This window comes from Asterias amurensis, chromosome 10 (genome assembly GCF_032118995.1).
Source record: "Asterias amurensis chromosome 10, ASM3211899v1".
Classification (NCBI taxonomy): Eukaryota; Metazoa; Echinodermata; class Asteroidea; order Forcipulatida; family Asteriidae; genus Asterias; species Asterias amurensis.
In genome coordinates this window covers 14,509,070-14,581,158 of record NC_092657.1, presented here as the reverse complement: position 1 = coordinate 14,581,158, position 72,089 = coordinate 14,509,070, and the positions used below count along the sequence as shown (strand labels likewise).

The 72,089-nt window shown below is 39.1% G+C and overlaps 3 protein-coding genes across 3 annotated transcripts; 1 reads left to right on the top strand and 2 right to left on the bottom strand.

Moving 5' to 3' along the window:
- Positions 1-30,690: 30,690 nt before the first annotated feature.
- Positions 30,691-32,178, bottom strand: LOC139942718 (uncharacterized). The gene is made up of 2 exons (XM_071939516.1): positions 31,288-32,178; positions 30,691-31,134 (listed from the first exon to the last, which is right to left on the bottom strand). The coding sequence occupies exons 1-2, from the start codon at positions 32,176-32,178 to the stop codon at positions 30,691-30,693; spliced, it is 1,335 nt and encodes a 444-aa protein (XP_071795617.1).
- A 136-nt stretch (positions 32,179-32,314) lies between these two features.
- On the bottom strand, positions 32,315-32,797 carry LOC139942717 (uncharacterized). The gene has a single exon (XM_071939515.1). It carries the CDS (start codon positions 32,795-32,797, stop codon positions 32,315-32,317), a length of 483 nt encoding a protein of 160 aa, XP_071795616.1.
- A 22,062-nt stretch (positions 32,798-54,859) lies between these two features.
- On the top strand, positions 54,860-63,871 carry LOC139942716 (uncharacterized). The gene is made up of 12 exons (XM_071939513.1): positions 54,860-54,974; positions 55,685-55,815; positions 56,263-56,524; positions 56,855-57,171; positions 57,455-57,593; positions 58,552-58,865; positions 59,511-59,652; positions 60,711-61,045; positions 61,671-61,809; positions 62,487-62,698; positions 63,111-63,246; positions 63,588-63,871. Exons 1-12 carry the CDS (start codon positions 54,860-54,862, stop codon positions 63,869-63,871), a joined length of 2,526 nt encoding a protein of 841 aa, XP_071795614.1.
- The last annotated feature ends 8,218 nt before the right edge of the window (positions 63,872-72,089 follow it).

Here is a 72,089-nt window from a genome sequence, read left to right as displayed (position 1 = left end):
GGTGTTGTTGACCAAAATGTACAAACAAAAAAGTATGTCCCTGATTGCATGTATTTGTTTATGTGTGCCCTCATATTTACTGCCTTGTGGAGTCTATAACAAAGGGACAGTTAAGTACATTTCACCCTTTTTTTAAAGGGGGGCTCCATTGTTCTATGATTGTTCTAAAAACTCCAGCCATCCGGCCCCACATTTTTTCGACCCAATCACCCAATTGTTACGCCAAACTTTCGATGGTCCTGTTCACCGAAGGACTGCTTCAGAGAGAAACAATTAAAACTAGTAATAATTATTATGTGCTACTTTTTTCAATAGTACTTCAGTGTCCTTATTTGCCAAATATCAACTTTCTTTTTATGTATCTTAATCAAATTCAAACACAAGGCCTGCCTCATTTTTCTAAAAAAAAATTCATAATCTTTTTTCCAAGTTCTTGCCATGTGCTTTTTAATTTTGTGAAGCTTGTTTTTTTAGAGCCACATGTGAAACAAATCAAATCTGGATTTCAGAATGGAAAAAACAATTCATGTTTTGTTTACTAGTGTGACAAAATGTTGATTGTTAACCAACATGAGATAAATTAACAGGCATAATGATGTTTTTTTTTTATCTCCATATTTCCAGGGGCATCAAGAGCTAATAGAGAAAGACCTATCCAACAGGCAGAGTTAGACTCCAACCTTGTTAATATACTTAAAGCTTATCCTAAGCGAAAAGCTGTCAAACTTCATCCAGTATTGAGTGTACCAGAAAGAGAGGACACCAGTGAAGAGGAAGCATAAGATGTATATCTTAAGCACTCTCTCCTGCTTCATAGAAAAAACAAGAATGAAAGAAATTGATCATTCCTGAATTAAGGTACTCATTTTGCAAGCTGTCCACGGAACACTTGACAAAACAAATGTCAAGCAAAGCATTTTAGCTGTACAGGGCAAGTCAAAATGAAGTTAACTGAGATTTATGATTTAAAAACAAAACAGCAACTGACACTCAAAACCCTAGTGAAGCTCATATTAAACAAGCATTCTTTCCTGCTTATCTAAAAAAAGAATGAAACAAACTGATAAATTGTAAGAGAAGTTATGCTTAACTGTTTACTAATAACACTCATGTTTGTAGATGTACATGGAATATTAACACTTGACTGAATCTAAACATCTGAGTAAGTAGGTTTTCTTTTAAAGGCACTGGACACCTTTGGTAATTGTCAAAGACCAGTCTTCTCACTTGGTGTATCTCAACATATGCTTAAAATAACAAACCTGTGAAAATTGAACTCAATTGGTCGTCGAAGTTGCGAGAGAATAATGGAAGAAAATTTGTGTGCTTTCAGATGCTTGAATTCGAGACCTCAGCTGAGGTCTCTAATTCAATTAAAATATTTTAGTGAGAAATTACTTCTTTCTCAAAAACTACATTACTTCAGAGGGAGCCGTTTCCCACAATGTTTTATACTATCAACAGCTCTCCATTGCTTGTTACCAAGTAAGTTTTTTGTGCTAACAATGATTTTGAGTAATGCCCCAAAATTGTTATAAAAACTTACTTGGTGTAGAGCAATGGAGAGCTATTGATAGTATAACACATGTTGAGAAACAGCTCCTTCTGAAGTAACGTAGTTTTTGAGAAAAAAGTAATTTTTCACTGAAATATTTTTTTAACTGAGCTGAGGTCTCGAATTCATAAGGCGTCTGAAAACACACAACTTGTGCGACAAGTGTGTTTTTTCTTTTTCTCGCAAGTTCGACGACCAATTGAGTCCAAATTTACACAGGTTTGTTATTTTATGCATAAGTGGGAAGACTGTTCTTTGACAATGAATTACCAAAGGTGTCCAGTGCTTTTAAGTGGAAAAATATTCAGGGAAAGCCATCAAGTTTGGAAATGAACATTTATGCAGGGAAATATTGGTGAGGAATGTACAATTCTGGTAATTATTATTTTCATTGTTTTGAAGTTTGGATGCTGATGTCATTATCCCTTGGAATGTGTATTGGAATGGATAATTTTATTTTTAATTATTAAACTTGTTAAAGTTGGTGGGATACTTAGGAATAACTTTTCATTGAGACTGAATAGTTTTGCATCTCGTTACAGTTATGGTTATGTGTTAACTTTTGTTGTGAACAATTAAAGTGTGAAACAAATTAAAGGTTTTGCATACGTTTTGTAATGTTGATCTGTAAGTTACTAATGCATATTTATTTTTAAATAATGGTACTCTATATTCTAAACCCGTATTCTCTAATGCCGAATAATAACGTTGTTATTGGGTGTTCAACAATTGGTTTCTTTAACCGGTTGAAAACGTAATTATTAGGTTTGGTTAAGGCTGTTTATAACAGGTCAAGAACGTGATAATTCGGTATGAAAAACGTGGTTTCTAGAACCGGTTAAGAACGTGAACACCAAGCGTGCAAAAAAGGGTCTCTGTAAAGGATTAAGAACGTTATTATTAGGTGTGCAAAAATGGGTTTCTACAACCAGCTTAAAACGCGATTATTAGGTGTGCAAAAAGGGGTTTCTGTAAAGGGTTAAACACGTGATTATTAGGTGTGAAAAAAGGGTTTCTACAACCAGCTAAGAACGTTATTATTAGGTGTGCAAAAAGGGGTTTCTACAACCAGTTAAGAACGGGATTATGAAAGTGAAATTCACGTGGCATTCACGTGCAGGGTATAACGTGATTATTTAGCAAAAACGCATTAACGCCTCCGAAGAGATTTTCACGTTTTTTAAGAACGTTATTTTCTGGGCGTGCACAAAAGGGGTTTCTACAACCAGTTATGAACGTGATTATCAGGTATGCAAAAAGGGAGTTCATATGTCGGGATATTGACGTTTTCATTAAATGAGAAAAACAGTTCTTTTATAATAGAAAAAGAACGTGATTATCAGGTGTCCAAAATACGTTGATAAACAACCGGCAAATAACGTTATTATAATAAGGAAATGTCCAGTGTATTCCATCGAGGCCTCCAACGAGATAATCCCGTGCTTTGAAAAACGTTATTTGTATAGCTGACCATAACGTGACCTTTAGGTGTAAAACGAACTTGAATCAACAACGAATAAAACACGTGAATATAACGCAGGGTAATCGCGATTCAATAACGGGTATTTTACGTTATTTTCCGGTTTGGAATGCGCGTTTTTTAATATTGGAGTGGTAACGTTATTATGGAAGTGAAATTCACGTGACATTCACGTTCAGGGTATAACGTGAATATTTAGCAAAAACGCATTAACGCCTCTGAGGAGATTTTCACGTTTTTCAAGAACGTGATTCACACCAAACCTTTTCTCGAATTTCACGTGTTTTTCACGTGTTTTTAACGTTCCTTTGTTTACTGGGCTTTGCTTTGTGTAGTGGGTTGTCCGTTGTATCCGAAGATGATGTATTTGCACATTCAGTGTGTCTGCATGCGGTTGTATAGTTCAATTCGAGAGCGACACAGCCGCCCACATTTCGGGCATGCTAACTGTCTAGGTACAGCTGTCACAGCTGCATATGCCGCTCTGTTCATCTCCTGGGCGCGCCAGTCTATGCGATCCTGAGCACAGTGTTCCAACTCTTTGGGAGGGATACCAGCATGTGTGATGTTGTCATTCACGTTATTTATGTGTCTATCTTGCGAGGTCTTCCTCTTTTTCTCCTACTAAGAGAGAGTTCCCCATAGAACAGCTGTCTTTGGAGCCTGGAATATTACATTCGGATGCCGTGACCTGTCCATCTGAGCTGGGCTTTCAGGATGATGGCTTCAAAGCTTTGTATATCTGACTTGTCAAGGATCTCCAGGTTTGTGACTCGACCTTTCCAGCCTATACAAATTATTAATCTCAGAATGCGCATGTGGAAGCGTTGAAGCACATTCAGGTGTCTTCAGTACAGGGTCCAAGTTTCCCATCCACACAGCAGACTTGCGAGGACGATTGCCTTGTACACCATTAATTGTGTAACAATAATATGCTATGCTGGTTTAGAACCCGTGCTCACAGGCGTCCAAGGGCTCGGCTACTCATGCAGATCCTAATGCTGAATTATTTCTCAAGAGAAGAGCCTTACCCTTCCCAACTATTACAAGCCTTCGACTGTCTTGAGCATACTCAATATGCATAGCATGGTTGAGCATACTGGAGAAGAAGAGATAAAAGAGCACACGTGCCAGTACGTAGTCCTGCTATATGTATCACCTATATGTATCTTGATTGGCTGGGAAGTTTCCCCCTTCGAGAGTACAATACCATTCATGGCATCATTAAAGAGGCGAACCATTTTTTACAAATTTCGAGGACACCCACGTTTTGACAGTATAGACTAGAGCCCTTCTCTGATCTTCTTGGTCAGATCTTACCTTTATCTTTACCTATCCCGTAGTCTTCTGACCGTGGGGGCACCCCTTGAAGATGTGTCACTTAGTTTCCTCCATCCATTTCGATCTTCAGACTTTCAGGAGTCATTCGGCGTCAGGCAGTCTACTCGATGATGTTATCCTCCCATCATTTTCTCTGTCCGCCTCTTTTTATTCCTCATGGCACATTGCCTTGCAGGATAGTCTTAGCAAGTCCCGATGATCTTGAAATGTGCCAATACCACTTTAGTTAACGCTTCTTCACAGTGGTCAGGATTCTAGTCCGTACCTCCTCGTTGGTGATATGGTCTATGTAGGAAATGCAAAGAATGTTATTGTCGCATCTCATTTTTGTGGCCTGTATTCTCTTCTCTAGATCGGCTCTTAGAGTCCAGGTCTCACAGGTATAGAGGAAGACGGAGATGACCAATGAGCGCATCAGTCTGATTTGTGAACTGAGCTTGATGTCACTGTCATTCCAAAATGTGCTTCAGTTTAGTCAGCGCTGCTGTTGTCTGCGCTATCCTGGAGCATATTTCAGGTTTAGACCCGTGATCACTAGCAACAGCTCCCAGGTACTTGAAAGATTTGACAGTGTCAAGCTTCCTGCCGTTGACTGTAATGTCGGTGGTGATGTCGTTGATACTGTTGGTCGTGAGTTTGGTCTTCTCTGCAATGATTTCCATGCCATAGGATGAGGATGTTTTGTCAAGTCTTTACACTAGTTTAGCAAGCTCCTGTTCGTCTCCAGCTAGGCCATCGATATCGTCGGCGAAGCTCAAATTGGTGACGGTCCTGCCGCCAATGCTGACTGTACCTTAATATATATTAAAATTGCATCGGGGGTAACACACATTATTTTTTGTTTTTTACCAATATACACCGATGTGTGTAGCACTGGATACTCAGTACTTTCCAGAGTCCGGTGAGAAAAAAAATCACATGCATTTTACTCGGGTGGGATTCGAACCCACGACCTGTGCAATTCTAGAGCAGTGTCATACGAACTAGAAAACCGAGATTGCCCGGTAGCTAGAGGCAGTTCGAATCCTATGTTTTTTAGCAGCGGGTAAGGCAAACGATGTAAAATTTGCATCGGGGATAAAGAATATTCATTTTAGGTTTTTACCCATATACACCGATGTGTGTTGCACTGTATACTCAGTACTTTCTCGAGTCCTGTGAAAACAATTCACAGGCATTTTACTCGGTGGGATTCGAACCCACGACCTTTGCAACATTAGAGCAGTGTCAGACCAACTAGACTGTACCCTGATGTCCATCTTCTAGATGCTTTATACCAAATGTGTTAGTCATCACAAGATCGTTGTAAGTGACGAATTCCAGAAGTCTCAATCCTCTCTCGTTGGTCTCTGTGTTGCAATATTGACCATAAGTGCCTCTCCAGTTCTTGCATTCATTCAATCCTACCTTAGCATTCCAGTCGCCCTGTACAACCAGAATTTCCTTCTTCGGAGTTTGATCTAAGACTTCTTGTAGTTGATCATATAAGTCTTCCATCTCTTCGTCATTATAGTCAGACGTTGGGGCATAAGTCTGGATAATGGTGATGTTGAAAGGCAATGCCCTGAGGCGGATAGTGATGAGTCGGCTAGAGACAGGCCGACAACCCATGACCGTTTTCACAACTTCCTTGAGAACAAGAAACTCTACGCCATGAGCATGTTTATCCTCTCTGCCACTGAAGTACAGCTTGTGGCCTTCAAGTGTGGATGTTTATCCAATGTTTTTCCATCGTACTTCACAGAGTCCAAGAGTGTTCCAGCGGTATCTGTTCATTTCGTGGGTGAGTTCTTTTAGCTTACCTGTTGCTCCCAATGTTCTCACATTCCATGTGCTGGTAGCAATGCTATTTCTGGCACGAATGTTAATTGCACCAGTCGCATACTTTCCACCTCCGCCCTGATCCGCAGTCAGAGGAGCGGCCCTTGGTAACCCGGGCGACGACCGATCCGGTATAGGATGCTTACTGTTTGTCTTCATGAGGTGTGTGTCTAGGGCAGGTGACGCCTGGCAGTGTCCAACCCTCTACCAGCCCGGAGCTATCTGGTTTCAAGGCGCCATAAATACGCCTACACACCTCTGCCCACAGTTCGCAACAGGGATCGGCACGTGAAGCCGGACAGATAGGAGTTTGACTAGGATAGGCTGTTTTGTGACGCAGACCATGGGACATTTCATATGTGTGGAGTGGCTCAGTACTCCACACAATCCCGGCCATTTCTAGCCCTTTGACCCCCATCTATGAAGACCATACAGAGGTCCAGGTTTGATTCGATGCAATTTTCCTGAACTTGACGAACAGTGAATATCCTATCGATGGTGCTAGGACAAAAGCCACACTGTGTCTTCTGTAAGTTCTGAACAATGAACAATTATGCAAAACGGGTGAGCCACTGACGGGGCTTGACCACAAGGATATGTAAAACACAAATGACAGACACACGGGTTGGAAGAGGGGGAATGTCAATAATTGGTAATTGGGACATGCTAATCTATTTTGAAAAGCAGAAAGCAAAGAATAGTCAGACCATGCTGTTAAACTGTCTTAATGCACTTAGTCTAGACTTATTAATGCCTAGTTACGATAATGATCAATCAGAATTGTTAGCTGTTTATTTTACTAAACAAGTAAAAACAAATTACAAATAAACAACAAAATGTTGCATGGTGCATTTCTACCAGAGAAGTGAATCATACAAACTTGAGATTAAATATAATAGCTCTGTTAAAAGAGTCCGGAGTGTTTGTGTCTTGGGTTTAAATCCTAATGGGGACCATTTAATTTGTCATCCCATGTTTAAAAAACAAAACTACATGAAGAGACTAGTTCACCCAAGAGCTTTTCGTTTTTCAACATATACTTGTAGTAGATCAACACCTGTAGGTCAACACCAGTCAGACCCTTCACTATTCTACATTTTTTTTTTTCTTTTTAGAACCCACTCCTGCCATGTTTAATGCAATGTTATTAAATGTTTATATCCTTTGATCAATACTTCTGGCCCTTTTTGTGAGTGTTTCAGTGATTTGTCAATGGATTTCGATAATTCGCATCCGGGTACTTTTCACTTATTCATACTCACCTTTTTAAATACACCGGTTAGCGCGCCCTCATCGGCCGCAAGACGTCAGAGGGTCACTCTTTCCTTTGACGTTGGAGACTTAACACCACATTATTTTCTCCGTCTTCAATTCAGGTAATTACCATTCTATTTGCCATCCATTCTCCCCAAGATTTCATATAAATTCCTCTTGTATAAATTATTCGTAGAGTTTAGCTTATTTTATGACATGTTTCTTTTTGACAAGAGAACGGTTTTCTAGAGTTAATTTACTTAGTGTTTAGTCGGGAAAGGAAACTCCCGTTATAAATATATTTCTTTTTGATTTGAATTTTCTCAAGTCTCCTCTCTTAGATTTTGTTTCTAGTTCTGCATTACTAGAGATCTTAAGTAATGCCGTACTTGTTTTCCGATTTAATGATGTAAATATTGCTGATTTTGCGGAGTTATCCTCTAATTTTGGTACAATTCCAAGATGGCGGACGCCATTAAACTTTTGGCGGGAACTTTAATTATATCATTTAGTTTGCCTTTGTTTATGCTTTTTTTCTGTTTGCCATCCATTTCCAATCTTTGGCAAATCGTTTATTATAGATAGTCTTTATCCAAGTTCAAGGATTATTTAATTGATTTGTTTATTCTAAAATACTTAATTTCTAGGCTGGAAAACAGCAACACTCTCGCGTCTTTTAAGGATTTTCTAATTAATTGTAAATAGTATTTGTGACTTGTAAGTTTTATTCTTAATGTTCTATTTAAATTATGTTTATTTAATTACACTCTTTCCTTTGACGTCGGAACTTAACACCACATTATTTTCTCCGTCTTCAATTCAGGTATAAATAAAACTCTGTAACAGCGAAGATTGTGTCCCGCAGGATCATTTATTTAAGCCGGTCACAAATACATTTTCTGACTGTTAATTCTTTGCTTTTAAGAGCGGCATTTGAACGGTTGAAGGTTCACTTATGAGAGCTAGTGATACGTGACAGGTTCGATTCCCAAACTAGTTTGTTTTCACATTTACTCAAGTATTTTTCCGGTTGTATCATACCAGTAGATGAACATAGCTCATTAAGGTTCTTCACAATTCTGTTGTTTTCACTTAGATGCACACACTTGTCGCATAATAACTTTCTCTCTTTTCTATCAATATTTCTAGACCAAACCATTTTCTGATATAGTGCTTCAGTAGCTTCAAATTACACGTCAGCAACAGTATCTGTTTGCTCTCTACAGAAATAACTTTGGATGTTATTTTCACACTACTGCACACACCTTCTCGTGATAAAAATAACTCTCCATTGATCAATATTCCTATCCCTGAAGGACTTCTCTGTTAAAGTTTGCTCCAGTAAATCTACACGACACGTCAGCAACAGCTATTGATGTCAGGTTGCTCTCTCACGACGACGTCTTAATTTTTGAAACCAAAAAATCTATATTCAAATCTAGAACTTATTATTAGAAGTTGTTCGAATAACTTAAAAGTTTTAAACAAATTTAAATGTGTACAACCAGCCGCGTTCCTCTGCGTTTTCGCCGGTCAGCGAGTCCGCTGAGCCGCCGCAGCAATCATGCTTTGATTGATATTTAAACAAGCTGGACCTCGCAATAGTTGACCGGTCTCTCCGCGAATCCACCGGGATATTCATTTTTTTGACGTGTAGAAAATGACCCGTATGGCCGTGGACCTGCCCGGTTGATATGGGTCACTTTGATGTCAAAATCCGCGGACTCCCGCATAATGAACGCGGATTGGAACGGCTTTGAGGTTTTTAAATGACGCAACTTCTGGGTTGACTTCGAGCGGTCTTACCGACTGAGGTATCAAGTTTTATCGAAAGTCCCATTTTTGTTTTATTACTCAAGACCATTACTCGCCAGATCACGGGAAATATCGCGCAAAACCACTACCCGAAAATATTATGACTTTCTCTTATTGTTTCTGCTTTCAACAAATCTGTAAAAAAAACAATTGTTTCAAAATATATAAAAATTCAACTGTAGTAGGTATGGAGGTTGGCCCAATAGTCACTCCTGTTGCATCATCTACCTAGATCGATACCAAGCGTCAAGACTCTTCACCGTTCTAGATGTTATTTTCACTTTGCTTCACCCGTTTCTCGCTCGATTAATTTGTCTCTCTGTGTTTAAATGACACGTCAGCTTCGGCTATTGATGTAACTTTGCTTCCTACTAACGAGGCCATAGCATCAATACTGAACGCTACCCTCGCCAGGTTCAACCACTACGTGTAGATTAATATCACTCGTCAAGACTCTTAAAAAGTTATACATGTTATTTTCACCTCGCTGCACCAACTTCTTGCATGATCAATTGTATTTTGTTTTTATTAATATTTGTAGCCATATTTTAAAAGTTGATTCAATAGTTTTCTTAACAACACGTCAGCATCGGGTACTGGTGTAACTTTGCTTTCCCCATACGGGGTCATATTTCAGGCACCGGAGATCCATTACTACAGGCCCTAGCAAAGTCTGGTTCCCATTTACTTTTCTAGTCTGAAGTCTTAAAATGAAATACAACTTTCCAAAGAGTATATGCATGTATGTGTTCCCTAATGTGGATTTGAGCCTTTGATTTTGGGGTTCGAAATGAAAGTCACAAACTCAGCTAATCAAGAAATTGTTGGGAATCAGACTTATTCGTCAATGTCAGTATTCTCGAAATTACCGTTCAAACAATTTAGATTGTTGTATTTATATTCAGCCTTTCACCGTTCTGAAAACTATTACGACTTTCTCTTGACGATTCTGCGTTCGATCCTTTTTGAACAAACAAACATTTTTATTTGAACTTGTAAAATTAGCACATTATACTATTACCCGCATCTTTCAATCAGTCTGTAAAAACACCAATTGTTTAATATACAAAAATACGAATATATTTTAAGGGAATAGGTATGGAGGTTGGCCCAATAGTCACTCCTGTTGATCATTTTCATCCACCACAACCTGCAGATCAATAACTCTCGTCGAGACACTTCACAGTTGTACATGTTATTTTCACCTCGCTGCACCCACTTCTCGCATGATAAATTGTAGTTAATTTTATCAATATTTCTAGCCATATTTTAACAGTTGCTTCAGTAGTTTTTAATTGACACGTCAGCATCGGGTACTGATGCAACTTTGCTTTATACAAACGAGGCCATAGCTTCAAGGCACCGGAGTTCCATTACTACATGCGCTAGCAAAGCCTGGTTCCCATTTACTTTTCTAGTTCGAATTATTACAAGTTTTTAAATGAAATAAAACTTTCCCAAAAATATCTGCATTTTTGTGTTCCCTCGGCTGGATTTGACCCTTTGACTTTTGGGTTTACATGAAGGTCACCGAATCGGCTAATCAAGCAAATGTTGGCAGTCAGACTTTTTCGTCAATGTCTGTATTCTAGACATTACTAATCGAACAATTTGCATTTTTGTTTTGATTTTTAGCCGTTTTACCATTCTCTGGTCCTTATACTTTGTGATAACCCACAATGTAAAGGCCCCGGTCACACAAGCTTCGATGACGAGAACGAAAACGAGAATGTTAACAATGCACGCTCTCGATAGGTTGAATGAGCGTGGGCGTATTCTGCGTGGAGTTGTTTAACCAATAGAATGCGTTATCTGTGGGTCGTGACCGGTGTCGTTTCCGTTGTCACTACATTGTGACTCGGCCTTGAATGACAGATTGATTAATTGCCACACTTTGCTTTATGTACTTAAGCATTTACACCATAACGATGTTAATGCAGGGGTACACTTAAATTGCCATTGTTACAAATTCATTAGTAAACCACGTTAAAAAGACTTAAACATGTGATGCATACCCTTAACCTGAATGTGAAAAGTCTTATATTCCCTCAATTTGATTATTGTGATATTGTTTGGAGTAATGCATCCCAAACCCTGTTTACAGCGGCTTGATGTTCTTTTGAATAGAGCAGGACGGACTATTCTTAAGTCCCATCTAGAATATCAGCTTCAGTTGTTCGTAATGAACTAGGCTGGAAAACTCTTGAAGAAAGAAGAGCCGTTCATATAAACACCATGGTTTTTAAGTGTTTAACAGGCACTGTTCCAAGTTATCTTAGCAATGTTATTGTTCCATTCAGTGAATTACACCGTCACCAAACTAGGAATAGCACTGTTGGTAATGTGACCCTTCTGCCCCCTAGAACAGAAAGTGGAAGAAGAACGTTTAATTTTAGGGGTGCCCAGGCTTGGAACATAATCTGAAATCTCTACAGCCAAAATAACTCAATCAATTTTTAAATCAACTCAAACAGCTAAGTTTATCCCATTTTTACTGACTTTCTTAATCCCAATTTTACTGGCTTTTGTTATTACTCCATTGTGGTTCATCTGTTGTTGTTTTTTTGTACTTGGTTGTGTGTTTTTAATGGATGTGTGTTTTTCCCCCTTTAAATTTCTTCGTCCTATTTAAAAACGTTTTTTTTTTTTTTTTTTTTTTTTTTTTTGATACGTGTTCTTGGATCTAGTGCTTTTTTTAAATGAATGTGCAATGTTTGTCTGTGTAAATTTGTAATATTTTATCTTAAGTTCACTCCTGTAGATTGTTATTAGCTGGGAGATCAGTGAGTTTTTCTTACTGAATGGATCTCCCAGGATAAACAAGAAATAAATAAAGAAAGACAGAAAAAAAAATAATACAAAAAATAATTGCAACATGAAGTTGTTTGCGTTTTGATGGTTGATTTCGAGACCTCAAGTTCTAAACTTGAGGTCTCGAAATCAAATTCGTGGATTATTACTTCTTTCTCGAAAACTATGGCACTGCAGAGGGGGCTTTTTCTCACTATGTTTTATACCATCAACCTCTCCCCATTACTCGTCACAAAGAAAGGTTTCATGCCAATAATTATTTTTGAGTAACTACCAATAGTGTCCACTGCCTTTAAATGCAGTGGACACTATTGGTACTTTTACTCAACATAATTATTATCATAAAACCTTTCTTGATTGCGAGTTATGGGAAGAGGTTGACAGTATAACACATTGTGAGAAACAGCTTCCTCTGAAGTGACGTAGTTTTCGAGAAAGAAGTAATTTTCCACGAATTTGATTTCGAGACCTCGGATTTAGAATTTAAGGTCTCGAAATCAAGCATCTGAAAGCACACAACTTTGTGTGACAAGGGTTTTTTTCTGTCAATATTATCTGGCAACTTCGACGGCCGACTGAGCTCAAATTTTCAGAGGTGTATTATTGTATGCATGTTAAGATACATCACGTAAAAAGACTGTTTTTTGACAATAGACAAAAGTGTCAAGTGTCTTCAAGTGCCAGCAAACGTTTTGTTAGCAAAACCAATTTGGTAATGTTCCTTTAAATTTCAATAAACTTGTTGTGAATCCACTCATAGTGTGTCCATGAGATAGCAAGCGTTGAGCCAAACTACGTTCACAAATTGCCAACGGGTTTTCGAGTCTGCGTGTAGTTTGTTTGTATCACGACTGGATCTAAAGAATAAAGAATTCCTACTAAACATTATTAAAGGAGAACATAGGGGAAAAGACTGTCACACAGAATAGATTGTGCCTTTTGGGAAAATACATAACTGTTGACTGCTTTAAAGCCATTGGACACTTTCGGCAAACAGTAATGTCCAAGGCCCACACTTCGTGTATCACAACTTCTATATAAAACCCACACTTGTTTCCGCACGTTTTGCCATGTCATGACATGTGTTTAAAACAAATCCGAGAATTGATAACAGTTTTAATGTTTTTTTTCAAAAAGTAAAGCATTTCATGGAATATAATTTCAAGGGAAGTCTATTACCGTTACCTTTTGTAATCACTGTAAGTTATTCATTTTCCTGTGAACTTTTAAATTGTGTTATGTTCAGAAAGTGTCCAATGGCTTTGAGTTCCACAAATTCTTGATTTGTGCAACTTGAAAATTTATTATTTCGAAAAAACCTTTTGAATTATACAATGGAGTTTTACAATCAGTATATCATCGGAAAGGTCTTTAAAAACCGCGTGAACGTTCAAATACATGACCCCAATTTTGGCTTTGTCAAGCGATTTAAATTGGAATTTTTTTTTTTTTTTTTTTTTTATCTTGTTTAAGGAACAAATGGTTTTGGATCGGTAAAGTTGGTCTTTGAAAAGCGTTTGTAATCGTTTGTTATAATGCATAAGGGTAGAAAGATGTTGTAAAAGTAGAATACAATGATCCACACAAGCATGCCTCGAAAATGCACGGTTATCCTTTTACCTCGTCGACTAACACGGTCGGCAATTTCTGGGAGTTAGACTCCCATGAGTGGCTGACCGTGTTAGTTCGCAAAGTAAAAGGAAAGCCGTGCAATTTCGTGGCAAATTTTTGTGGATCATTGTATTATACATCTTTCTACCCATATGCATTTTATAACAAACGTTTTCAAACGCTTTTTATAGAACAACTCGTCTGCTCAAAGCCAACGTGCTCCTTTAAAGAACTACGTGTTTCCCCCATGGGTCGTACAACGTTTGGTCACGCTACATCCTACGAGCGCTCTGTAGCTTTGTGTTTAGTCTATGTTCAAGGCGTTTTCAACATACGTTTTCCTTCCTGTTAAATAGTCGTTAAATCGTACAATGCTTTGAAAAGGCGTTAGTTGGCGGCTTTTAGGTTGAAATGTAGACCTTTAGATGCTAAACAATATTTCACACCAAAACAATGTGTTCACTTTGATTTCTTTGCATTGGCATTATTTTCATTGATTCAAACACTGACCCAACGATAGCTGAACACCTAGAGTTTGTTTTCACAAACACCCCTATGTTTTTTTTTTTTTTTTTTCTCTACTAAAATATAGTGTTTAAAACCAACACTTTATACGGTACAGTTTCAATAAAATCAAGAACGGTATAAAACTGAATACATCTTACTCAAGCTTCACGGTGCGATCGAGTGGCTATCTATTTAGACTTTAGCCACAGGTTGTTCAGTGCCCTAAATAAAAGCATACACTTGATGAGTCGTTTGCCAGTGTACAGTTGTTTGCAGCGCTGCTTACTACAGGTGCCATGCGTCCCCAATACACAAATTATGCTGTCCATGGAACAGTTACGGTGCGATATACACGCATGCAACGGTCGTCGGTAGCGTTTGGTATGGTCATACTATGTACGGCTTGAGTAGGTTGTTCCCAAAGGAATATTCGTTATGGTAAATAACACAAAATGTATACATGTGTTCTAAAAAAAAAGGGGTTTGGGTACTAATTGTAGGACTCAAAACACAATGTAGCTTATAGGCGACTTGTCTGACACCCCCCCCCCATACTAGTGTACAACCATGGAGGAAGGAATAGAAGGAGCTCCAACGACCCGCAAAACCGCAGAGTAACAAAAGAATACCCTGACAATGCCCCCGTCTAACCAGTGGAAAAAGATAGGAGACCTCCAGCTGGACGGCCGATTAACGAGCAGGATTAAATTTATTTGTACAGAACGTGCGATACCGCCGCTCTGCACCGTTGCCTTCGTGTAAAATCGAATCATTGGAGACAATAATTTTGAATAATACACGTTTTCATTTACCGTTTGTGGTGTTTCACTGAAACATCATGGCATATTTTTTCATTTTTTTTTTTACTTTCCGGTCACTAGCGGTGGTTCAAAATTTGGGTATTAGCACACGAGGGTGGTTGGTATTCAAGTGTACACAATTTTTATCAGGTCTCAAAACAAGTTGTTTTTCTGTATTATATTCATACGACATACGGCACCATGGTTGAGTGAAGAACCAAGTGCGCACGCGCAAACTCACATACGCCAGGTCGCCCATTGTCTGTATAAGGTATGTCGGTGATTGCGAGGTGTTGTTAAACGACCGCGGTACCGCAGGTTCGACTTTTGAAGTCCCTTCGTTCGAGCTCCTTCTCTTCCTTCCTCCATGGTTAAACGTACGCGGTTTGAAGGTACTATAAAGCTTCCATTGAAATATTACTTCATGAGGTGTAGTTTTTTAGAAATGAGTAAACAATGTCACAACGGCACCCTATTTATCGTTTTTTTTTTTTTTTTAATTATGGCTTGGCCATTTTACCAAGCTCGCCTCGCGAAAAAGAATATTATAATGGATAATCAAATGCTCCTTAAAGTAACAACATTCCTCGCAAAAAAAAAATACTAAGTACTAAACAGTGGCTCAGATTGCACGACAAAGCATCTCTAGGACCCAGACGCTTCTGGGGGCCTCACTCCACGCCGTAAAACTGTTCATTGTAGCAGAATGTCGGCAATAACAAACACTTTGAAAAAATTCTTTACCAGTTTAAAGGCAGTGGACACTATTAGTAATTACTCAAAGTAATTATTGGCACAAAACCTTACTTGGTAACGAGTAATGTCGGCAATAACAAACACTTGGAAACATTTCTTTACCAGATTAAAGGCAGTGGACACTAATTATTAAAAGAATTATTGACACAAGACCTTACTTGGTAACATTGTGAGAAACGGCTCCCTCTGAAGTAACGTAGTTTTCGAGAAAGAAGTAATTTTCGACGAATTTAATTTCAAGACCTAAGATTTAGAACTTGCGGTCCCGAAATCAAGCATCTGAAAGCACACAACCTCGTTTGACGAGGGTGTTTTTTTCTTCCGTTATTATCTCGCATCTTCGACGACCAATTGAGCTCAAATTTTCAAAGGTTTGTTTTGTATGCATTTATTGAGATACTCCAAGTGAGACTAGTCTTTGACATTTACCAATAGTGTCTAGTGTATTTAAGTGTTAATAGTATTGCATAAACCACTAATATTAAATCCCGCCCAAAAGGCACTCATGTGCTAAGTAGTATCATAGTATATTTGATTGCAATACAGAGCGTCTAGGAAACAAAAGCTTTCCACGTGAACCCACATCCCAAGCCGCTGTGTATTTTTGTGTTCTGCACATGCGCCATTTAGTTTATAAAAAACCACCGTTTTGCAAAAAAAATGTGTAAGTGATAATGTTTATGCAGCTAGGGTGTATACTATATGTGTATAAACGTTGTGTGTATATTTAATTACTCAGTGCAGGGAGGGAAGCTGTTGATCAACACACATACAAATTGTCGCCTCGGTAATAGATTGTCCTCTGCATCTGTTGGTAAAATTGCTACTTTGTTTTAAAAAGATTCAAGAACTTTGCCTGTCTCTGGTGATACAGAGAGATTTTTGTCAGTGGAGAGGACATGATGTGTCCTTTGCTGTTCCTGGTTCTTGGTGGTAAGTGCACAGTTTTTCTCGTCTGGGTAAAAACAAAACAAGTATTGCAGACTCTCATCCAAAATTCAGTTGAATTTGTCCTCGATATTTAGATTTTTCGTAATCTAACAAACTACTTAAGCCTGTATATTTCTTTGAAAAGTGTAATTGTTTCTCATGGTGTCATAACACGTTGGCGCGCGTGTGAAGTAACTGTGCATTTGTTATTGATATAATGTAAAGCAACGGACCTGCTTCCGTCATACGTAATTTGCCTTTTTATCTTGATCATTAAGTTATGTACTCTGTTTTCAATGTTTTTATTTTCAGGGGTGCTCTTACATCCTTGTAGAAATAATAGTTAGTAGGAAGCTGTTATTTTAAGTACGCTTAATACTTGTTAAACCTGTGCGAAACAAAATTCAACCTGCTGATAAAAAAACAGCATTTATTTTTATTTATTTTTTTACCCACACACCGATGTGTGTTAGCACTGTATACTCAGTACTTTCCCGAGTCTAGCCGAGTAACATGCCTGTGATGTTTTTTTCACGGGACTCGGGAAAGTACTGAGTATACAGTGCTAACACACATCGGTGTATGGGTAAAAACCAAAAATTTATATTCTTTATCCCGATGCAAATTTAACACCTATTATACAAAAAATAGCATGTTGTCAATCAGGTCAAACTGCTGTGCATCACTCGCAGTAGGGGCGTTGGCAACATTTCTGAGTGATTGGATTAAATAACAGCTTCTTACAACTGTTTGATGTCATTGTTAGACTGTGCAACTATAGTGTGTGATTGTTCTTTTAAATGGTGCGTTTTACAAGACTATGTTTGCATCAGCTAGCCACCGACGAAACAGTAAACCTGACATCGATCTTGAATGTTGTTATTTGTTTGTAAGGATGCTGGCCACCACTGAATTTGTGACTTTCAGGTGTTTAAATTAAGTAAAGAGTTATGATACTCTTTGAGTCTAACTACCCAAATGTTACCTATAATTATACGAACTGTTCATACATGGACCAATCTTCTTGAGGTGGGATGCTGTTTCCTAGTTTCCTGCGGTAACCCTTCGCAAACTTTTGACTATTGAAGGAATATGTTTCCTGCCGTGAAATATTCGGTATGAATGATAAATACAATTTCAAATAAAATGACTCTCCTAAATTGACTTGAAAAAGAGTTTACTGTTAGTTGAACTTAAAATCATAACACGGAACCCAAATTAGATGTTATACCTTCTATACGTCATCGGAAAAGGCTACAAAGACTGTTAAAGCATACACTAAGGAAAGTGACACGCTTTAAGACATAAACTTCCTATCGGGATTTCCATTAACTGATTCTGTCTTTGAGCACACACTCTTTACCCACTCCCAGTTAATTTCAGAGAATTTCAAACGTTGTTAAAGTTTATCTTTATTATTTAGGATTGCATCTCAAAATATCATGTGATGACGTCATCATAACGTCATTTTACAATTCACGGGAACTTGCCAACATCTAACAATCTACAAAGTTTCAAGGTAATCACGTCATTACTTCGAAAGTTATACGACTTCGAAACGTGCACCTTTAATGCCGCGTCACGTGACCCCCAATGACGTCATTGATGTGAAACTTCACACATAACAAACAATTATGAGGCCTGCTGACAGTTAGCGTGTGTGTAAAATTTAGAGTGATTAAAACAAAGATCACCACAGACATCTTCAAAAAGTCCATTTTGAAGAGTTTTCAACCTGCCGCTAGAGGGCGCTGTTGCAATTTGTGACGTCATCAATATTTTGTTTTGAACTGCCCACCGTTGCTTGCTAGACACTTACGTCCTTGGAAAGCAACTTCATAACTTTTACCACTTTTGAGATACAGGGCACACGAAACAAAATGAACACCTAATTTATCCCTACCCAATCCCGCAAACAGAAACCTACGGTCTCTTTTGGCTGATTTGATATAAATTTTCAAACATTTAACATAAAACAACTTTAAGATGACTTCACGTGACCGGAGATGACGTCATTATGACATCATTGCCTTATGATCATTATTGCACCATAACCTTCGACCCCTGGAACATTGCAATTGCTCTTCTTTAGGAACTATGCAAAAAATCGCGAGTTCGGTATCGGGAAAAAGGTCCCTCTTCTGGTCAGTCAAAGTCCCTCGGAGGAATAGATGTACACTAGTTACCTCATTGCCATTCATTGTGTGTATATTGGTAACTCCCTGGAGTACCATTTCCCGGGAATATGCACGGTCGTTTCATGAAAAACGTTTCAGCCCGGGGTTGACTTCCTACCCCTGAGAAGGGTTAACTTTTTTCCCCAGGTAAACGCTATTTTCCGGGCAACTCTCGGGGAGTGAAAAGATGGGCCAACATTTACCGGGAATTTCCCAGGAAATGTCTACAGTGCTAAGGGGCTTGATAGTGAAACAATTTATTAGCCCGCCTTCGAACCAATTACACAAACTGCGGTAACCTCTGAGAAAAATCATTGGAGCTGTCGTAACAACTCAAACGATTGGATGGAACAGTGAGTTATTTACACTGCCGGGTCCATTTTTAACAAAACATCAACAATTCTTTGGGGAAATTTCATCAGCGCTATCATATAGACTTCTGACGATATTACAAATTTCAGTTCAAGATCGCTTGCTGCTACCGGTGGTTGAATGAATGACCCAGTAAAAGGGAGTGAGAACCTGTTGATGTTGATAGAGTAGTGTACAAAAGGCATGGCATGTTTGAAGGACAGGCGTAGCGCGAGTACGTATAACATTGTATAAGGAGAGGCTTGCATCTTACCTTATTTTTGTGTAAAACAAAAAAAAACAAAAACAAAACCATTAAGATGTGTGCCGCTATAGGGCTTTCCATGGGGCTTTGATGTGATTAAAGGTCCTCATGAGCAATGAATGCACACCAATGTTTAGCCCGATCGGACAAACTATGTGGTCAGGGCAGAAACCACTAAAATCTGACAATTTTAGGGTAAAATACCATCTTGTTGGTATAAATATGTCATAACCGGGTAAATTCTCGTCACATAATATGCAAATTTGGTATCAACATGATTAGAATTGCATGATCAAATCAGTTTTTTTGTCAAAAATAAATTTCCTCAAATGTAGGTCGCTGTAATATTTAATTATCTTGACCTTTGACCCAGTTTTTAAAATAATGTATCATTCCAAAAATCAACGAAATAAAAATCACTTGCTAGAGCAAGTCTTCCTCTACCAGAACAGTTGGGCTTTTTTAAATATACAACTTTAAGACTTTTTTTGTACAAGTCGTCACCATGATCGTTATTATGTTATCGTGACCTTTGACCCAATTTTTGAAACAATGCATCATTCCGAAAATCAACTATATAAAAATCACTTGATAAAGCATGTCATCCTCTATCAAAATCCACTTAGAAACAACTGGGCTCAAAATTTACAACTTTAAGAGTATTTGTGTACAGTTGGTAGGTTACAAATTAGTCACGATAACATATTAAAGATAACAGTGACCAACATTTCAGAAAATTTATTTTTGACAAAAGAGTTGATTTGAGCATGCAATTCTCTTCGTTTTGATACCAAATTGGCATATATGTGATAAAAATTGACATGGTTATGACATAGTTTTACCAAAAAGGTGGTAATTTACCCTAAACAATGTCAGATTTTAGTGTTTCTGCCCTGACCTCACGGTAAGTCGGATCGGGCTAAAAATTGGTGTGCATTCATTTATCATTAGGACCTACAAGCACAGCAGATTTTTTTTCAAATCGGAAGACATAAGGTAAAAAGGTATTTTGGTCTGACAAGGAATAACCCTATACAGACAATCCAGAAAGGCTGAATAGCCACCAGAAAGTATCTTAAAGGCAGTGGGCACTATTGGTATTTACACAAAAAGAAATATGCTGTTGGTAGCAAAAAACAATGTGAGAAACGACTCCCTCTGAAGTAACGTAGTTTTCGAGAAATAAGTATTTTTCCACGAATTTGATTTCGAGACCTCAGAATAAATTTGTAGATCAAAATCAAACATCTAAAAGCACACAACTTCGTGTGACAATGGTATTTTGTCGTTAATTATTATATTATTATCTCGCAACTTCGACAACCAATTGAGTTTAAATTTTCACAGATTTGTAAGTTTATGCATTTGTTGAGATACACCAAGTGAGAAGACTGGTCTTTGACAATTACCAATGGTGTATCTCAACATATGTATAAAATAACAAACCTGTGAAACTTTGAGCTTAATTGGTCGTCGAAGTTGCGAGATAATAACGAAAGAAAAAAACACCCTTGTCACAAGAAGTTGTGTGCGTTTAGATAGTTGATTTCGAGACCTCAAGTTCTAAAAACCTGAGATCTCAAAATCAAGTTCGTGGAAAATTACTTCTTTCTCAAAAACTATGTCACTAAAGATGGAGCCGTTTCTCACAATTTTGTATACCATCAACCTCTCCCCATTACTCGTCACCAAATAAGGTTTTATGCTAATAATTATTTTGAGTAATTACCAATAGTGTCCACTGCCTTTAAAGGTTGAAAGGAAAATAAAAAAATTAAAACAAATCAGCTTGAAAAAGCTCCAATAAATGTAAATGTTGTAACAATGTGTATTTGAATCCAGGGCCCATGCATGGTAGGCTTCGCGTTGATTAGCTTTTGTGTTAACTTTTTTAAATTTTCTTATTAATTTGGTGTTATTTAGTCAAGCATTTTACACAAGATTACACACTAGACTTGTCAAGGGATTGACGTAAAACAATTGATTGGTTACCAATCTTGTTTAGGCACCTTCATGTAAAAATACACTCATAACCTCCTCCTACGCCTTTTCACGTCTTACTTCACCTTTATATTAATAAAGACGTTCATAACCACAACACTAGATGTAGTAACAATTGTGCATGTCCCTTTCGCACGCACATGATACACATCCATTACTCTCCGTGACTACGGTTCTCGTCTTTGGAATTCGGTTGACCAGACTATCAAAGCCTCATAAAAATACCTTATAAAAAGTATAGTATATCATTGGATGTTCGGGACAACGGCGCACCCAAGGGGGGGGGGGGGGGGGGGGGGGTGGGGGTGGTGGGGGTGGGGGTGTGGAGGGGGGGCTCGGGGGCTTGAGCCCCCCCCCCCCAAGAGGGTAAAAAAAAAACGGGGGAGGAGGGAAGAAAAGAAGAAGAAAGGAAAAAACAATAATGGGGGAGGGGAGGAAGGGTAAAGGAACAAAGAGCCGAGTGAGGAAAGTCGCAAATGCGTGTGTATTTTTTTGGTTTTTGTTTCCGTGGAAGTATTTTCTTTTCTTCCTTTGCCATTCCCATTTTTTCCCCTGCCAAAATAACTCTTTTATCTGGGATATTCGAGAACGCGAGGTGCGAGGTGAAAGATATTGAACACATCTAATGCAATGATCTTATTACAACTCCCTTGTAGTTGTGTAAACTTGCAACAATAACATATAAGCATTTGAAACCCGTTGTCCAGGATGAGATATATCTCACGTCGTTCTTGGTCGCTCCGGCATTCAATGGTTTTCTAGTACTACACTTAAATTTGAGAAACGCCGGATAATAATGCTTTTTTTTTACCCGCGATGTTTTTACTGAATATGCATGAAACCATATACCGACCGACCTGATCGAATGTTGATCACCACGCGGTGCTTCTTTACAACATTACTGATTTTAGTCGGCTATGTTCAGGGATTAAAAAGTCTGCAATCTTACCCTTAACAAATTACACATCACATTTATGCCCTGGTTAAAGTTATAATTTCATTTTGAACAGTAATCTGGTAACAAATTATTATTATGCGACACCACTTTCGCAAAACAAAGGTTTATCTGTAGGTTCTGGGTTTGCCGCCTCCTTACTCATGGAATTTGCCGCCCACTGATGTCAAGTAGGTAGCACCGCCTATATACTGTTCTCTTTTCAACCACGTCCGCAGCATTACTATTTAAAACAAAAACCTTTGCTGACATAGTATATAGATATCGATGACGTCTTCAATCGCATGGCACAACAACATAATTGGACTTTTAACCGTAATGTTATTTAAAATTAAGATAGACATTTATTTATTTAATATATTTTCTTAACAACTATCCTATGGGTAAAAGCATAACTTAAGATTTAAAGCCAGTTTGTTTAAACCATTATAAAAAACCTACATGTATTCCTCTACAGGACCACCTTTTTATTTAAAGGAACACGTTGCCTTGGATCAGGCGAGTTGGTCAAAACAAAAGCGTTTGTAACCGGTTTTTATATAATGCATATGGTTGGAAAGATGTTTTAAAAGTAGAATACAATGATCCACACAAGTTTGCCTCGAAATTGCGTGGTTTTCCTTCTACTGTGCGAACTAACACGGTCGGTCATTTATGGGAGTCAAAATTTTGACCCCCATAAATGGCCGACATGTTAGTCGACGAGGTAAAAGGAAAACCACGCACTGGAACATTTGTACAAGGCTAAAAAGTGCTGCCCCCTATAAGTACTAATGGCACCGTGGTCTAGTGGTTGAAGAAGCTTGCAGTCACAAGGTTGTGAGCTCGGAATCCCAGGCTAAAACTGCTATCTTCACAATGCCTACATAAAGTATTGTCATCTGGTTTTTGCAGTTTGTAATTATAGACGATACATTTATATGAATCAGAAGTGCTTAAAAAGTATGTTTTTCTTCTAAATTTATGCTTAAAAAGACTTGATTTTTCACCCCAAAACCTCAGAAAGCTCAGAGCTCCAGGAGGCTTCGCCCCTGGACCCTAGCAGGGGCCGTACGGCCGGCCCCTGGACCCAACCCAATAAATTGGTTAGAGCCCCCCCAAAAAAAAAAAATCAATCAATCAATAAATAAATAAATAAATAAACAAATAAAAATAAAAAAATCCCGGGTACGCCGTTGGTTCGGGAGAATTCTTGGTTCTGAAAATAACTGTTCTGCTTTTTTGTTTAACTACTATACCTTCCTTCGGGTTACAAACTATAATGAGCGATAGTATTACATTGTACGGGGCACATGCTGTCAATGGTCAATAGGGGTATTACCCTTCTCTAGTTAGACAGATGTTTTGAAAACTTTAGAAAATTTACTTAACATTCACAAATGTATGATATCAAAACGCACCCCGGATTTGTATTTAACAATCAAACAATTCTCCCAAAATTTACAGCTGACAAATTAAGATTTTAAGCCGGCATCTTTTAATTATCAAAGTACTTGACAGGTTTGGTTATTGTCAAGAGACCAGAGGCCGATTTCGCAAACCACAAAATCCATCGCAGTTGCGACGGGCTGCATTTTCGATTTTACTAAGGTATTTTTGCGACCGATTTTATTTACGACGGATTTATATAAAAACCTTTACCTTGAACGAGGCTGTCGCAGGATTGTTTGACCTTTGACCCATCATCGCAACAGTTTTGCATGACAACTAAAAAAGTCGTCTGCCATTTTTTTTCAAGAAAACATGTTAAAATCTGCCTCGGTGGTTGGGACGCAGAAAAGCGCTACTATAGCTATAGCAATTTGAAACCAGCCACACAGAATTAACGATTATGTGCCACAAAAAACCATCGAACAAATTTTAGCAAAGAGAAAATACAGCTAACTTGTAACGTGTAGTAAGACAATCAAATGAAGAATCATAAATATAAAAGGAAAACTTACGACTATGCTGGGCTGTGAGTGATGTAAACACAATGGTAGAAATACGTCCGAAAAATAATAAAAAGGGCTGCTATCTTCCAGTTTATCATGACCTCACAGTCAGCATGCGATCAAATACTCAAAAACAATAGTGCTACAATAAGCTAACCACTAAAAGTCAATAATTAACTGTGCCAACATAATATTACAACCAAGTATCGGATGGGTTTGTTCTGTCACAGAAAATACGTTCTCTTTTGCATGCAGAGCACGAGCGTTATTCACGTACAGCAGAGATGCATTGCCGTTGAATGTTACGATGGATTTGAGTTTTGCGTCTACTCAAGAGTGCAAGCAAAAATCAATCGCAAATTCGCCCATTTGCGATGGGCTTGCGATGGATTTCAAGTCGTCCGACTTTAGTGAAATCAGTTTTTAAAATCAGTCGCAAACTTGCGACTGATTTCGCAATTTGCGATGATTATTGGCTGTTTGCGATTGATTTAAAGTTTAGTGAAATCGGCCCCAGTATGCTAACTCGTGTATTCCAACATTTGTTTAAAATAACAATTCTTTGAAAAAGTGGGTTTAAGGTCATCGAATAAAAGAATAAGCAGCCTTACTGCATTATTTTGCGTGCTGTGTGATCCATAAGAACACCTCAGAGGGAGCCGTTTCCCACAATGTTGTATACTACCAACAGCTTTTCGTTGCTCGTTACTACCATTTATTTTAGGTAATTATCAGTAGTGTACAGTGCCGTTAAAGGAACACGTTGCCTTGGATCGGACGAGTTGGTCTATTAAAAGCGTTTGAAACCGTTTTTTTTTTTATGAAATGCATATGGTTAGAAAGATGTTTTAAAAGTAGAATATAATGATCTACACGAGTATCACTCGAAATTGCACGGTTTTCCTTTTACGTCGCGAACTATCACGGTCGGTCATTTATGGGAGTCAAAATTTTGACTCCCATAAATGGCCAACCGTGTTAGTCGACAGGGTAAACATAAAACCACGTAATTTCGAGGCATATTTGTGTAGATCATTGTATTCTACTTTTACAATATCTTTCTAACCATATACATTTTACAACAAACGGTTACAGAACGCTTTTCAAAGACCAACTCGACCGATCCAAGGCAACGTGTTCCTTTAAAGCTCAAATTTATTTAAAACAAAACTAAAACGGCAAATTGTCATTTGTTAGTAAGGAGGCTGGCCACCACTGAATATGTGACTTTTCAGTGTTTAAATTTGATATACAAATAAAGTAAAGAGTTGTGAGGCTCTTTCAATTTAACTATCGATGTTTACATACATTTGCTACCCAAATGGTACCTACATAAGAACTGATTACAAATGGACCAATGTTCTTGAGGTGGGATGCTGTTTCCTAGTTTCCTTCGGTAACCCTTCGCAAACTTTTTACTATTGAAGGAATTTGTTTCCTGTCGTGACATATTCGGTCTGAATAATAAAAACAATTTCAAATAAAATGACTCTCCTAAATTGACTTGAAAAGGAAATACTGTAAGTTGAACATAAAATCATAACACAGAACCCAAATTAAATGTTATACCATCTATACGTCATCGGAAAAGGCTACAAAGACTGTTAAAACATACACTCAGAAAAGTGATAAAATCTGACATAAACTTCCTATCGGGATTTCCATCAACTGATTCAGTTCTTTGAGCACACACTCCTTACCCACTCCCAGTTAATTTCAGAGAATTTCACACGTTGTTAAAATGTATCTTTATTATTTAGGATTGCATCTCAAACAACCCGTACAAAATTTACCATCTATTTCTTTTTTTGAATATATATATATTTTTTTTTCACAAACATTAGCTCATGGAGTTTTCCCTTCTTTACCGCATGCTTAAGTTTATTGTTCCGAGTGACTGGGTTGCCAGTGGGTTTAGAGGTGGCCACTTGACAACATTATGATATGTTTTTGAGCAGGAGTTTCAATTTTTTATGTGATTTCTAAATTTATTTAAACTGCACTTATTAAATTTATGGTTTTAAAAGCATTCATTCGACAAAAATAATGGCAATGCAGGGAGGCACGGGGGGACCCCAAAATGAACCAACGTTAATATCACATGGCTTGCTCAGAGGTGCCCGGAAACTCAATAGTGACCTTATCTTCGCGAAACTCGCCAGTCTATTGAATGTGGCCACAGGGTAAACCATACTCTATTAATTGTTTTCTCCATCTTGGTCCGAAGGTCTGGCATGTTGTTTTTGTTTCCACCGTGTCGCTTGAGTTTGCTGAATAGATGCTTATATTTCCGAAGACTATTTAAAGTAAATGTATAGAATCGTGGTTTAAATTGCAAACAAGTACCACGACTACACGTGTTTCCATTGAATAACATATATATAAGATTAGTTCAAGCTGCTGAGTATTATGTGTGCAGAATACAATAAGCGCCTCGCGTTAACAGGTAGGGTGAATTTACATGATGAATAGAAGTGAAGGCTTTGACATTATGATTATTTATTTCCCATTCATAGTTGACTTGTTGATGGTGGTTGAACTATTTAGTTTTACTGTTCCGTTTCTTCATCATCATGATATTGTCAAAATCGATGACTTGGTGTTAACAGGTAGGGTGAATTTACATGGTGAATAGAAGTGAAGGCTTTGACATTATGATTATTAATTTCCCATTCATAGTTGACTTGTTGATGGTGGTTGAATTAATTAGTTTTACTGTTCCGTTTCTTCATCATCATGATATTGTCAAAAACCGATGACTTGGCGTTAACAGGTAGGGTGAATTTACATGGTGAATAGAAGTGAAGGCTTTGACATTATGATTATTAATTTCACATTCATAGTTGACTTGTTGATGGTGGTTGAATTATTTAGTTTTACTGTTCCGTTTCTTCATCATCATGATATTGTCAAAAACCGATGACTTGGCGTTAACAGGTAGGGTAAATTTACATGGTGAATAGAAGTGAAGGCTTTGACATTATGATTATTAATTTCCCATTCATAGTTGACTTGTTGATGGTGGTTGAATTATTTAGTTTTACTGTCTCGTTTCTTCATCATCATGATATTGTCAAAAACCGATGTCTTGGCACTTAATCAGTTTGATCATTTTGATGCCCGCTAAAAGCGTTTTACATTTTCATGTTGTTGGTTGGTATATTTCCGATGGTAAATTATTTCTGAAACATTCGTTTTTGTAGGAGTTGTTCCTTTAGTTTCCTGTGTTGTTCGTATATTTTCCAGCTGGTTGTTTATTTCGCTATTGTGTTGCATGTTGCACGCTGTTTGTTTCTCTTGAGGGCGCTGTTTCACTATCCTGCACAGAGCTGTCCAAATATTTAAAGAGATAAGGGGGCCGAGGGCTGCGAGGGCGACGGCGTCGGCGACGGCGACGGCGACGGCGACGCAAAGTGTCGTCTTGAGAACACCATAACTGCTAGATGTCCGTCTGTGGATGTTCAATCTATGGTCTAAGATTTACTTGAACTGAGGAAAACGTCCAGTGCGTTGTTTCCATTGTCCGACACCGCCCCCCCCCCCAACCAACACACACCCACACACACGCCCACACCCACACACACCCACCAATACATGTGTACACTGCATATTGATGACATGCTTTTCATACTATCCAATGGAGGACATTGCCAAAAGTCGAATGGAACCTATCGATGTGAGGACATAACACATGAATCCTTTTTCTTGCGGTTCACTAATGTGAATGTGTATACTGGCCTTCTATGAAATGTTTTTGGGGTGGCACATGCATTTTCTTGTTCTTTGGGGGGGGGGGAGGGGGGGGGCAGGCCAAAGGTCTAGACTTATCATTTGGCTGTGCCTACAGAGTCACTCTAAGTTATGACTGTACTTTGTTTAAGTGTCATCGTGTTTCTACAAAAGTCAAAAAAGTTCTGGTATACAATGTCACAGGACAGGATGATTCAATATCAATGAGTCTCTGCAAGCCCTCGGTTACGTATTTCTTTTCCTGGGCAGTCCAGGGGCGTCGCTTGAATTGTCGACGCTTGACTTGTCGAGCTTTTGGAGCTGGATCCGTTTGGGTTGGAGGCCTTCCTACAACACACAGGAAAGAAGAGGTAAATTAGTAAACATAATCAAATGGGGCGTATACATAACCTAAAAATGTTCATTTTACCGATGTGACATTTTCTCCTCGAGTAAATTAATAAGCAATTTAGCACAAAAGGATGCGATAAAGGTACCTTCAGAAAATGCCTGACAAGAAGCAGCCATCTTGTTTCATCCTACCGTACAAAATGAGTAGCCGAGATGGGCTAATCTAGACTAATCACTTGGCTGTGCCTACAGAGTGACTCTAGGTTATGACTGTAATTTGGTGGTGCATGACACCCTAAATTTGTTGAAAGCAAACGGAGTCTGGCATCTTATCGCGTTTTGGTCTAGGGGGTAAACGGGGAATAGGACCAGCATATGCAAGATACCTACAAGAGATATAGGCAGTCACAAATATTACAAACTTACTGTCATCTACACTGTCCCCCAAAGCTGGGTCACACGAGTCACCTGAATCACTGTTGTCCTCATCGCTGGTGAAGCCTTCTGCAATAAAAATAAATTAAACTTATACACTTAGCTTTGATTGCTTTCTGGCACAAAAAAAAAAAAGTGTGCCAATCCGTTGGGTTAGGTGTGTGGGGTTTGGGGTGTACAGTGAACGATGTTCAAAGGGGGGGATAGGTGATGACGGCCACAGGCCGAGTTATCAGGCCCCCGAAACAAAGAGCAATTGTTAAATTTAGGTATGCTTGCTTTTTGGCGCACACACCTACTGCTACCATCAGTGTAACGTCGGTTGATTAAAACGTATTAATTCTGAGTTCTTTCTTTATTCCACATCTCCAACATACAATTGCTCTATACAACTGCCTTGCACGTCAACTAGGGTCAAAACACAGAAAACAAATAACCAATATTTGTCTAACAACTTTAAGACACCTTTAACAACAAATCCAGGAAAAACTGGGAACTTCATAAACTGACCACGAGAGGGCGCTGTAACCTACAGCTCAACTAAAGTTATGTTAAACAGGCCCTATTATTTATCAAGCAAACCTGACATGGAAATAATTACTAACAATTTACCCATTACAGGAAACCCTCCCCAAAACCTATGAATAAACTGGAAAGAGAACCCATAAAATGTCCCCGAGTCCACCTAGCCCAACGTACACGTAATGAAACGCACCCGTAATGGCATGACCTAGATTACACAAAAATACGAAACTGTCCCAAATAAACGTACCCCATTTAACCCCAAGAATAACCACCCAAATCACCAAAAATAACAGCAAAACCAACAATGATAAATTAGCAATGCCTAAAATGTCCGCTTACCGCTGGTTTGGGATCCAGGGTCCTTCAAAACTAAACACAAAAAAGATAATTTAACTGCTTCACAAACTGACTCGTAACGATTGTCAAGATCTTGATCCCGGGTGGCGTCGCTAAGCAAAGCGCCCTCAATAGTCCAAATTAAATTAATCCAGCTCGCAACATCCCGGCTCCCTAATTGCGGAACCAACAGGTAAGAGCAATTAACAAAACTAAGAGACTCATACCAAAATCCACTAAACAATCCATATAGAGCACTGGTTAAAGTTACTGTAAACAACAGTCCGTTCCTAGTTGTCCGCTTCCAGTAAGAGGCACAACTTAGTGATTGGTCTTCTCAGTTCTGATGATCCTATGCGCACTGTCACACTTCTCACAAAGCCGTCTTCACTTGGACTAGCCACAAGGACTCGCCCCATGGGCCATCTGTTCCGCGCAAGATTGCTGTCCGCAACAAGAACCACGTCTCCAACCTTGATGTTCTGGGTTTCCTTTGTCCATTTCTGACGCTCTTGAAGCCTTACCAGATATTCGCGGCTTCATCTTCTCCAAAAGACATTGGTCAGGTACTGGACTTGTCGCCACTTCTTCCTCAGGTACTTCTTCCTCAGGTACAGGTCTTCCTTGACGAAGATGCCAGGGGGTAAGCGCTTATTGGAGTCTGGCCGCAACAGATGGTTGGGTGTCAGTGCCTCTTCATCGTCATGGCTGTTAGACGTTGTGGTGATCGGTCTGCTGTTAAGGATGTCCTCTACTTCACAGAACAGTGTCTGAAGGCCTTCGTCATCAAGCTTGATTGGCTGTTCCTTCATAACTCCATACAGCACCTTCCGTGTAATGCGTATGAGCCTTTCCCAGGCTCCACCGTGGTGGGAAGCTAGAGGGCAGTTGAACTCCCATTGTATGCCCAACTGCTTCAACTGGAGTCGATCATCGCTTGGTTCCATTTCTCAATATATATCCCGCATCTCTCGCTCCGCACCTACCAAGTTAGTTCCATTGTCAGATCTCATAAACTTGACGGTTCGTCGAGCAGCAAATCTTCGCACTGCGTTGATGCAAGAGTCGGCAGAGAGGTCTTGAGCAACTTCCAGATGGACGGCGCGCCTAGCCATGCAGGTGAAGATCACGCCATAGCGTTTCAGAATGCTTCTACCTCGCTTAATTTCGAACGGCCCAAAGTAGTCGACACCTGACCTTGTAAAGGATGGCTGGTCTGGTTCCAAACGCTCTTCGGGTAAGTCTGCCATTTTCTGTATCTGGAGACGACCGCGATATCTACGACACGGCACACACCTTGCAATGATGCTGCGCACCAATAGACTGGCCCTTGGTATCCAGTACTTGCGTCTCAATTCAGTGATTGTGCTGCTGGCTCCGAAATGTCCAACTCTCTGATGGGCTGCAATAAGTATCAACCTTGACACGTGAGAGTCCTTAGGGAGGATTACTGGATGCTTGATGTCTACTGGCAGCTTTGAGTGCCTGAGCCGGCCGCCAACTCTTAGTACTCCAACTTCGTCCTACACAGGGACAAGCTTTCTCACCGACTCAGTAAGGGCGCAGCTCTGCTGGACATATTTGATGATCTCGGTGCCTGCTCTCTCCAATTCGTCCACGGTGAGGGGATTAGGACTCTCAGTCTCACTTTGCACTGCTGCCTTTGGCTCATATCTGGATAGCTGGCGCTGCTTGAAGAGCCCCTGTGCTCGCATCAGCCATGCTACCGTTGTCTTCAGTTTCCTCCAAGATGAGAACTGACTTATCCACTGGTCCACGAACGCGGAACCTTCATGGAACTTGAGAGTAGTGGTGTGAACTCGCTTGACCTCTGGGTCCCTTGAAGGCAACTCCTTGATGTTGTCTGTCTTTGGCCATTTGGATTCCGGCTCCCAAAGAAAGGCTGGCCCGTGAAACCAGAGTGTAGGGTCTACCTTCGGACTAATTCCTCTTGAGGCTATATCTGCTGGATTCTTCAAAGTTGGAACGTGCCGCCACTGCTCAATACGGGAGTGAATGGTAGTGATACGGTTTGCCACAAATGTGTGGAATCTTGTGGTCTTGTTTGCAATGTATCTCAAGACGGAGGTACTATCTGTCCAGTAGAACACATTGAAGTGTAGCTCCATTGCTGAAGTAATTAGTGCGATAAACTTCACTGAAAGACTGGCTGCGGTTAACTCCATCCTTGGGGTAGTGACTTTCTTGAGAGGGGCCACTCTAGATTTTCCCATTAGCAGATTGCAAAAGACTCTGCCTGAACTGTCCTCATGTCGTGTGTATATGGCAATGCCGTAGCCTTCGTCAGAAGCATCGGAAAAGGCATGGAGTTGGCAGGTCGCAACGTCTACAAAGTCGCTTGGTCGCACAGCTTGACGATATCCAGCAGCCACTGGTTCCATGCAACCGTTTCCCTTTCTCCAATCTCCTTGTCCCATTCGAGGTATTGCTTACAGAGACGCTGCAGCATAATTCTAGCTGGAAGGATGAATGGGCCAGCTAGTCCTAATGGGTCGAAGACACTGCTGATGACGGATAGAATGCCTCTACGAGTAGCTGGACGGTGCTTCAGGTTCACCTTAAACCCAAAGTTATCCTCCACTGTATTCCAGAACACTCCCATGCCCGCTCTGATTGGGGCGGGTCGAAGCTTTCAATGTTCAGCTGTTGTGACTTTGATATCTCCTCTGGAGGAATGGAGTCGTTCACTGCCTTACTATTGCTCACCCACTTATGAAGGTTGAATCCCCCGCGGCGGCACACGTCCTTCACAATCTTCCTGGTTTCAATCGCTTCCGTGGCAACAAAACTGGCACAGAGATAGTCATCGACGTAGAATTTTCTCAAGATCTCTTGATGTTCGTTGTCTGTTGCACACTTACGCAAAGCTGCAGAAGCGCAAGATGGCGACGATACGGCACCAAAGGGGTGTGCCTTCAGACGGTAGGTCTCTGGTGGTCTAGATGTGTCACCCTCTGGAAACCACAGGTATCGTAGAAAGTCTCTGTGGCGTTCAGAGACCCTTACTTTGAAGAACATGCCCTCAATGTCTCCCATTAGGCCAACTGGTTGCTGTCTGAAGCGAATCAGAACATCTACTACCTAGTTCGTGAGGATGGGTCCTGGGAGGAGTACATCGTTTAGGGAGACTCCTCTAGTCTTTGCCGAACAATCAAACACAACTCTTATCTTGCCTGGTTTGGTGGGGTTGTAGATGCCATGATGGGGCATGTACCATCGACCAACTCGTTCTCTGCTATCTTCGGGGGCATCAGTGACCTTCTCGGCATACCCTTTCTCCATTAGTGAGCTCATGGAGGTCACATAGTCTCGATTAAACGTCGGGTTGTTTCCTAGCTTCTTCTTAAGGGACATCAGACGGTCCATGGCATGAAATCTGTTGTCCTCAAGCTTGCATGCTGGCTCGCGAAAGGGCAAGTCACACAGGTAGTGGTCTCCCACCAACTTCAGAGTTGTTCCAATAATTTCTTCAAATTGCTTGTCTTCAACGGAAGGTTCCTTCTTACTGTCAACCAGGCGCTCTGGAAAGTCCATGTCTATGGATGCTCTCACCATGTTCTCCAACCTCTGAAGTTGACCTGCTTCTTCTCTGGCTAGTTGCAGGTTGGAAAGGTGGCAGGGCTCTTCCCTACCTCTGACCATGCCCCATATGAACCATCCAAGCACTGATCTGGCTCCATGGGGGCTCGTTTTCTTGTCCTGTTCTCAGTTCTTGTGGCGTATAGGCAGCTGGGACGTTATTGCCTATTAGCATCCCCACCTCGGCCTGAATTACAGGAAGTTCAATCTCTCTAAGGGGCTCGTACCTATCAATGTCCTCTTGGGTTGGCATAAGATCTCTGGTGACAGGCATCTTGGGTTTAGTGTAGACCAAAGGAAGCTCGACGGTAGAACCATTGTCAAGTCCACACACCTCCAGTACTGAAATACGGTGTGTGATGAACTTCTGGGACTGTCCCATGGTGTGCAATTCCATGGTAGTGGCCTTGCCAGTTACTCCAAGCTGCTGGGCAAGGTTCTCGGTGCAGAAGGTTACATTACTGCCGGGGTCAAGGAATGCGTAGGTCTCCACTGTGGTATGGGTGGTTGGGGATCTGACTCTTACTGGTATGACTGCCATGGTGCAAAGACCTGCTCCGGCTCCCATTTGGGATCTGGCCCTGTCTGTGCCTGAGGACATGTTAGTGGAACAGGAGTTCCCCTGGTCAGTGGTCTTGGGGGTGTCGAGCCGTGGGGAGTCTTGGTTGTCTTGTTGTTCCCGTTCTCTGTGAAGTAGTGTCGGGTGCGTGGCGTTGCACTCCTTGCACTTGGCTCTTGCTCTGCAACGTCGGCTCAGATGACCATACTTTAGGCAACCAAAGCAAAGTCCCTTGGACTTCAGAAACTGCAACCTGTCTGTTAGTGATTTGGCTCTCAGCTTTCGGCACTCCGACATTGCGTGACCAGGTCCTTGACAGAAACTGCAGGGCTTTGAACTTGCTATATCGGCAAACTTGGGGCCTGTGTCTGCACCATCATGTTTCTCATCCCTGACGTTGTCATCAAACTCATTTACTGTGGAGGCGCATCCAAACTTTCTGATAGGTAGCTTTGGATGTCCTGTTTTGTCGTCATTGGGCTTGCCTCCCAGAGCAAACCGTCCATACACTGGATCTGTAGCCTTCCTGGCCTCCTTTTGGACAAGATCTACCAGATAAGTGAAGGTCACTGGCTCGTTGTTCTCTTTCTTGTTCGAGACTACATTTCGCCATCTGTCGTGAAGATAGAAAGGGAGTTTCGACACAAGACGCTTGATGTTCTCTGAGTACTCCAGAACCCTTGCTGCATTTATGGAGTGAACAGCAGGAATATCGCAAATGCGTCTAGTCCGGCTGGGTTATCTGGTCTTATCTCCGGCCACCTCAAAGCCCTCTGTATGTAAGCATTGGCCAGAAAGTCCGGATCTCCGTAGCGCCTTTCCATTTCCTTAAGGGCGGCAGGATAGCCTACTTCAGCAGGGAGACAGCTGTACCCGTTTACGATGTGATGTGGCTCTCCCTCTGTGAACTGCTCTAAATAATTCATCCGTTCGTCCTCATCAACAGTGTTGGCAACAACTCTGGCCTTAAACTGCCGTATGAATCGCTTGTACTCCAAGGGATCTCCTTTAAATTTTGTAAGGTCAGAGTTTGGCTTTCGGATTTCATTGACGAGATGTTTGGCTACGGATATGGTTGATTCAATAGAGACTTGATCATCCTGCTTAGTTTTGTTTTCCTCAGTTGCGCTTTCAATTTGCGGCTCCTTGGTTTCTTGCAAAAAGGCCTGATTGGCGGGCTTCCTTTCGATGTGTTCATCGGTCAAGCTGTTGGGGTCTAAAGCTTGTGCTTCTGGGGCAAACACTGGTGCAGCAGGGCTGAAGGCCGCACCCACTGGTGAGTGTAGTCCAAAGGGGGGAAGGGGAAAGCCGCTCAACTTTTGCTCGTCTCGAATTTTACTCTGCTCCAATTTGTCGAGGATTGCAGCCTTAGCACTTGATACCTGCAATTCGGTTCTTAGCTCAAATGCTTCTTCTTTCTGCTTGATTCTCAATTCCTCTTCTCTCTTTCTTGCTTCAAACTGGAGCTTTTCTTCCTCCAACTTTCCTTTCTCTTGGAGTGCTCTAGATCTGGCTAACAGCTCTGCAGTCTTCTGATGCTCTATCGCTCTGCCTATCGATAAGGAACTGGAAATACGGCTTCCCGCTGAACAAGAAGTACGGGACCTTACCGACCTCATACTGTCTCTATTGGGTTGACGGGTGTGATATACTAGCCACTGATCTAATGTGTTCTTGAATTCTCGAAGACTGTTGAGCTCGGGCTGTAGTTCTGACTGTACTGTTGGCCTCTGGTCTTCTGGAACTAGTGCTATGTACTCGTCATGTTGACTTAGAAATATCTCATATTCTTGAAGCCATCTGGAGTGTCTAGGTCTTACTTCATCTACTCTTGGTGGCAAGGTAAGCAGCATTGGTTGTATGCTTTCTTTCATGTCGATGAGTGCATTGGCCGTCTCTTTCCTAAGCTCCATCACTTGCTTCACTCTGGCCCGAGTAGCCATAGCCGGAGCCTTGGCTTCTATACCATCAAGGGCTTCCATTATCTTCTCTTCTTCACCAAATTTTATCTTCAAATTATCTCTTGTTCACTGACCTTGGGTGTACCACAGCGTTGACTGTAACGTCGGTTGATTGAAACGTATTAATTCTGAGTTCTTTCTTTATTCCACATCTCCAACATACAAATGCTCTATACAACTGTCTTGCACGTCAGCTAGGGTCAAAACACAGAAAACAAATAACCAATATTTGTCTATCAACTTTAAAACACCTTTAACAACAAATCCAGGAAAAACTGGGAACTTCATAAACTGACCACGAGAGGGCGCTGTAACCTACAGCTCAACTAAAGTTATATAAAACAGGCCCTATTATGTATCAAGCAAACCTGACATGGAAATAATTACTAACAATTAACCCATTACAGGAAACCCTCCCAAAACCTATGAATAAACTGGAAAGAGAACCCATAAAATGTCCCCGAGTCCACCTAGCCTAACGTACACGTAATGAAACGCACCCGTAATGGCATGACCTAGATTACACAAAAATACGAAACTATCCCAAATAAACGTACCCCATTTAACCCCAAGAATAACCACCCAAATCACCAAAAATAACAGCAAAACCAGCAATGATAAATTAGCAATGCCTAAAATGTCCGCTTACCGCTGGTTTGGGATCCAGGGTCCTTCAAAACTAAACACAAAAAAAAGATAATTTAACTGCTTCACAAACTGACTCGTAACGATTGTCAAGATCTTGATCCCGAGTGGCGTCGCTAAGCAAAGCGCCCTCAATAGTCCAAATTAAATTAATCCAACTCGCAACAATCAGTCTGTGCAGGGAGCGCAGGCTTAAGTGGGCACTGATGACGCCAAAGATCAAGACGCACGTAATAGCCATAACAATGTATGCATGGTCCATATGCGTGTGGAGATGCCTCATGATTAGGTCTGTATACTATAATGAGAACACCCTTTCCCTCTCTAAGGACGTTGCAATTGCGTCTGTGATTACCAATATTATTGCGGATGTATAACCTAAGTTTCTTGCGTGCACTAACGTCGGTCTCCGATGCTATCTCTACAACTTCCCTCTCCTCTTTGTGACGCGACTGAAGATGACGGGGTAAGTTGGCCTGAGGCTCATCACAGTAAAAGCAAAATTGCTTTTTGCCCCATTTCCTTTGTCCACCGACATTATCGGTCTGCATGACTGTTACGGCCAGTTCTCACTAAAATCATTTGTTTCACATCCTACAGCTTCATTGCTTTGGTGAAGCTCGGCAGTTTCTAAAATAGCTTGTGGGTCATCGTCATTCCAGGAACTGGTGTTGGGGTTGACAGAACTTTAAGGATCAGACCGAAAAAAAGCTTGTGGGTCATCGTCATCCCTGCAATTGGTGTTGGGGTTGACACACTGTAATATATTTGGGAGACGACACAAACAAGTCCTACAAACATGGCTACCTGGAACCAACGACGCTCACACGAGGTCTTTTAATATAGAACACAATACGAACAGTAGAGGGCGCTATACAATATATATGGACTCACAGTATAGAATACTACACTCCTTCCCCCTTAAATGAATTTTAACCCATTTTACAATGACACAGGCTTATTTAACTAAAAGCCTTGGTTGAAACCTATTGAGAAAAAACCTGCTGAATGAAAATCAGCAATATAGTTAGCTGTTTGTTGTTTTTGCTTTAGCCAATGGAATGCATGTAATGTTTACATCAGTTACATGCAATGTAAAGTAGTACATGTACTTTGCTATTAAACCATTTGAAAACTAAACAACATTAATATGGTGTAGCTCTACTAATATCCTTAGCAGTGACTGGTAACTCGTCTAAGTATGAGAAATACTTTACTTCCTCATGAGTGGTATGATCCACTTTTATATGTAACCTAGATAACGCATCCGCGTTTCATGATCCCCTGACCTTTTGAACTCAATGTCATAGGTGTAGGCAGATAATATGATTGCCCAACGATGCATGCGTGCATCAGCCAAAGTTGTGTGGCGGGCAATTGCAAATTATTACAGGCAAATTGCAATTTGATCCTTGGCGTAACTATTCTCCAGACTTAAAGACCATCGAGGGGTCTTGAGGCTGTGAGACGAGGTACGTTTTGGAGGAAATATACCGCCGATTGCGTAATGATCAGTCCAATTATGTTAGGTATACAAACACAAGTTACACGTAAGCAGAGAAACCTTGACAAATTGGCTGTCGGTAAAACTGATCGCTAGATCCTTTACTGCACAAATCAATATTCAATCAAATCATATACATAATTGGGCAGGGATTCGTTTATTAAGCACCTTTCTCTTAGGGTCAAGGAATATACATCTCAACAAAACATTAAATCCGTACTACAACATACCCAATGAATACACATACCCTTCCTCTAATGTAACCCCAAGTAACCCTCTGCTACATCCAAAGTAACTCCAAGTAACCCTCTGATACATCCAAAGTAACCACAAGTAACCATTAGCTACATCCATTTTAACTCCAAGTAACCCTTTCCTATATCCAAAGTAACTCCAAGTAACCCTTTGCTATATCCAAAGTAACTCCAAGTAACCCTTTGCTATATCCAAAGTAACCCTGTAACCCGATGACGCTCACTTTTTAACCTGATGACACTTACTTTGTAATCATTTAACCCTCTCTTTACTTTTACTTTATATATTTGTCCCTTCCTCTAATGTAACCCCAAGTAACCCTCTGCTACATCCAAAGTAACTCCAAGTAACCCTCTGATACATCCAAAGTAACCACAAGTAACCATTAGCTACATCCATTTTAACTCCAGGTAACCCTTTGCTATATCCAAAGTAACTCCAAGTAACCCTTTGCTATATCCAAAGTAACTCCAAGTAACCCTTTGCTATATCCAAAGTAACCCTGTAACCCGATGACGCTCACTTTTTAACCTGATGACACTTACTTTGTAATCATTTAACCCTCTCTTTACTTTTACTTTATATATTTGTAATCCTGTAAACCTCCCTTTACTTTTACTTTATATATTTGAAACCCTTATATTTGTGCAACTGATCACAGTGTGTCCCCCAAAAAGGTCTCCACTGCCCACGGAGATATCGGGTACAACAAAATATAAATATCGGGTACAACAACCGGTACAAGAAAACAACAAATACCCGAAAATAACCACACCAAACCACACTTCCCGAACTGTGTTCACACTTACTGCAAGCCAAAAGCTTTTACAGTGTGCCTCTACACGTTCCTAGTGCAGTACAATAACCACGAAAACCCAGCTTAATTCCTAAACTACCAGAAGGTGTTCTTTACCTGGTCACAAGCCAAAGCATTTGCGACCGGAAACTATAAACTCAACTAGCGTGTCGCATAAACACAATCACAGCCTAACTTAATTCTTAAACTACTAGAAGGTGTTCTTTATCTTGTCACAAGCCAAAGCATTTGTGACTGGAAACTATACACTCGACTAGCGTGTCACATAAACACAATTACATGGACATACACCCAGAGATACTCAACAACTTATTGCAATAACAATTCCGTAGACCCCTGGCCTATCATATAATAATACAAAGATAACCACGTTTAAGACCCCTGGCCTATCACATAAAATGCAAGGATAAACTCGTGTATGAGACCCCTGGCCTATCAAATAAAATGCAAGGATACAAGATATCTCCGATAACTGCAATCAAATCAAACTTACAATCGTCTATCGCCAACGTCGACAGCACCGCCAAACAGACTCTTAAAAACCATAACATGACTAAGACCTTAAGTTGTCACTGAACCCTAATCCAAAGACAATCACCCAGTACACGTACTCTTGATAAACGATGGTCTCACTACACCATGAAAACACTATACTAGATACGGACGTCTTGCTCGAGTCATTCCACTAAACACACTGACCCGTGATGCGCTCCCCGCTAACCCCCGGTGCCATGCCTCTACACACATGCGGTCCTAGGTCGCTAACTGCGCACGCGCACCCCGCTAACCTGATCACTGCGCACGCGTACCATGCCGGCCTGAGTCACTGCAAGCGCTTAAGCTCCGCCCACTTGCATCGATCGCCCAGCCACACAGCAAGCACATGCAAACACATGGACTACACTAAACAGTCACATGTCCGTCACATGCATTTCCGCTACAGTTGGAATAGCTGACTCTGGATTAAAAATCGTGGTCAATGGTTTGTGATCAGTTATCAATGTAAACTTACGACCAATGAGATACTTGTGGAATTTCTTAACTCCATATATAAGTGACATTGCTTCACGATCTATTTGGGCATAGTTTCGTTCGCTTGCCGACAATGTGCGCGATGCAAATGCCACTTGTTTTTTTTGTTTGGCCATCTGGCATGACATGATAAATCACCGCTCCGATACCATACGCTGAAGCATCACATGCTAATCGGAGTTCACGAAGCACATCATAGTGTACCAACAACGTACTTTCCATTAATTGGGATTTTCTAGCCTTGTATGCTTTCTCGCAATCCTCTGTCCATTTCCATGGAATCTCTTTCCGCAGCAGCTCATTTAGAGGGTGAAGCACTGTTGAAGCATTTGGAATAAATTTCCCATAATAATTCAAAAGCCCTAGGAATGACCTAAGCTCAGTTACATTTGTCGGACTAGGTGCCTCACTGATTGCTTCAAGCTTTTCAGTAGTAGGGTGAATACCCTCAGCATCAACTACATGACCTAGGTATTCTACAGAATGTTTACCTCACTTACATTTTTGGCTCTTAACCTGCACAACATACCTTTCCAAACGCTTGAGGACTTCGCTCAAAATTTTGCTATGGCTCTGTTTGGACGGTGCAGAGATGAGTATGTCGTCCAAATAACAACAAACCCCTTCCATAGCCAACACAATTTGATCCATTAACTCCCTGGAAAATACCAGGAGCAGAAGACACCCCAAGGGCAATCTGTTGTATTCAAACAGCCCCTTGTGTGTATTTATGGTTAAATACTTTATTGACTCGGCCTGCAACTCGAGTTGTAAGTATGCATGTGAGAGATAAATCTTTGAAAAAAACTCCCCCCCCCCTTCTAAGGTAGCGAACAAGTCTCCAGCATTTGGTAAGGTATACTGCTTAGTATCTAACAGTTTGTTTACTGAAACCTTATAGTCTCCACACAAGCGTAGACTTCCATCTGGTTTGGACACTGGTACAATAGGTGAAGCCCAGTCACTGCGATTAACCTTTGTGATGATTCCTTCATCTTGTAAACGCTGAAGTTCTTGCTTCACCTTTGCCTTGAGTGAATACGGTACTGGGCGTGCTTTGCAGAACACCGGATTGGCAGCAAATTCTTTGATAGGCCCACTCTTATTACTGAAAACAGTTGCATACTGTTCCTTTATCCCTGTGATGTCCTTGGCTGGTGTACATTGTGTTCCAGTGTCCGGTGATGGTTAAGCGGTCTGTTGCACCTTGAATATACGTTTCCAATCGATTTGCATATTTGCTAACCAGTCTCGTCCAAACAACGCTGGCTTGTCCCCCACCACAACATACAGTGGCAGCAGGGTGTGGGACTGGTTCTCGTACTTGACCGGCAGAGTCAATTTTTCCGAGTACTTGGATTGGTTCTCCACCGTACGTTTTCAGTTTCACCAATGAACTCTCCAATGGCCATGATGACAGCTGAGTGTGATATGTCTTTTCCGAGACAATTGATACAGCGGCTCTTGTGTCTAACTCCATCTGCACTAGAGAACCCGCTAAGTCCACCATTAAAATAATGCCTTGTTTTAATGAGCACACGAGCTGATTGTGTAGACCACATAATCTACATCATCTGATGAATCGTCACCATCTTGTATCTGCTTCACATAATTTCGGTTACTCCCCTTGGCTTGTTTAGCTTGTTTCTTCCTGAAAGCTTTCGCTATGTGCCCTACTTTTTGACAGTACAGGGTGTCTCAAAAAAAAGGTAATCCTACTTTAAAGGGTTTTTATGGCCAGACTATTATGTTTACCAGCAGAAAGCATGGCATCATCTTAAAGCTGAAAACTTGTGCTTTCCAATGACACATTTGGTTACATTCAATGGTCACGCATCAGCGAGCACCATTGTCTTGAAAATGTGGTGCAAAAATGCAGTTGGTTCACTTTTGAACCCATGTCATTTTGGCCTTCAGACAGAGTGTAAACCTCGGGTTGTCACAAACGGTTCAGCTAATAACAGCAGAGTGGCCAAGAAAAGGTATGAAACCAGAAGTTTGCTGGGATCTCTCTCACACCGCTCAAGAAGCCACTCACAGAAAGTATGTCTTCTTGCAAGATCAGGAAGCAGAAGTTCATGACGGATGTGAAGATGTGGAACAGATGGAAGTGAAGGTCCAGATGAGTGATCCGATTAAAAGTGGTGTGGCTCAGTCCAACACCATTCCGTCTTGCACTTGTCTCCCGTGGGTGGTCAATCAGTTGCTGTCGTAGGATAGCGATTTTTTTCCTGAGATCTCGCTGTCCTTGGCCTTCTTGAACTTCCTTTGTTGCGATTGAGGTTGGTTCCTGATGTGCTTCATACTTTCTCACATTGGCCCAGATTGTTTCTTTGCTGGTGGTTCTCGATCTGGGAATGCTTCTCCAAATTCATCCTGTGTAGCCTGCAAAAAGTTCTGGTTGCAAACCATTTCTTGACCACAAATGTTCTCTGTTCTGCCGTTAGCTGAACCATTGTGACAACCTGAGGTTTACACTCTGTCTGAAGGCCAGAATGACAAGGGTTTAAAAGTGAACCAACTGCATTTTTGCACCACATTTTCAAGACAATGGTGCTCTCTGATGCATGACCCTGGAATGTAACCAAATGTATCATTGGAAAGCACAAGGTTTCAGCTTTAAGATGATGCCATACTTTCTGCTGGTAAACATAATAGTCTGGCCATAAAAACCCTTTAAAGTAGGATTACCTTTTTTTTGAGACACCCTGTAGTAGCATGTAGCCTTGATGTATGGGCATTCCCGTGGACTTTGCTGCTCGAGACAGCGGTAACAGCAACTGTCCTTGTTTGTCGTCCTGCCTGCGGCAGCTGTAGACTTTTCACCATTGTTGTGTTTACGTGGAGTATAGTGCCCTGTTTCCGGTAGGGTTTCTTGGTCGTTTCAACATTTCGAACTGAAGCTTCAGTCGAATCCATGATGGAGCGTGGCTGAAATTCCTGTGCTTGATTATTTGCCATTTCATAAGCCACTGCTAGTTGCACTGCTCTAACTAAGGTAACTTATTTTTCCGCCAACAGCTTCTTGTGGCTTTGTGTGTTAAGCATCCCGCATACTAAACGGTCCCGTAAAGCATCATTTAAAAATGTGCCAAACTGACATGTATTTGCCAGTCTTTTTAGTTCAACCACATATTCGTTGACGGATTCCCCGGATTTTTGTTCTCTTTTATGAAACTTGTACCTTTCAGCAATGATGAGAGGTTGAGGAGAGTAATGATTACGAATAATTTTATTTAACTCTTCCAGAGATTTCTCGCTAACCTTGTCTGGGGACACCATGAACTTCAGTAAAGTGTAGGATTTGGGTCATATCACTGTGAGAAACACACTCACCGCCGGTCCTGCTTGATCGCGTTGGCAATGAAAAACTGTTCTCCGATCTCTCCTATAATTCCTGCCATTGTGTTTTTTCAACTCGTAGATGTCTCTAGAATCCCATCCTCGTCGCCATTGTAATATATTGGGGAGACGACACAAACAAGTCCTACAAACATGGCTACCTGGCACCAACGACGCTCACACGAGGTCTTTTAATATAGAACACAATACAAACAGAAGAGGGCGCTATACAATGTTTCTGGACTCACAGTATAAAATACTACACAGACCTTAAAGTATCAGACTGAAAACCCGATGTTTGATGGGCCAGCTAGCAAGGAAAAGATAAATGACATAATTAACACCACTGAGATATGATTAGGATTATGACACGAATTAAATATATACGGTTAAGTGGATCAGCGTGCCCTTAAATTACAGGCAAAAAATACATTACCACTAAAGCTAGTCAGAACTTAAAGGAACACGTTGCCTTGGATCGGTCGAGTTGGTCTATGAAAAGCGTTTATAACCGTTATATTATGAAATGCATATGCTTGGAAAGATGTTTTAAAAGTAGAATATAATGATCCACACAAGTATCACTCAAAATTGCACGGTTTTCAATTTACGTCGCGAACGAACACGGTCGGCCATTTATGGGAGTCAAAGTTTTGACTCCCATAAATGGCCGACCGTGTTTGTCGACGAGATAAAACGAAAACAACGCAATTTCGAGGCATATTTGTGTTGATATTTGTATTCTACTTTTACAACATCTTTCTAACCATATCGATTTTATAACAAACGGTTACGGGACGCTTTTCAAAGACCAACTCGACCGATCCAAGGCAAGTGTTCCTTTAAAGCATCCTTTCAAACAGTATTACCCATGGGGGGGGGGGGGGTGGCACGGATTGGTTACTATGCAGCTTTTACTATAAAGCTAGTCGCTTGCCGTAAACAGCAAGTGGTTTTGCACTCTGTTACATTTAGAGAGGACATTTGTTTGCCTCAACACGTAAACCTTGGAAAAACGTCTCAATTGTACAGAACATAATATATTATAAAGAAACATAACATGTTATTAAATTCACATCGATGGAATCAATACATGAAATCATCATTTACTCACCTGGTGCTCAAATAAGGAGCGTGTGATGCCATATAACTTGTAACGCACACAATACTTGATTAGTGACTTCCCTAAAAAAAGAAAGGCAAACGGTTTATTAATTATATGTATTTCATTTGGGGGAAACATACAATCTGTGCTATCTTTAAAACGTGCTCTTCACGTGATGTGGATCACAATAGACGGAGGAACTGTAATTGCTTGTGTCCACAGTACAAAAGTAATGATACTTGTTTAAATACCTGTGGTTATGGAGGTGATTACAGCTGGATACCATGACGAGTCTGGAGGTCACAGTGCCATCACGCTTTCCCCTTCTTCATACTAGAAAGAAGACATACAAATTATGTAACATATACGTTATTCATCGAACAAAAGTCGATCGGTTTAGTGGAACATGTCATAAGGGTCGCACTTAAGTGCACTTTAACATAACATTTTAACAGAAGTCAACCATTAAATAAATTTATATGCACAAGAGTCATATGCACCCAAATCACTTTCAAACTGTGGAAACAATTGTATTTGTAACTGTAAAAAAGGTGTTTGTGACCCCGAGTTTAGTAACGAACGGCAATAACCGCCATGTTGTCTTTCAACGCTCTTGGACGATTATATTATACCGCAAGGGTGATACAATATGCAAGATGAGTATTTACTCTTGTTAAACATGTCTTTCAAGGAGTTTAAAACAATATTATTCTTCAGTTTCCCCTTTTAACTCCGAATTACACAGTGGCGGCTTAGTTATTAATAAGAAAGAACAAATCAGCAGCTAAAAAGTACGTCGAAATACAAAATGGCGAATATTTCCGTTCGTTAGTAAATTCGGGGTAAAAACACCTTTTTTACAGTTACACATACAATTTATTCAACAGTTTCAAGGTGATTTCGATGCATATGACTCTTGGGTACATATTTAATGGTTGACTTACGTTCAAATGGTCTGTTAAAGTGCATTTAATATAAGTTATCACACAAGCGCGAGTGGAATACGGAAAAATATAGCGCTTCTGCGTCCCATATCCAACGAGGCCGAAGGTATTGATACTAGCCGTGCAATATAGGTTTTTATCACCACTCCATTCTGCCAATCTGATTGGATGATTAGCGCGTACTTGAAGATAAGAATTTGTTGTCGTGAGTTGTCGTGAGGAGTCGTGAGTTGTCCGTATTTAGTGCGACCGTGTCATAACACCCTCACCAAATAATTGACACAAATATTACTAGTTGCTTCTAGTAGAGTAATGTCATCCGTTAACCGTTTGACCGTTTAGGGATGTTTTTTTTTTCTATTCTGAATCAGTAGCAAACCAATGTATTTACTCAAGTACGAGTTTACTTGGGTATCAGTACACCCGGGTACGAATTGACTTGTGTACGAATTGACTTTGGTTCGATTGAACTTGTGGAATTCTAACTGGGGTACGTAATAGTAGGGGTTATTTCTTAATCACATGCATAAACATAAATTGGTAATGTCCTAAATCATTTAACTATGTGTTTGTTGAAAAGTGTAAGGAATCGTTTTCAAGCGACTGTATATAGTGATGTAGTCAGTACAGTAAGGATTACATGTACATGAAAATTGATTTACACTCGGATCACTCACCATTTCTTGTATTCTCTCGAGAGCTGCCATGGGTCGAATGGTTGACTCTAGGGTCCTGGTGGATGCAATGCACTCAATGTTTATGATGTGCCCCATGACAGCTGCAACCGGCCACGCTACCCGACTCAAATCGGATAAGCTTACCGTCATGCATGAATGAGTTTAGAATTAGAAATGGCCGCCTCTACTACCTACAAGAAGGAAACGTCATATCAACAGAGGGCGATATAACAATCCAAGAGTGCTAACCGGCAACAGAATGGTGTTAATTCACACATACTCCTCTCGTAAATGACGTAAACCGAGGATTAGTCCCACAAGCTTTGATATATCAGTGGCGTCCAAACTGGCTATAATGCTGCATTTATCACAATTTTTCAAAGCGTGGACGTCCTCGCTGTGGTAAAAGTCCTCGATGTGCGAGTGTGTATTCACATAGAAGAGCTCGGATTCCAGCGTTGACAAGTACTATCAAACACCACAATCATTCCGGATGCTGCGGTCTCAGGACTCGTTTCGGTTTAGGTAGTAAGGCAGATGACTCCTGGTGTCAAGTGCATTCAGCGGTAGTTTGCTCAGTCCCAAACCGCACTATCAACTGTGAAATAATATGATGAGTTAATATTTCTTTGTCGTTGCTCTTTTGTCTATAATATTTATTCAAATGTTAAGACTTGCGAGTTAGGTACAGCCTTAAAATCCTTTTCTTTTTGTCATTTTCTGTTGTCCCTTTTTAATTCTTTTTTTTTTTTTACTATTATGACTTTTAGTATTGTTCTTATTATTACGAGAAGCTGTGAAGTGTGCTTTATGTAAGCGCATAATATCTGCGCTTGTAAAGTGTCAAATATTTACCTGCGCAGTGAAGCATAGTCATATTTTTTACTTTTACACGTTTAAATTATAGGCCTTACCAAACCTACTTATAGAGCAACATGTCATGGTTTTTATAACCACCACACTCTGCGCTTACGATCACCATTTTCCGCCTTAAGTGCAAGCGCGGAATATAATGTTGGAGCTTGGAAGCACACATTTCGCTTGACTTAAGCGCATAATTCACCATTTCTGTTAAGCACTGAATATTTGCTTCCAGAGCAGAGCATAAAATTTACCCCTTTCGCACAAGAATTTTCATGAAGCATAGTTGGATATGCAAATCGTTTTAACGTTGAAATGCCGACGTAGAAACAACGTGGGAAAATTAACGTTGTTTCAATGTCGGCATTTATACGTTGTTTCAACTAAGTTTAGACGTTGAAACAACGTTGAATAATAGTTGGATTTGCAAATCGTTATAACGTTGAAATACCGACGTAGAAACATCGTTGCAATCACAATGTAGAAACAATGGCTCTTTAATTACCTAGTTAATTAATTAATTATTTATTTATTTCAGGTAACTATCATTAGTGTTAGTTAATACTACTCTGTTATTTACAGGTACTTGAATATATAGTAACTCAATACATGACTACAACCTATCAAGGTCTATACATCTATACACACTGTATGTCTTGTATTCATGTAGACCAGGATCCCTAAATTTTCTAGTCGTGGTTTTACTCCGTTTTTAGCTAAAAACTGCTTAATTATTAATTCAAATTTTTAAATTACAAATTTTTGCGTGGACTATTGTTGTTCGTATTTTTTTTACATTCGAATTAAACACAAAAGTACAGAAACTTACCTCGGATAACTTAATTAAACCAAATTGTTTTATTATCAAAAACACACTTCTAGGCCACGTGACCCCCAACTTGCATATTATGTCAACGTTAAACCAACATTGGATCAATGTTGGGTCAACAATGGCGTGATCGATTGGTTCGCATCTTGATTATGCAAACAAAACGTCAACGTCAATCATCAAACATGTTTTACAATATTAACAATTCTGTAACTATTTTGTTAGGACAGTTATATTTTATGAATTGCCCCTTATTGTCGTAGTATGACCAAATAGTTCAACATAAGTTGCCCACGGCAGCTCGCCGATAATGTAACCCAATGCAAAAAATCAATGATAGCTATAGTTTATAGCTTAAATGCTGCCAACATTGTGTCAGCACTATATTACCGGCGTTGGCTCAGCACTGAGTTCCCACATAAGTCCAATGTGGTAAATGTCGAGATAAGGCCATCATTGGTCCCACATTAATACTATTGAGAAAAACAGGTATTTAGAAATGCTCCCCATAGAAAACTATATCACAGTGCTTACAAAAACTTAAATGCACATTAAACAAAAAAATCTTAGCGGAAAAGCTACATACACAATGTTCGAAAAAAATTAGAAAAAGAGAAACGCTTAAACAGGGAAGAGATGTGTTTTCAGAAGTTTTTTGGATTGGTAAGCAAAAATGGATCTCGAGAAGAGCGAAGATTATGGCGAGATGGGGTATGAAATGTAAAGCAACCCTTGATATATAATTGCGTCTGGTCATGGGAAGCTTTAAAAACAAACAAAAGTACTTTGAAGAGAATTCTTTATTTTATACGGGAAACCAGTGATTGGAAAGCAACACATCATGCTTTTCTGCTATTGCTTTTGAATCAATTTACAGAAAAGTAGTGATTGTAACATGACCTCATCAGATAAGACACATTTCGCCGGTCTTATCCCGAAATCTCTGCCAGCAAGTTGTCTATTAATTTTATTCAGAACACACAAATTGTGTCACATATTTTGGTGAGTGCACAAAAACCCTTCCCGCCGAGACATACATTTTCCACAAAAGATGACATGTTGATGGCACAATAATTGTAAAATAAACATTGCCAATTTGTTAAACTGTCCATTGGAAGAATAAGCATTGATTTTAGTAGGTTATTATGCAATGCAGTAACAACCTTTATCCAAATTGTGAAACTACCTGACTGATGACGGGTTGGACCAACGTTGATTTTAGGTTGTTTATCATCACGACGCAAAAACAACCTTTATCCAACAGTGTATGTCAGAAACCTCATGTTGAAACAATTCGTTACCAGACTGATGTTTAATCAACATTGATTTGGGGTTATTATTATCGTGAGGTAAAAACATCCAACGTTGCACATACGTCAACAAATATTACGTCGATACAACGTTAGCAGACTGATATTGGACCAATATTGATTTGAGGTTATTACCGTGACGCAAAAACAACCTTTATGCAACGAAATCAAACGGGAAAAACATAACGCTATTACAACATCGCATGCTGATGTTGGATCAACATTGACTTTATCCAACGTTGTAGGCTTACATACTTCAAAAACATTACATTGATACAACGTTGGCAGACTGATGTTGGATCAACATTGATTTTTGGTTGTTATTATCCCGACGCAAAAACAACCTTTATCCAACGTTGTACTTACGACCAAAACATTACGTTGATACAACGTCGGCAGACTGATGTTGGATCAACGTCGATTTATGGTTGTTATTATCCAGACGCAAAAACAACCTTTTTCCAACGTTGTACTTACGACCAAAACATTACGTTGATACAACGTCGGCAGACTGATGTTGGATCAACGTCGATTTATGGTTGTTATTATCCAGACGCAAAAACAACCTTTTTCCAACGTTGTACTTACGACCAAAACATTACGTTGATACAACGTCAGCAGACTGATGTTGGATCGACGTCGATTTATGGTTGTTATTATCCAGACTCAAAAACAACCTTTATACAACGTTGTACTTACGTCAAACAAATTACATTGATACAACGTTGGCAGACTGATGTTGGATCAACGTTGATTTTTGGTTGTTATTACCCTGATGCAAAAACAACCTTTATCCAATGTTGTACTTACGACCAAAACGTTACGTTGATACAACGATAGCAGACTGATGTTGGCTCAACTTCGACTTTTGGTTGTTATTATCACGACGCAGAAACAACCTTTATCCAACGTTGTACTTACGTCAAAAACAGTACATTGATACAACGTTGGCAGACTGATGTTGGATCAACGTTGATTTTTGGTGGTAATTTTCGCAACCCAAAAACAACCTTTATCCAACGTTTATGCAATGTCAAAGAACAACCTAAAGTCAACGTCGCAAATGTGAAACGACGTTGATTTATGGTACTTCAACGTTGCGACGCCAAATCAACCAATATCCAACGTTGAAATAACGTTGTGTGCCCACTGAAGGGGGCCTAGTGAAATATACTACTTGACTAGTTGCACCTCAAACCCATTTACGACACTTGTCGAGATAAATTTGTGATCCTCAAGATTTGTGCCGCAATGTGCTTCAAGCGCAATGTTAACTAGACCAAGCTGTTCCGTGTTGTTTTGCTGAGATTATGTGCTTCATTGCCCAAGGAATCAATAACTGGAAAAAAGTTGTGTAGATCTTAATATATTTGTATGGTCACACTTCCGGTTGCCAGTAAGTAAAGGTCAATTTGGCTACAAAAGACTAATATGCAATGCCCAAGGAGACTATAACTGAAATAACTTAAATATTGGTTGTGTATATATTGATATATGGTCCCACTTTCGGTTGACCCTGAAGTAAAGGTCAACCTGGGGTCACTCTTTTCAAAGTTAATATTTTGAGTATATAACTGAAAAAGTTTGATCATTGCCTGTGTACTTTTTGAGATATGGTCCCACTTCCGGTTGACCCGGAAGTAAAGGTTAAAATGTGGTCAAAGTTTTTTTCAAACAAATTTATGATGCACAGGGAGTCTATAACTGAAAACAGTTTGAAAATCGGTTGTGTAAGTCCCACTTCCGGTTTAACCGTAAGTAGAGGTAAACCTGGGGTCACGCCTTTTAAAGTTTAATTTTAATGCCCAAAAAGTCTACACATGAAGAAAAGAAATGAAAATCCGTTATATATATCTTGAGGTCAACGTGAGGTCACGGTTTTTCACATGTTAACATTTTATGCATGAGGAGTTTATAATTGCATTTTGGGCCGACGATGCAGCATGCAGTAAACAAACCAGCTATAGATGGGCATAGGCCTACAAGATATGGAAAAGTTTTCTAAAAATTGGCCGACTGCCTGCGTGGTGCTGGATATAAACGGACCCCTGCCCATTGCAGAAAACAACTGAAAACCATGGGAAAAAACTATAGGTCGGTAGGATACTAGTTTTGTTTTTCACGGACTAAATATTTTCTATTGCATAAGTGTTCTCCTGCCCAATTTTTTCTTTTTTTTAGAAGAAACATACATTTAAAAGTCTTTATGAAGCCATCAAAAAATGCTAGCCATTATAGGGTTTAAGCCTATTCAGTGTTCTTTCTTTGCACGATGGGAAAACAGCACTGTTGATGTTGGAAGGGAAGAATGCTTCTTTTTCTTTCTACTGCTATGTCAGATTGTGCAAAATGGACCAGCGGTATTTTGTATATAAAACCTTTAATTTACCTTGTGATGTAGACATGTCTCGTCTTTCGCGGGCATTATGGTAATGAGCTGACCATGGGAACTCTTCGCTTATTATAGTAATGAGGTCAGTGGCCTCAACACAGACCCTACAAGGCTGTCGGCCTGACGGCCTCCGCATGCGGATAGTGTACGGGGGCATCGTGTCGTGCGATGTTACGCACAGTGAATACGGGTGGGTTTTTATACAGCGGCGGTCTTTTTTCGGAGTGAATAATTCGACTGCCTTGGGCAAGGCTAGCACAGACCAAGCTTGTTCGCTGTGAGCTGATGATATTGCTCTCTAAATGGTTTCACCAAGCTCAGCCGAGAACTTCACCTGCAACCGCCACTACTGCTACTAAGGACATACTGCACTTTGCCCAGTTTCAGAAATTGCTCACTGGTCAATTCAGCTCTACCTCTTTGCCAGATAGCTCTGAAGATGCTAAGACCATGTTCCACTCTGAAGTCAGGGACAGCTAGTTGTCTCATCGCCAACATCAGCAGCATGACTGGTTCCGTGACAGTGATGAGATACTACTTCCGGCTCGTAAGGCTAAGCGCATAGCTAGAGCTGAGGCCTGCTTACATAATACTCGCTCCTTCAAGGCAAGGCTTCGCAAAGGCCGATTTCCAATGTCTAACCCGCACATCCCCAGTCGCTACTGAACCAACGGCGCACCCAGGATTATGTTTTTTGGGGGGCTCGAACCAATTTGTTGGGTGGGGTACATGGACCGGCCTTACGGCCCCTGGTAGGGTCCAGGGGCGAAGCCCCGGTGAGGGTCCAGGGGGGCAAAGCCCCCTGGAGCTCAGAGCTTTCTGGCGTTTTGGGGGTGAAAAATCAAGCCTCTTTTTGTACAAATTTAGAAGAAAAACATACTTATTAAGCACTTCTGATTCATATAAATGTATCGTCTATAATTACGAACTGCAAAAATCAGTCAATATTTCAGCAGAGGTTTTTGTTTTAAATAGTAATGCTGTGGACGTGGTTGAAAAGAGAACATTATAGGCGGTGCTACCTACTTTTCATCACTGGGCGGCCAATTCCACGAATAAGGAGGCGGCAAACCCAGAACCTACAGATAAACATTGTTTTGCGAAAGTGGTGTCGCATAATAATAATTTTTATCAGATTACTGTCCAAAAATGAAATTATAACTTTAACCAGGGCATAAATGTGATGTGTAAATTTGTTAAGGGTAGGATTGCAGACCTTTTTAATCCCTGAACATAGCCGACTAAAATGAAAAAATGTGGAAAAGAAGCACCGCGTGGTGATCAACATTCGATCGGGTCCGTCGGTATCTGGTTTCATGCATATTCAGTAAAAACATCGCGAGTAAAAAAACATTACTATCCGGCGTTTCTCAAATTTAAGTGTAGACTTGAAAGGTTCTTATATAATAACATTAACAAGAACAAAGGAAATCAGCTGCTTAATTACAGGGGGATCTCTATTCCTAGCTGAGCTGGCAATGTGTTATCTTGTGTGCTATTACCTTGGCTGCAGGTCATTGCCAACAAGAGCATCATTTTAGTACAAGGTATCGTTGTTTTCGATACATAGGGATGTGTAGTGCTATGGCATAATGTGTACGTTGAGATACCACCCGTCATTGAGATCAGACTTGCCGCCCAGGCGGACATTCATTATTGAAACAAGATGTGTGTGTCCAACTTCAATTTGAACTTCAATACACTGTATTTAGTTGACCAGCACTCGGCAGTTAACAATCACGAAATGATTTAACAGCAGTACATTGGTTTTTAAAATCAAGTGTGTTTCTTGCGAATTTGAAAGCTGGTGCTGTTAGTCACAACACAATCAAGGCAAGTTTGAGCTGTACCTATTGCTACTCACACACTAGGGAGAATATGCTAGCGAATGTGCCTACGAACGGAAATATTTAACAATCGCTCAAACTTTGAAACATTCGCCACAAATTCACCACGTCCGCAAGTCATTCACCACCTCATTACGAAGATCGGTAACTCTATTCTGCTCTTAAACGGTGAATATGCTAGCGAATTTGCTAACGCAAGGAAATATTTTACACTCGCTCAAACTTCGCAACATTCGCCGTGTCTTCGTAAGCGTTGGTAACGTTCACAAATTATCCCCCACCTTCTTACGAAGATCGGTCAATTTACAAACTGGTTTGTAAATTTCAGCAAATGTTTCGAAGACGGTCATTCAACGTCGATTTTCGTAAGATTAGTAACGTTGGTAAAGCGTGCGTAAGTGTTAAAACATTCGTAAAGGCATTGGCAGTCGTTGGTAAGCACTCGTAATATATTGGTAAGGAGAGGGCCGACCGAGGACGATCGAGGACGATCGAGGGTTGAGACCGAGATAAACATATTCACTATTCAACCTTCATGTTGGACGAATTCAACGCGAAATTTAAATATTCATCTTTCATCGAGGGGCGATACGAAGCGCTACCTAACTTTCAGCGAATGTTGCGAAGAAGGTAATTCGCCATCGATTTTCGTAAGCATTGGTATAAGGCACTGGTACTGCGTAATAAATTGGTAATTCAAGCGCGAATTTCAAATATCATATTTGCAAGAATATTCGCCCAAGTGTGAAAGTAGCATAAATGAGCGTCGCCAACCTTGCGATATGGGTGGACAGCGCTCCAGTAACAATTAAAGAGGGCACAATTTCACGTCTATTTACCATAAGCACACAATATCTGCGCTTAAGGAAGCAGGACATTTTGCGCTTACGTCAATCATAACGTTTGCTTAAGTGCGTGCACAGAAACTAAACCCTTCCACAGTAAGCATAGAGCAGTGATCGTTAGCCAATGCAGCAATAAGCAGAGCCTTGACTTTCAGGTCAGGTGACACAGTCCACCCGCTCAGACCCGATTTCGACAGTGGACACCTTGTGCAAAATTGCTTGGCTATGCTTACCGTTACCGAAGATGCTCCTCATACGTAGCAAGTTCCTCCTCGCCTACGTGAGGCATATTCCAAATGTTAGCAGGAATGTTTTTTGGTTGATGTTCGGCGCTTACAAAGAGTGATGATCGAACGTGACGGTAAGTAGAGACGGGAAATTTGGCCCTACAGAAAAGGGAAAGTGATGGACGGCCAACTTGTTTAGTAATTGTCTTTTGTGATGAGTGGTTTAGCAAGAACACTGCTTTGAAGCGAGTTCAGTTATCAAGTACTTACATTGCAAGTTATTAACTCCAACTCAAAAAACATTACAGTGAAATTACTCAGAGATTGTTCATTTTATTTAGTAATCCTTGAATTGACTGAGAGTAAGATGATAGTTCATCATTTTGGACCACCTCCTGATGGTTATACTCCTGGTCAACACTGGGTCACACAAGTCATGAAACAGGTACCAAAACGGAATCGATGCCAGTCCACTGAAAAAGGTAAGCAGAAACTACTTTGAAGTTCATTGTTTAAATGGTGAACATCTTAACTCCAAAGTACAACCCTTTGGTTTTTATTTGAATACGGTAAGAATATCGAAGTCTTATATAGCGCACGTCCCCACCAATAATGTACTCAATGCGCTGAGTACAAACTTTAAGAAAGATAGGTTATTGAAGTGATGAATTATGGGACCCAATTGTACACATAATAAGGGTTTACAAGGTGCTACGGCGCACTTAGCAATCATAGCCTTGGAACACTGGGGCGAACCCCTTCTCTTTTCGGCAAGTGCACTGGGTTTTTACTTCACATGCGTTACACAACACATGGGACCAACGGATTCACGTCTCTCAGAAGGACCAAGCAATACTGTTAAGTCTAGCTTAACCCGAACCCACACTCTGTTGATTAGAAACACCAGAGTTTGAAATTCGGAGCTCTTAACGGCTCGGCCACGACACTTCCACGTATAGAGCACGGTATACTTAACAAAGAACATATCATTCCACAGGCAACCAACATGGATGGGTTTCAAACCCTTGACTTTGCCATATTAAAGGTTAATGTTTTCAGAACTAGACCGCCGATCTACGTCAATGACTAGAGTCAGTTTGCATCATTCTAGCACAGGGTACCGAAATACATGTCACTCCTCATAACAAATGATTTAAATTTCAATATCATTTTCTCTTGTCTAATCCAACAGATACATTTACCGATTGTCAGGCTTTGCTGGATGTTGGATACAAAGAAGATGGTATCTACACTATCCATCCCTACCAGAATGATGAAGGAATTAAAGTGTTTTGTGATTTGACGAAGCATACAGGTTGGATTGTAAGTACATGGATTAAAAGGGTAGCTTTTTATAGCTTTTGTACTGTCTTTTTGACAGATATGGGGGTTTAAAATTTTTCTTTTGTCCACAAGTTCAATGCATTATTTCATTTTGTCCATTACACCTTTTAAAGACGAACCTGGTCCACTGTTTAACTCAAAGTTTGCAACGTCTTCCATTTTTTGTTCATGAAAACTACTTTAGAATAACAGCCAATGCAATAACTGTTTTTTAAATGTATTAAAATTTAGTCATTACTCCACGAAAATGATTGAATAGCGTGATTTGCAAAGATGAATATTTATAACAACTGTGACGTAATTCTACATGTACGAATTTAGTTTTAGAGGGGGTATTATTCATACCGGTTACCCATGTTTAAAACAAAATTGAGATAAATCTGACGGCCAAGTCAAAATATTATCATATAAATCATTGCTTTGAAGGTGTTCCAGCGGCGCGTTAATGGGTCAGTCAATTTCAACCGCAGTTGGGCAGAATACAAGAAAGGCTTTGGGTCAATGGATGGTGAGTTCTGGCTTGGCAATGAGATTCTACATAAACTGACTGATGCTGAAGGGAACTGGACAGTCCGTCTGGACCTAACCAATGAAGAAAATAAAACGGGTCATTTCCTGAAGAAACAGTTCCGCGTCGGACCTTACAATTACACCATGTTTCTTGAGCACTCCGAGTTACCACCAACTGGTATGTCTACTTTTAGTTTGTTCTCACCATTACCAGGGCTCCACTGATTATATTGATAATCTATCAAGGTTGTTTTAAAGGCTCCATTTATTGTATTTTTTTGAAAGAATCACAAACTATGTTTGACGGGCCTGTTCTCAACTACTATATATTGCTTTATGTTAACGTTTCAAAACCGCCATTCAATTTAACATTACATTTTACACAATTAAATCTGTTAGTTGACTCCGGGCACGATCTAGACTTAGCTATTTTTAATTCAACAGTTACTTAAAATAGTTAAAGGTTTTTTAATTGTTTTTGATTTAAAGTGTTTTTGATTCTTTCCAGTTCGTAGATACTGTGGACACAAACTAGGAATGGAAGACGGGAGTATTCCCGATGATAGGATCACAGCATCTAGTCAGTGGAGTTCAAATTATCCGCCAAGTAATGCACGACTGAATCTGAACGGTTGTTGGGGACCAGCTAAAAATCAACTCGATCATTCATGGCTCCAAATATTTACTGGTTCAGAGCCAGTGCAGATTGAGGGCGTCATCACACAGGGCTGTCAAGACGTTGATTGGTATGTGAAACACTACCATGTACAATACAGCATTGATGGCACTGCATGGCTGTATGTCAATGGGAACTCTACTACACAGGTAAGAGTACTCAGCAAAGACACACTCCATCTCGACACACCAATCAAGCTCTACAACCATTATTCATGACCAAAGGCTTAATTATAATTGTTATTTCTTTATTTTTTCCACCCCTGTTTTTTTACAGACTCGTTGGCAACACTGATAAACACCCCAGTTACCAATATTCATTAAAAACATAACCACTCCAATACTGCAGGACAGCCATTATTTATATCCAAAAAGTTAAATACAATTTGTATGTATTGTTGTCTCCACCTCTGGTTTGTATTTTGTTTTACAGACTTTCATTGGCAACACTGATTGGTACACCCCAGTTACCAATATATTCCAGCAGCCTATTCAAGCACGGTACATCCGCATCAGACCAACAGCCTGGAATGGCGACCCAGACCTACGTATTGAACTCCTTGGATGCAAAGGTATTGTTTCAATCAATCACCACCTTTTCAAACGTCAGGCTTATTGTATATAATCTCACTATAAGGATTGGGGTACTTTTTGTAACACAAAACACAAAGTCTACCGATTTACCTTTACATTTAACTTACACAGATTGATGATAATGTCAGTAAAAAGCTTATATAAAAAATATTGCTTGCTGATCTGATGTAATTTTTGAGAAATGTGTAAAACAATGTCACGAAAATACGTTTTACATGCTAAAACAAATTTTATCTCCTGAGACGAAAATTATGTTCATGACTTTTTTTATTTTCAAACTGTGTAAATCTGAAGACATTTTGTGGTGTCCTAAACAAAGTACACAGACCCTTAAAACGAGACACGCCTATCCTGATTTCGAACGTAAGTCTGTAAATCTCATCTATAAAGTAACTAGAAAACAATTTATTGCCAGACTTGCACAGAACACTGCACATAACAAATTCGGTGCATCAAGTGCAAACCAACAGCCTAGAATACATAAGGTATTGAGCTCAGTGGATGCAGAGGTAAAGGATATAAGTTAATGATGTATGCTGTTGACCACTCACCACGTTCTCCAAAAACACGAAGTCATACAATTGAGACATTCAAAACTGTACTCGATTGTGAGTTGAGCACAGTACAAATAAAGTCACTGCAAAATATAGAAATGGGGAAAAAAAGTCGTAAAGTCAGAACATGTTTGCACTCAACCTCACTCCCCTTCAAAGTTATTGTAAACAATTATTAGACTACACATTAGCTACTATTATGAAAATGTACTATAAAGTCAAATTAAAACGTGTTTTTAAGGTTAACCAAGGTCTCAAGAAGAATTAATTAAAATTAAACACTTCTGAAGTTAACAAGACTAACTTCAAAATTCGCAAAAACTGAATGTTTTCACTTAAGACTGGCTTGATTAAAACACTATGAATTTATTTATTTTCTCAGCTCATAAAGTTTGTCAGCAGAAGCTCGGAATGGGAGATGGTACCATCCCTGATGGAAGCATAACGACATCGTCTACTGATGACCAGTACTGCAGCTTGAACACTTACGGACGGCTATTTGTGCGTGGTGGCTGGTGTCCAACATTGAATGGCAGAGACAGTGCATGGTTCCAAGTGGATCTAAAGCACCCGGTATTGATTCAAGGTGTTGTTACACAGGGTAACAACGACAAATGGTGCTGGGTTACAGAGTTCATCGTATCTTACGGTGACGACGAGCAAGACCTGCGCTTCATAGGAGGGACAGATGCACAGGTAGGACTTCATACCTACATTACAGAAAACCTTTCAATGTAGAATATTGTATAAAATCAACAACACCACATGTAATGTACTAGGCAGATTATATTGTTTCTTAATGAATTCACTGAAACTGGCAAGTTCACTATTCCTTCAAAGTCAATCATTCTTTTGTTCAGTGTTTCCAGATGTATACAGCATTTTAAAAATTATGAACAAAAGGAACGTTTAAACCAGATTCTGCATGACATTTTTGATAACAGAGTGTTCCTCAGAACAACGAGCGGCAGCACGTTTTACACAAATAAACTTCAGTAATAAGCGTCTGCATTTATTTAGGAATACCAACTCTCAAGAAGATGATCAGAGCATACTGATCGAAACTTCTCGGTGAAACCAACGGTTCTTTTCAGAACCACCCCCAACTAATGTATAGATATTCATTATATGGTGTTACCGCAAACCTTTCCATACCGTTATCCACCATGCACAATTTCAAATCCTACTAATCTTAACAGTAAAAAAAAAAAAAAATAAATACAAAAAATATAGGGCCTATATCGTGTACGAGCAGCGATTCCTGAGACATGGGCGAAATCAATATGTTTTGTTTGTTCTAAGATAGTTGCTGTTATTGAGCATCACATTTGTTTTCCACAGAGATTCCCTGGAAATACAGATCGACATACCAGAGTAACCAACATGTTCATTGAGGAAATCAGAGCACGCTACATCCGCATCACACTAACTGACTATAGAGGCCAACTTCCTGGGTTGCGTATTGAACTCCTTGGATGTAATGGTAAAGTCATACAAAACAATTATTTATTTATTTATCAATCCCGTTGATTTGTATAACAACAACTGATAACAACATAACCATCAATTCTTCTTTAATTTGGTTTGTTGAAACTTTGATTTTCCATTTTATTGGGCTACGTCTCATATTTTAGGCAAACACTTACTGAATTCATATTGATCTCATTTGACAGAATTTTGACACTATTATAAACAATCGCTGCAAATACTTCTACTTTTTATCTAAACATGTATCATTTAAACATGTATTACATGCAAATGATAATTTTATACTTGTATGTTCTATTTTGATTAAGCAACTAACAATTAATAGCGAAATTCAAGGGCTAAATACAACCGCTTTAGGGGTGTACCTCTTTGTGAGCCCCCCTGCAGTTTATAAAAGTGCATTTATTTCCTCCTGGCTTAACTGTATTAATTGGAATATGTATGTATTATTGCCTGTTTTACAACGTTACTGTGGAAACAATAAACCTTTAACCTTAAACCTTACTAATAATACTAAATAACAACCCGTTTTTTAGCGCTTTTCACACCTGGAGGCCGTCCAAAAGCGTTTCACATTATTACCCCTTGTCACTAGGCCTTAATTTACTCCTTAAACTATTTCAGCTCCCTAGAGGGGAGTATGCAGCCTGTTCAACGTTAACATGCGGTACTAGGCTATTAAAACCAATCACAAGAACCATCTCTGCCCTCATCCACATGTACCCATTTACCCCTGGGTGGAGAGTGGCAATTACAGTTAAGTGTCATGGTCGGGGACACAAGTGTAACGACCGGGATTCTAACCCAGACTCTGCTGAACAGAAGTACCAGAGCTTGAGTTGGGTGCTCTATCCGCTCGGCCATAACACCATACAACGATTCATTTTCAATTTCAACTTGAGAAAACATTGTTTTGTCAGTAGCGGTAAAGTCACTTGCTTGTTTTTTTCCGAAAAATACCACACTGTGACCGGAATTCGAACAATACATTATAAAAGAAAATGCATTTCGATTAACCTATTATTGCGTTGCCTTTTATTTTAACTGATACAGAACGCTTCTTTTGTTTGGATCGTCTCGGAATGGGAGATGGCAGCATTCCAGACTACAGAATCACAGCATCAAGTACACAGCAGAGGGAAGATGGTAACTGTCAACAAAGCAATGCACGACTCACTCAATCAGCAAACAGTGATACTATTGGCTGGTGCCCTGATCCTAATGACATCAACCCATGGTTACAGATTGATCTCGAAAGTAATGTCATAGTAGAGGGAATTATGATGCTGCAGGGATCTGATCAGGTAATCAATGAAGATGTGAGTCATGGGTACCGGCTGGAGTACAGTGATGACCAGAACACTTGGCATACTATGGGTTCAGCACAGGTAAGAACATACATGTTTAATGTAAACTGATTAGGTTATTGGAACCTAATTATGTCAACCTGTCAAGCTTCTTAAGTCTGCTTCAATTCGCACCTTCTCGCATTTTGCTCCTCACACCCGGAATGCACTCACCATCTCAATCAGACAGGGAGTCAGACTTTCAATGCAAATTCGAGAAGTGTATCAAACATTATTTTTACCCACTATAACACGCTGTGTTCTTGATGAATTGGCGCTTTATAATGGTCTCACAAATCCATTAAGTCCGACTCTAAGAACTGACAAGCAAAACTATTCAAACGGATTTGATTGATCTTGTTCAACTTGTTTGTGGACAACCACAATGTCGCTGTGCCAACGATAGTTTAGTTTAAGCTTCTATGGCTACTTTTTAACTACACATTTTGTGTTTTGTTTAAATCAGACTTATGGTCTCGAAATCAATTCAACTGTTGTGATATGCACAGTTGAATTGATTTCGAGACCATAAGTCTGATTTGAACAAAATACAAAATGTGTATTGATAATTTTGCTTTGCTAAGTTAAATGTTTTTTGTTTTACTAGTGAGTGACATGCTATTTAATGGAGATAGCATGATAATTTGTAGTTTTTGTTTCTTAACAGATTATCCGAAGAAACACTACAGCAGACTCGGTAGCTACCAGCATGTTCAATCCACCAATCATTACTCGTTATATCCGCATCATACTAAACCAGACTGATGGCTCTCTGTGGATACGTGTTGAACTACTAGGATGCCAAGGTTAGTTCTAACGAGATGTCTGAGACACTCTGTCTTTAAAACAAGTTATATTCGTCTAAATATAACAGTGAACTGATCGTGAAAACTGGGTATATACATAAACAAACAAATCAAACACAGCAATATTTTAAACATTAAAAGGGTGATTGACAAAGTTACAACTTATAATTTTGAAGTGTACATATTTGAATGAGTTTTGCTCAGTTTTTTGAAGCAACTTACAACTCTAAAACCAAGATTGTTCTCGAACAGTTAAGGTAAACTCACGTTTTGTAATCTTTCTTTAAAGTAATGGCAATAACAACTTATTTGATTGATAAACGGAACTGTTTTCCCCCGCAAAATTTCGATCTGAGAAATGTCTCTCCGTTTTGTTCTCTTAGTATGGACAAGTGTTTTTGCTTTAATTGCTCTGGATGATCAGAAATTTATCAAAAGCTTGGTGACTTTTTTAATTATAATGTTCACAAATTAGTTTTGTTGTTGAAGAAGTATTTCTAAACTCAATTGATGAACCAAAACAAAACAATTGTTTTATTTAACTCACGAACCAGAGCCCAGTTTGAGCCTAACGTGTTATAGAGAAGCCTTTTATAAAGACAATCCAAACTTTTACAGAACTGGAGAACAACACATTTAATTCAAATCTTCAATCAATCAAATGTTTGTATTTACAGTACGCTGGGTATGTAGACAACGCCTTCTTAAGCAAGCCCATATCATTCCAGACGAATCAGCACGGCTTCAGATTGACCTGCTGTTAGTAACTCTAGTTGAGGGAGTCATAGCACAAGGGAAAAACGAACCGTCATTTCAAGTAGAATACAGCCTTGATAACGTTACTTGGGTCTATGTTAGCCACCAGGGAGCACCTGAAGGAGAACCTCGGGTAAATGGTTCTGTCATTGCACAAACAAAATTGGTTTTGTAAAGGGGCACACCGGCTGAATTGTGCTATTTGGGTTACAACATAGACTAAGATAATGACTTCAAAGGTCTGCCAGGAATGGAGAAGAGCAGTCACTATAAAAAATGTGTTTTATGATCCTACACCACTAAATTGCGTATACGGTGAGCCGGTGTGCCTCTTTAAATTGACGAGTTTTGTTTATCGTGGACTTGTTACTCAACTTAGCTTTAAACAAAGACAATTGGTAATCCCAGAAACTCGTACGCACAAGGAACATTGCAACATTATGAACAATATATTTAGTTTTTCTTTGTGACTAATATAAAAGCAAAGGTGTCAAAAAAAGAACATTTTACCTTAATCAAGTTGTTCAATCTATCCTGTGCTACAGATATTCCGTGGTAACACGGAGCAACCCGCACCGGTAACCATCATGTTTCGGCAGCCGATCCGAGCACGCTTCATCCGTGTCACTCAAACAGACGACGGATATCCAGCTGTAAGCATTGAACTCATTGGATGCATAAGTAAGTTCCTTGAAAGTAATAACCCAACTGAATTGTAATTCCAACTGCTGGTGTTGTTTTACTTGTTGGTTTGGCTTTAATATTAATATAAAGAAATAAAAACGATCTGAAACGTGTGTGAAACAGTATTTTTGAAACAGTGTTTTGAAAGTGTTTTGAAACAGCATTGCCTGCTAATTTACACCTTTGATATAACTTATATTCTAGAACACGCGTGCAGTAACTTTACTTAAAACAAAAGCTTACCAGACATTACAAATTGCTTACTTAATTTTTGAAAAAGTACCTGAATCCTTTAAAAGAGCATCAAATGATATTTGTATTTTATTTTGTTTTTCCAGATGATATTCTTGAGACTGCCAACAATCAAGCCTTCAGCATTCACCATCATACAGATAATAACCAAAACGACACAAACTGCCCAGGTTTGAATAGTGAAGGAGGATGGTGGTTTAATAGATGCTCTGGTATACCTGGTGTAGATAATAACCTTAATGCTGAATATATCCAACCTGGTGGTACTAAGGGTCCATACAAACGAGTTATTAGAGCTACTGAATGGAATGGGTCTCGTATTGTAAAAACTGAAATCAAAATACGCCGCCAATCTCCACCTCGTGGCTAACAATATTTCAGGATGAAAATTTGCTAAGCCCATTGACAGTCAAATGATTAGGAAACACACAATCGCATGTTGGTGCGTTTATTTGTCAAATTGAAAAGCTGTTCAGCCGAGTCTTAAACATGTGTTACAAAAATCCGTTAAAAATTTGGTATTTCAACGTCAAAAGATCAAGAAACGCAGACTAGTATGTTTGTGCATTATTTATCATACTCACATACGGTCTGCCCTACAAGATGGCGACTTTTCATGGCAAAAAGGGTTATACAATACGGTCTATCAGCAAAAAAAAAATCGAATGCAGCATGACTGGTAACCTGGTATTTTACTTGGCTCAAAAATGTTTTTTAGATTACGTAGTTGAATTGGCCAGGTTTGCCCTAAAATCTTTATTTATTAATATTGTGCACTTATTAAGCATTGTTTTAATCAAAGTAATTTTGAATTGTATTTCGTAGATAGCTGCTGAAACCATCTTTAAAATTCAGAAGAAGTTATCATATTAATGTAAAGTTAAATAAACTTTTCGTAAACCTAAAAACAAACTGCAAAATAAGTTACAGTTACGTTACGGTTTAGGGGAAACACAGGTAGAAATGAATTTATGGGCAATGAGTGGGGTTTAACTTAAGGAAAACAAAACCTTTGTAATTGATATGAATTTTACAGAGTTCCAATTTTAAGAATGGTTTATTGTAGAGGTTGATGTAAACAACAAATTTAAAAGGGTTTATGAATATAGCGAACGGATTATTTAACTTTTAAGAAGTATTAAGTAATTAGCATTGCCGCTTTTAAAAATTATAACTTTAGATAAATGTTCAGTGACTTTATCAAAATCACGCAAATGTTACATACTTTGACTGCTATTTTCTACAAACAAAACGGCACAGCGTTTTGTCCCTTTTACCCAGCAATCTAACTTGTCAAACAGCCATATCAAACACTGCGTACCATGGTAAAATGAAACAGTTGCCATGGTAACACGTTAACCTTTTCAGTTTGTTCACCTGTATATATTACATTAAAACAAGTCTCTTGAAACAAGTCACGAGCTTTGTGGTGATCAACATCCCCCTAACATACCATAACAACATTGAAGGGAAATTATTACATTGTGTTCCCATGCCTAATTCTCGATGGTTTTAATGTCATTTCGTAAGAGATAATGTAAGGGCCTTGTCACACAAGGCCAATTTACATGGAGGCAAACCAACTGCAGTGAATGTTACAGGACTACTTTGATGGAAAATTAGTCAAACAATGCAGTTCCGTTCCCAGTTGGACAAACAACTAAGCCTTGCAAGGGAAAGATTTGTTCTTGAAATTTGAACAGAAACCTTCAAACATATCATCATATATACAACTTTTAACAACGACGGCTGACTGATAAATGAACAGAAAAGTTGTACCTGTGCTTTGACATAGGTGGGAATACTTTTACAAAACTTTTGTTTTCCAATCTTAAGTATTACATTCCAGCTTGATTCAAGAACTTCACTAAATTTTAATTAATATCTGCACCTATCAATATGTGTGTGTTAAGGTAGTGTTCTATTGGTGTTAATTAATATGGTAAATTATTGGTAAAATTGTCATCTCAGAAACCATTTTCAAGACTAGGTTTTAAAAAGAATTCTTTTTTAAATTAAATACATGAAAGCTGCGATTGAGTAGAAGAATAAAAACAGTTTCATATTTTTGTCAACAAAGCAAACATGGCAAAAATCCTTAAAATAAACATTACGTTTTACCAAACTGTGGTAAAAAAAAAACTTTGTTTTAAGAATGGTTTTTGGTTTATAATGTTGTAATTCAATTGTAATTGTTTTGAAAAGTTCCTAAATTTAGGGGAAAAGTGTTTATTTTAGTGGTGGTACTTGCCGTTAATTGTTTAACAAATTCAGTAACTAGGGCAATGGGTTGGATTCAAATCCCCGTCGCTGGGTATGTATGGCTAGAGGGAAGATATATAGTTATTGTGAGTGTTTGGATTAAGTTATAGTGACTAATAAGTGACAGCATGTCTGTCTACAGAGAGCTGAAATGGTTTAGGGGATAAAACAATAATCCGCAAAACTGATGGAAATTGTAAACAGAACAACCAATGTTGGTGGTATGTGTCAATGTAATCAAATAAGAATTACAAGCAAGCAAACTCAAGACGAGAGAAACACAAGAACACCTCTGATAGTTAACGGTTAAAATAGTTCACAGCTACTTGTTAAAAATCATTCAACTAAATTTTAAGTAAGAAGTAGATCATTATTGAGCTCTCCTACTGCCAGTTTTCATAGATTTACAAAGTCTCTTGGTTTTAGTGAAACAAAACATGATAAACTAGACTAAAATGGTACCAGAAAGATATCTGTTGAACAACGAGAATATTATTATAATTGACATTTATTTCTGAACACTGACCTTTAAAAGTTAAAGGCAAACGATGATAACGAGCATCAACTGGTACTTGTTTTATAGTTCGCTATGGTAAGCAACGGAGTTCATTACATTTGGTGACCAAGCAGGTATTTTACACTATCACAGACGGTTTGTTAAAGTTTTGAATTCTGAACAAATCACAATCAAATGAGAAATCAATAATCTTTATCTAGGTAACCTTATTATATAATCAGTCATAAGAACGTTTAAACCTTTCAACATTTGTTGAGTTATTATGTATTATTATATGGATGTATGTAATACTGGTAACAGTTGAAATCATTGTTAAATGCTAGAATTCTCTTTTGATGAATTAAACAAACATCAAAATGCTAACGACCAGGAAAACGAGTTGGACGACTTAGGGTTTTACTATTTTCTGAGTAAACAATAATGTATTGAAAGTAATGAAAAAAAACAACAACAACATTTTGCACAAACCAAGGAACGTTTATTGATATTGATACTCAAGAATTCAAGCTTTAAGAATGGTTTCTTCTGATTTAAGAATGTCTTATTTAAACGTAATTTTATTAAGGTAACAAAACAAATTGGACCTAGATTTTACTTCAATTTCTGAAAAAAATCACACTCAAATGATAAATCCATAATCTTTATTTAGGTAACCTTATTATATAAGTCATTAGAAGATTTAAACCTTTCAACATTTGTTGAGTTATTATGTATTATTATATCGATGTATGTATCAATGGTAATAGTTGAAATAATTGTTAAATGCCTAGTTGAAATCATTGTTAAATGCTAAACAATTTTGTTGTTGAATTAAACAAACATCAAATGCTAACGACCAGGAAAACGAGTTGGACGACTTAGGGTTTTACTATTTTCTAAGTAAACAAATAATGTATTGAAAGTAATGAAATACAACAATCCAAAAAAAAAAAAAAAAAAAAAACATTTTGCAAAAAGCAAGAAACGTGTATTGATATTGATACTCCAGAATTCGAGCTTTAAGAATGGTTTCTGATTTAAGAATGCCTTATTTAAACGTAACTTTATTAAGATAAAAAAATAAAAAATAGACCTAGATGTTACTTCAATTGCATGTTTTAATTGAATGTTTTTATTGCACTGGAATCAAAGTAAAGTGGCAAAGATAATCAATTTGTTGGTTCGAATCTTTGTCGATACAAAAAGGTTTTAGGCCATCACATAATACCTCGATAAATAGGGCTGTAAAATGATTAAGAATAATGGTACCACTTACCAATCAAAAAGGGGGTCAAACTGCTACGTTGTTGAATTATCAAAAACAAACCATTATCCTTGCCACTTTTAAAATCTTACATTTTGTTCATCGATTGTGATTTGCAACGTAAAGTAAACTTGTTGGTAGTAACTAATACTAGACCGTGTAAGTCCAACGACGAAAAATCTCTCATTACTTTTGTTTTATTGAAAGGTTTGAGGTAACAACATGTAACGATAATATCTAAATGAGTTGTGGTGGTTCTGAAAAGAACCGTTGCAACGCGTTGGTTGCACTGTTTTTAAAGACCCTAAAATATGTTGTGGACTTAATACTTTAAAACTTAGAACCAAACATTTAGCTTGGTTTTTTGTAATACTATTATTTAACGTTTTTGTTTTTTGTTTTTTTTACGCGATTCATTGGATGAAATTTAATATTACATCACCATACAAGTGCACAAAACGTTAAAACTACACGCTGTAAAGCTGCTTTTAAAAGTGTCAAAAAGTCCAGATTGTATCGAGGTCGACTTACACAGTCTAATGATTGTTTTTATGGAAATGTACGTACAGTTTGTCTTGGCGCGCCTAGTACAGTGTTGTAATTTAAATTCAGCTATTTATTGTCCATGCGCATTTGCTGGGGTTCATCACACATTTGTATACATGTTTTGTTAATTTTCCCCTAAGTGACCAAAACTCGTTACTAATCTGTGCATTTATAATTTATTAAGGAAACCCCTGTGTCGAAAACAAATGTGTACTCAGTAGAAAAATAAAGTTGACTTAAAAGGAAGAATTGCAATGGTCGATAAAGGTCGATAATAATTATAACGTCACTATTTAAACTGCACGCTGTAGCTGTTTTTCTAGGTTTAAAGAGTCCAGATTCTCTAGAGGTCGACTTACACAGTCTATTGAAGTTGTGTGGTTATGTGAGTACAGTATGTAGTATTTGTTCAAACTTAAAGTAATGTTTTGTCTTGTACAATGCTGGGGTCCATTACCATTATATAAAATCGTTGTTAACTTCCCCTTTGTTTACCATAACCCGTTTAAAATGTTGCATTTTATAACTCAGGAAAGATTTGCCTGTGACAAAATGGAAGGCTGTGCGTAATGTTTAAAATATAAGAAGACAACAAATATTACTTCTGGGTAGGGAACATAGAACATTTTAAAAGACAACTTTGTCAAACAAATTTCCGTGTCAAAAAAATTAATAAATAATAAGGTTATTTTAACTTAAACAAACTTTAAACTAGATCAGATACCCAATGTTTGTGTTATCGTATTGGTCACTAGACAAACCGATCATTTCAGTGAAATGTATTAACAACAGGTTGTCAATTATCTACGATTTTTGTTTGTTTATCTTTTTGGCTTTAAACAGCAAATTTTCTTGAAGATGCCTTCAAAGTTGTGCTGTATTTCCATAAAATATTTCGGGAAGAACAAAGTGAATGTTGCACAAACTTAGCCAAAAATAGAAGAGGATAGATTTGTTTATACTTTTGTGCCAAAATCAAGCTGAAAAACGGGAGGATTTATTGTTTATCCTTTGGTGCTCCAATTTTCAACTGTAAAATTTTGCAAATAAACAAACATTTAAAAATGCAGATAAATGTGAACCTTGTAATATTCTTTAAAAGGGGGGGGGGGTAAGCCAGTTATTTCTATCTCCACTGGTCAAATGTCGAACTAATGTTATGTATTGTTGTAGAAAGAGGGCATAAATAAAATATGTAATAAACATTGCTAGTCTTACAAGTAGTACTTCTTCATTGCTAAAAATTGTTCTTTGGTAAAGGACCACACTGACAAGTAATCATTTGTAACAACATACACACGAACTAATGACAAATATTCAGTGCCCAGTGTCTTTAAGCTTCTTTTGCCTTAAATGCAGTGGACACTATTGGTAATTACTCAACATAATTATTATCATAAAACCTTTCTTGATTGACGAGTAATGGGAAGAGGTTCATATAATAACACATTGTGAGAAACAGCTTCCTCTGAAGTCACGTAGTTTTCGAGAAAGAAGTAGTTTTCCACGAATTTGATTTCGAGACCTCGAATTTAGAATTTAAGGTCTCGAAATCAAGCATCTGAAAGCACACAACTTTGTGTGACAAGGTTTTTTTCTGTCAATATTATCTGGCAACTTCGACGGCCGATTGAGCTCAAATTTTCAGAGGTTTATTTTTGTATGCATATGTTAAGATACACCACGTGAAAAGACTGTTTTTTACAATAGACAGAATTGTCAAGTGTCTACAAGTGCCAGCAAATGTTTTGTTAGCAAAACCAATTTGGTAATGTTCTTTTAATTTTCAATAAACTTGTTGAGAATCCACCCATCGTGTGTCCATGAGATAGCAAGCGTTGAGCCAAACTACGTTCACAAATTACCAACGGGTTTTCGAGTCTGTGTGTAGTTTGTTTCTATCACGACTGGATCTCACGAATAAAGAATGTCTACTAAACATTCTTAAAGGAGAACACAGGGGAAAGACTTTCACACAGAATAGATTGTACCTTTTGGAAAATACGTAACTTTTGACTGCTTTAAAGCCATTGGACACTTTCGGTAAACAGTAATGTCCAAGGCCAACACTTCGTGTATCAAAACTTCTATATAAAATAACAAACCGGTGAAAATTTAGGCTCAATCGGTCATCGGAGTCGGGAGAAAATAATGGGAAAACCCATACTTGTTTCCGCACGTTTCGCCGTGTCATGACATGTGTTTAAAACAAATTGATAATAGTTTTAATGTTTTCTCAAAAAGTAAAGCATTTCATGGAATATAATTTCAAGGGAAGTCTATTACATTACCTTTTGTAATCCCTGTAAGTTATTTATAATAATGTGAACTTTTAAATTGTCTTATGTTCAGAAAGTGTCCAATGGCTTTGAGTTCCACAAATTCTTGATTTGTGCAACTTGAAAATGTATTATTTCGAAAAAAATATTTTGATCTACAAAATGGAGTCTTAATCAGTATATCATCGGGAAGGTCTTTAAAAACCGCGTGAACGTTCAAAGACATGACCCCCATTTTGACTTTGTCTTGCGATTTAAAATGGAAATTGACATTTTGTTAAAACTTGTTTATTGCAACAAACTTGTTTGTTGCATGACCGCCTGGCACGGTCATGGTGTTGGTCAGTCTGGTGACATGCTGCCGCTGTGGGATGGCATTCCACTGAACTTGCAGAAGATGGGACAGGTGAGCCAGGTTGCTGTTGGCGTTGATGTGGGAACATGCAGATCGCTTCAGCTGGTCCCACATGGATGGGATTGAGGTTGGGGGAACTTGCCGGCCACACCATTCGCTCGATCATGCCTTCACCAGCCAGCGAAGCAGTAGCTACCCTGAACCTGTTTTCCTGGTAAGGCTTATACCACCCCACACCATGACACTCCCACCACCATAGGCGGTAACTGGTTGAACTCGTCTCATCGCGATCGGTGAACAACACAACGCAATCTTTTTGACTTTTGAGAATGGCAGTTTTTGTCTTCCATTTGAGCTCATTCAGCCATGAATTCATGGACATCTTTCATTTCCATACACCACTTAGGAAACATGTCATATAATTATTTCTTAATTAGTTGTACTGGTAAAATGTTTTACCTTACGATGTTATGACGAATTGTTTAGGGGGGACTTACTTTTGTTGATGTGTTTATGTTAAATGTGTTAATTTTTTAAAGATGTGCTATCAGAAAATAATTTAGCCTAATTAGAAACGATGTTTTAGTTAATGGCAACTTGATGCTACAGGATTGCGATAACAAAACAGTGAAAAATCATTCTTGGACATACAAATGTTAACCTAGAAGAAACCAAAAGGCATTGTATGAATGTATTAATAGTATATGTATACTAACATGACTGGGACTTTAGCAGGGGACACTAAATATTAATATTTTAATACGAATAACGCCAGAACAATTTGAAGACAAAGCTCCGCGAAAAAAATAGTACTTTTCAGAAGGGTTTTGAAGGGATCTTAATTACTGAAACGTACCTAAAGACTTTGCTCGCTGCAATTTGACTGTACTGTTAACGTCATCAGCTCAGCTTAAAGGCCGGGAAACTGTTTACTCTGCTTTTGGAAAAATAATTGATAAAACGCGACAAAGCTTCGCGAAGCGCTTGCCAGAAATTTAACTTAAAACAAGTATCGACGGTGCTGTAAACACGATCGCCTAAGCTTGGAATAAAATCTTGTAGAAACTTAAGTAAACAAAATCACATTAAATCAACATAACAAAATATGAATAAAGCAAGATATATTATTAAAAGCAAAACAATTCGAAAACAAAGCTCCGCGAAACGCTCTTGACATAATTTTCAATTAGATTGGTATCTGTCACTCGAATTTACATCACACCATATCGCGATTTTCAACTGGGCAAAGCACTTCCAAATGAAGCTATATCATTTAAAACCTCGGCCCATAAATACTGCAAAGAAAAGAAGGTAATGATATCATATGATCCGTAAAAAGTCTGCCTAAAAAGCTCCTTAGCCACAATAAGATGGGTTACTGCCTGT

Bases quoted from the DNA above. Each gene is read 5' to 3' on its own strand.
- LOC139942718 (XM_071939516.1), bottom strand. From the start codon at position 32,178: ATGGGACAAGGAGATTGGAGAAAGGGAAACGGTTGCATGGAACCAGTG. The intron at 31,135-31,287 runs GTGAGAAAGCTT...GCAGCCCATCAG, and splicing joins GCTGCGCCCTTACTGAGTCG to AGAGTTGGACATTTCGGAGC.
- LOC139942717 (XM_071939515.1), bottom strand. From the start codon at position 32,797: ATGGGAGACATTGAGGGCATGTTCTTCAAAGTAAGGGTCTCTGAACGC.
- LOC139942716 (XM_071939513.1), top strand. From the start codon at position 54,860: ATGATAGTTCATCATTTTGGACCACCTCCTGATGGTTATACTCCTGGT. The intron at 57,172-57,454 runs GTAAGAGTACTC...TTTGTTTTACAG, and splicing joins ATGGGAACTCTACTACACAG to ACTTTCATTGGCAACACTGA. The intron at 62,699-63,110 runs GTAAATGGTTCT...CCTGTGCTACAG, and splicing joins CACCTGAAGGAGAACCTCGG to ATATTCCGTGGTAACACGGA.